The sequence below is a fragment of the Dipodomys merriami genome, unplaced genomic scaffold (genome assembly GCF_024711535.1).
Source record: "Dipodomys merriami isolate MVZ:Mamm:240054 unplaced genomic scaffold, mDipMer1.0.p SCAF_151, whole genome shotgun sequence".
NCBI lineage: Eukaryota > Metazoa > Chordata > Mammalia > Rodentia > Heteromyidae > Dipodomys > Dipodomys merriami.
The window spans coordinates 1557908-1629996 of record NW_027202838.1 but is presented as its reverse complement, the minus strand read 5'-3'; the positions used below and the strand labels follow the sequence as shown (position 1 = coordinate 1629996).

The window sequence follows — 72089 nt, the reverse complement described above, 5'->3', positions numbered from 1 at the left end:
GCTGGCCCTGAGCTTTTTCTGCTCAAGGCTAGTCTTTGAGCCATAGTGACACTTCCAGTTTTCTGGTGGTTCATTGGAGATAAGAGTCTCATGGACCTTCCTGCCTAGGCTGGCTTTGGGCCATGATCCTCAGATCTCAGCCTCCTAAGTAGCTAGGATTACAGGTGTGAGCCATTGGTGTCTGGCTAAAAAGTTATGTTAAAGGAAGTAACTCTGGTCCAGAAAGACAAAAGATCACATGTTGTTTCTCATAGATGGAAGACAGACCTAATTTATAAATATATATAAGCACACACTGGGTCATGTGCATATACACACACACACACACACACACACACACACACACACACACACATACATAGATAGATAGATACATACTACAAATGTATTAACTAAAGTATATGGTATATCATTAACTGAAATATGTGGTATATGCAGGGGAGAATTCTTTGAACAACTAACAGAGTCTAACAAAATGAATAACAGGAAGCTAGAACTTGAGGTGGGGGGCAGGTAAATGAGGTGGTAGGATGTAGAGGGATGGAGAAAGGAAGGGTGGGGGAATGCAATCATCATATTCAATGTACACTGTGAAAATGGAACTATGTAACTTGGGTGGGGTTGGGAGAAATGAGAAGAATGATGGAAGGAATCACGTCGATCAAGATATCAAGATGGGCTGGGAAGGGAGGTGAAGGGTAAACAAAAGAGGAGGCTGCAATGCTTGGTAAGAAATGTATGCATTATCCTGCCAATGCAATTGTAACCCCTCTGTACAGTATGTTCTCAAATAAAATAAAATAAAATTAAAAAAAAAAAGATATCAAGATGCATTAGACAGCTGATAGCTGGTGGCTGTTGCCCATAATCCTAGCTACTCAGGAGGCTGAGATTTGAGGATAAAGGTTCCAAACTGGCCTGGGCAGGAAATTCCATGAGATTATCTCCAAATAAGCACAAGAAAACCAGCAGGGGAGCTGTGTAGCTCAAGGTGGCAGAGGGCTAGCCTTGAGCAAAGAAGCGACTAGGCTCTGAGTTCAAACCCCAAAACCAATATTTTTTTTTAAAAAAAGATGCCCTGTGCTCCTAAACTGGTATGTGGAATTGAAACCTCTTTGTACAACTACTTAAAGATAGATAAATAAATAAATCCAGGAGGAAGGCTCTTTCTTCCACATTAGGCCTCACATGGAATTGACTGATCAGAGATGGGATCATTCTTTTTTTTTTTTTTCAGAGATGGGATCATTCTAATTCACGTAAGCCCAGGCCCAGGCCCAGGCCCAGAGTTCAGGCCCCACGACCGGCGAAAAAAAAAGGAGGAGCCATTCCTTCCAGACCCTATAGCTTGCAGGAGTGACGTTCAGATGTACTGGGGAAAGGAGAAGGTGACTAGAGGAGGCACCTACAAAGCCCGTACTGGATGAGCAACATGTGAGAAAATAAAAACTTAGTGCTGCTTACACATTTGAAAAAAGGGAAGAAAATGGATTTGTGAGAAATGGGCCTAACATTCAATCACAAAAGTCTACCATAGGCAGTTTGAAGCTATTTCCACAGGTAGTAAATCCATTAGCAGGCCTTATGCCCAGGAATAGAAAGCAGATAGACTGTAGTGTATGTAGTATGTTACACTCACACAAGTGCTGTGGATGTAAAGAACTGTAGTATTGGGAGCTGGTGCGCCTGTAATCCTAGCTACTCACGAAATTGAGATCTAAGGATCAATGCTTAAAGCCAGCTCAGTTCCATGAGACTCTTATCTTCATTTAACCACCAGAAAACTGGAAGTGGTGCTGCTGCTCTAAGTGGTAGAGCACTCATCTTGAGCAAAAGAACTCAAGGACAACCCTGACGACCTGAGTTCAAGCCCCAGGACTGACAAAAAACAAAAAGAAAAAGAAAAAAAGAAAGATGTCTTGGAATAGGTAGATTAGTCAGGCAGAAGAAATCAGGAATAAACCTGAAAGATTTCTCTTAAAAAATAGAAAAAGAGGGCTGGGAAGGTGGCACAGTGGTAGAGCGCTTGCCTTGCATGCATGAGGCCCTGGGTTCAATTCCTCAGCAACACATAAGCAGAAAAAAAAAGCCGGAAGTGGTGCTATGGCTCAAGTGGTAGAATGCTAGCCTTGAGCTGAAGAGCTGAGGGACAGTGCCCAGGCCCAGAGTTCAGGCCCCATGACCGGACCCCCCACCCCCCCGCAAAAAAAGTAGAAAAATAGGGTTGGGAAGGTGGCTCAGTGGTAGAGTGCTTGCCTTGCATGCTCGAGACCCTGGGTTCGATTCCTCAACACCCATAAGCAGAAAAGGCCGGAAGTGGCGCTGTGGCTCAAGTGGTAGAGCGCTACCCTTGAGCTGAAGAGCTGAGGGACAGAGCCCAGGCCCAGAGATAGGCCCCACAACCAACAAAAAATAAATAAATAAAAAGGAGAGAGAGAGAGAGAGAGAGAGAGTGAGTATATGGATGATCTGAGAAAACTTCCCAAGCATTCTAACTTCCCTTTGACCCAGATAAGTTGGATAAAATGAAGGTAGGATAGTCCTAAATGTCTTCAGGTAATTTCTAACCTTTAGGTCAATTCCACACCCCATTAGCTAAAAGGGGATGACCCATTAAAAATATTATGGGTCCTGACCAATGAGCAAGTCAGCTTCCAAGCATCTCATTAGCATAAAAGTTAAATGACATCTATACAGATTAAAAGATTAAACCAGTTAGTTGGCCAACCCCTATCATGACCCCTCTCACCCAGCAAGAACGTTTTCTCTCTCCTCTTCTCACATGCATAAATTGAATACTTTTAACACTCACACCTTGCTGTCTGTGGATTTCATTCCTTGAGTTCGCCAGGCAGTGACACTGCAAGATAAGGATCTGCTGCAGTTCTAGTGGTGGCCACTGGGGGGGTGCAAGCACTAGCAGGCATTGTCTGCTGCTGGGCTGAAGGTGGTGACATAATTGGGCCTCTGTGCCTATGAAGGAAAGAGCAGGCAAGAAAAGTCAGTGTTCTAGGCTGTCAATATTCACGTGGCTAGAACTGAGCTTGTAGCTTTAAGTCTAAGGTTAAAAAACTTCTATGAGAACTTCTTGATGTTTATGGTACCTTGCGCATTTCCCTCTTGAAATAGCAATGGCTCTTATTTTGAGTTTATCATGTGTCAGAATTTTCTAGAAACATATCCCAAATGGGCCCACCTGTACTTCTATCCCCTGTTCCCAGGCAAGGTTGTTTAGGCTGTTATTGCCTCCTTTTGAGAAATGTTGCCACTGTGTGTGTAGTCTTTCTTTCTTTTCCTTCTTTCCTTCTTTCTTTCTTTCTTTCTTTTTTTCCAGTTCTGGGGCTTGAACTCAGGACCTGGGCCCTGTCCCTAAGCTTCTTTATGCTCAAGGCTAGTGCTCTGCCACTTGAGCCGCAGCACAATTCCTGGATTTTTCTGAGCAGTTTATTGAAGAGTCTTAAGGACTTTCCTGTGCAAGCTGGCTTTGATCCTCAGATCTCAGCCTTCAGAGTAGGTAGGATTACAGGCCTGAGCCACTAAACACCTGGCCTATAGTCCTTTTATGACCTCAGAGAATAGCTTTGGGTCCAGCTAGCTGCTTATCAGCTCTGAAACTGCTGCAGGGAACAAAGCATTTGCTTTTCCTGTCCCATTTCAAGAGCCCTTGACCAGGTCATTATTAGGTCATTTATATGGCTCAAATACAGCAAAACTCTTTGACACCCCTCCCCCTTCCCTCTCTTCCTTGCTCAGGGCTACTTTCCTATCATGCATCATTAGGTCACATATCACCCAAACACAACAAAGCTCCTCTCTCTCTTTTTTCTCCCTCTCTCCTTCCCCATTTTCCTCCTTTCTCCAATCCCTCTCTCCCTTTCTTTTCTTTTCTTTTTTGCTGGTACTAAGATTTGAACTCAGGGCTGGGTGCTATCTCTTAGCATTTTTTATTCAAGGCTAGTACTCTGTCACTTGAGCCACTTCCAGCTCTTTCCTGGTTGATTGGAGATAGGAACATCATAGATTTCCCTGCTGCGGCTGGCTTTGAACCATGATCCTTAGAATTCAGCCTCCTATGGGCTGGGGAGGTGGCTCAGTGGTAGAGCGCTTGCCTTGCATGCATGAGGCCCTGGGTTCGATTCCCCAGCACCACATAAGCAAAAAGAAAAAAGCCGGAAGTGGCGCTGTGGCCCAATTGGTGGAGCGCTAGCCTTGAGCTAAAAGAGCTGAGGTACAGCGCCCAGGCCCAGAGTTCAGGCCCCACGACCGGAAAAAAAAAAAAAAAAAAAAAAGAATTCAGCCTCCTGATTAGCTAGGATGACAGGCATGAGCCATTGAAGGATGGCTATTCTTTGAAGAACCCTCAGTTCAGTTTCATTGGTACAATTTGATTAATATCCATCTTTTCACCATAGTGTGGGGTTCATAAGGGATCTTTTTAAACTACTGTGTCTTCAGTGTCCTTGACATTGTACTAACACCTGCTTTACTTATATCTTTAAATAAAATAACATTTAACTAAAAAAAAAAGCAACATATGTTCTTGAATTTGATTTTCATTACAACTATTTCTCATTTGCAATCATGCTTAAACATGTTTCTTGAAGTTAGGGAATACAGAGTTTTGCAATTGCATGTATGAAATTCACTCCCAAATGGTAACAGCTCCTCTCATTGCCATGAATATTTGATTACAGATGCCGTCAACTCACTCACAGAGCTAACCAGGTTCACTGGTTCCCACTGATGGACAGGTAGACTTAGGAAGGTACTCCCAATTGAGGAACATGTGTTTCTATCAGCTGCCAGATGGAAACCAGTGTGGAGACCCCATTTAAAGAAACATAGCAGACAGAGAAATCACAACAGCCAGGAGAAAATGACAAGGTGCACCAAGAGCAAGAAATGGGCTAAGTGGAATAAGGATGCTCCCAAGATATTCCCCATGCATGCAACTTTCCAACCATGGTCTGTAAGAGAGACAACCAATCAACAGGGTCCATGAAAAGGTAGATGGCCAATCAGTAAAATCCCCACTCCACCATATTGGCTCAGTAGCTGGAGCAATAGAACAGAATAGAACAGCAGCAGAGTACTAGCAAAAGTAGCTCTTTTGATTTGTTGTCCATTTGTTTTTGGTATATATTTTTTTAATGGTATCCTGATGCGGATGCTCAGTTCTTCCATTGTCCTACCTGAGTACATGCTTTTCCCAACCTGGGACTCCAAAAAGAAACAGAAAAAGCCACATGTCTGTCTCTGTTGGAGTTGGGCATAGGCATCAGGAAAAGGCTATAGGCTGGTTTGCTTTGAAAACCTTGGGTGGTGTGTGGCCAGTTTCTAATTGAATTCCATCCTATCAGGAACGAGATCTTCATTTCTTCTCAGGGTGCCCTTGACTAGCAATTCTCTCTGCTAACATTGCAGTCGGCTACAGTTCTTTCAAACCCCAGGCCCAGAGGAGTCTGGGATGTGAAAGTATTAACATTTAGATTAATTTCTCATGGCAGTTGTGTTATTGGATTTCTCTCTCTTGCCAACTCACTTTAAACGGCTCTAACTACTGAGGTCTCCAGTGAACCTCAAAGTAGAAATGATGTTTGCAGAGAAGGACTGCATCCATTCCATCTACCCTTAGAGCTCCTGCACAGACCAGCAGAATGGAAATGCATTTGTAAAGGTGTAAGCCTTTACATTCCCAGGACCTTTAAAGAGTATTAACTTCCTCCAGGTCTCTGAATGAAGCAATTACTCAGCTAGAGATAGAACCATAGTGATACATATGAGACTAGGTTTTCTTCCCTCCTTCTCTCCCTCCAACCTCCTCTTCCTTCCTCCCTCCCTTTTTCTTTTCCCTTCTTCCTTCCTCCCTCTTCTTTACTTCCTCCCTTCCTCCCTGTCCTTCCTTCCTTTTCCTTTTATTCTAGATCAGGGACTGAACTCCAAGGTCTGGCTGTCCCTTAGGTTTTTGCCCCAAGACTAGCATTTTACCACTTGAGTAAACTCTACTTTTAGCTTTTTGCTCATTAGTTGGAGATAAGAATCCCATAGACTTTTCTATCTGGGCTGGCTTCAAACCAGTATACTTAGACCTCAGCCTCCTGAGTAGCTAGGACTCCAGGTGGGAGCCACTGCCTTTCTGTTCACATCAAATATGCATGGAACTGTTTCCAATCAAGGACTCTGAAGCGAGGATTGGGAGAAGAAATCTGAGGGTTTGCAGTGTAGCTATCAGATGAATGATTCTGAACTACAGAGTAGAGACTGGTTTGTGTGTAATCAATATGGATTTGGTTCCCCATCTTTAAGTGTAAGAAATAGCCAAGCAGTTCATTGCTCTGTATCCAACTAAATGCAGTTCTGAGTCTCAATTTCTAGTTGCCAAGTGTTGGAGTCTCCCTCCCTTCCTTTCCCGGGTAGCAGAGTATCCTATGTGACTCTGGAGGCATGAGTAATAATGTCCACATAATGCAGCTGGTGATGGGGCTCCCTATTCAAGCTTTAGAGTCCATCAGAAGAAGGCCATGGTGTCTCTGTGGACCTCAGTACAGGTCTGGCCACCCCTGGGGAAATCATGAAATCGCTCACAGGACAACAGGCTCTTTTTCTGAGTGTACCTAATGCTATTGGTTCTCAATTGTGATGGCTGGTTTGAGCATACAGTGACAAACACACTCAAAAGTTAGAATACAAGCCGGGCACTGGTGGCTCACACTTGTGAATCTAGCTACTCAAGAGGCTGAGATCTGAGGACTGTGGTTCAAAGCCAGCCTGGGCAGGAAAGCCTGTGAGATTTATCATCTCCAATTAACCATCAGAAAACCTGAATCAAAGAGGTAGAGCGATACCCTTGAGCAAAAAAGCTCAAGGGACAGCACCCAGGCTGTGAGGTCAAGTCCTATGACTAATAACAACAACAACCACAACCAAAAGAGAACTTGTTAGGGGAAATTATAAGGAAGTCAACATAGATCCTTCCTGAAAAGCCTAGAGGTGAGACAGGCCATTTTTTGGATTATAGACATGTCATCCTGTTTAACCCCAGGAAAGTTTTGCTACAGAGAATGCTAGCCCCTGATTGTTCTCCTATATGGTTAGCTTGTGCTGAGCTTCGTCCCCACCTACAACATGTGGTTTTTACCTGTAAAAACTTTGTGCAAGCTTTGTTCTGGGCTGCAGGTCTTTGGGACACGAGTCTACCTACAGTCTCCAGCTTTTTACTAAAGACTCCCAGCCGAGCGCTGGTGGCTCACACCTGTAATCCTAGCTACTAAGGAGGCTGAGATCTGAGGATCACAGTTCAAAGCTAGCCCAAGCACTGTGATACTGTCACTGTGGCTCAAGTGGTAGAGCACTCATCTTAAGCTGAAGAGCTGAGAGACAGCGCCCAGGCCCAGAGTTCAAGCCCATGACTGACCAAAAGAAAAAAAAAAAAGACTCCCAATTCGACCTCTCAAGATGTGGCTTCTCTGTATCTTGCAAACAATTCCCACATAACAGAATCCAGTGACCTCCATCTCTTCCTTGTCTCCCCTCCCCCATCCACTCTTACCCATTTGTCCTCCAGGAAATTTAACTGGTCATGCATGCACTACAGCCATCTCCACTAACAGAACCTGCAAAAGAAAATTCAAAACAATCTTCCATTCAGAAACCTGAAGTTTGACATATGTGGTTGTCCCTCAGGTATATCATTCAAGTTACAGCCTGATGGTAGAAGGAACTGCTGGTGTGCTACTGCATAGGAGACCCTAGGTCCAATCTCCAGCTATTCCACACACCAGCTCCAGCCTCTTGCCCCTATAAGACAAATAAAGACACACAGTGAAGGTGAGAGAAAGGAAATTTATTACCTTTAGACAGGGGAAAATAGCACTTCAGCCCATCTTCAGCCATCTTCAGAGACATAGACAGGATCTGTAGCTTTGAATACATAATTGGGGGAAGGGGGTATAAGAAGTACAATCTTCAAGCTAGGTGCTGGTAGTTCACACCTGTAACCCTGGCTATTCAGGAGGCTGAGATCTGAAGATCAAGGGTTGAGACCAGCCCTTGCAGGAAAGTCTGTGAGAATTTTATGTACAATTAACCACCCCCAAACCACCTAAAAAGTTGACCTGTGGTTCAAAGGACTAGAGTGCTAGCCTTGAGCAAGGGACAATGCCCAGGCCCTGAGTTCAAGTCCTAGGATTAAAAAAAAAGAATTAGAATCTTTGGTCAAAATTGTTTCTTTCTCTTTGTGAAAACTTTTGAGATAATAAGCTATTTTAATTAAGTCCTATCTTGTTATATTAGTTACATCCTGTTAAAAGTTCCTGCTTTGGCCAGCTTGTATGGCCCTTTAAAATGTCCTTTTTAGTTGCATTAACTAATTAAGCCACATTGCTAAAGTTTTTTCCTCTTTTTAAAAAATTATTTTCTTTTTAAAGAATTATCTTTAAGTAGTTGTCTAGTGCATAGAAGCTTCCATTTAGTAAGTGAATACACATTTTGATCAGTGTTACCTCTTGAGAAAAGGAGAGGAAGACCTTAACACTTGGCAACCAGAAAACTGAGACTCAGAACTGAATTCAGTTGGATGCAGAGACATGAACTGCCTGGCTATCTCTTACACTTAAAGATGGGGAACCAAATCCAAATTGATTACATATAAATCAGTCTCTACTCTGTAGTTGAGAATCATTCATCTGATAGCCACACTGCAAACCGCCAGATTTCTTCTTCCAATCTCTCCCTTCAGTGTACTTGACTGGAAAGAGTTCTACGCATATTTGATGTGAATAGAAAGCCAGTGGCTCCTACCTGTAATTGTAGCTACTCAGGAGGCTGAGCTGAGTGGTGTAACCCCATCAGTAACAAAACAAAAGATGCCACAATTAATAAGCCAAATTATAGGAGTCTCTAGGCTTCTGAAATTGTACAATCCTGAGACAGCTCAGAGTTAAGTCTTTCAAAGAGAAAAACCACATCCTTTTTGACAAGCAATGAATAGGGTCATTTTTTTTGTTTTATTCTACAAAACATATACAGACACAAAACTCAGCATTATCAGTAAATTTAGACTTACTTCCCAAATATGGGGTGGCTGGAATACTTTCAGGGAAGGGAAGGAGGAAAGGAGAGAGGAAGAAAGAAGAAGAAGAAGAAGCAGAAGAAGAAGAAGCAGAAGAAGCAGAAGAAGAAGAAGCAGAAGCAGAAGCAGAAGCAGAAGCAGAAGAAGAAGAAGCAGAAGAAGCAGAAGAAGAAGAAGCAGAAGAAGCAGAAGCAGAAGCAGAAGCAGAAGCAGCAGAAGCAGCAGCAGCAGAAGCAGAAGAAGCAGCAGAAGCAGAAAAAGAAACAGCAGCAGCAGCAGCAGCAGCAGCAGCAGCAGCAGCAGCAGCAGCAGAAGAAGAAGAAGAAGAAGAAGAAGAAGAAGAAGAAGAAGAAGAAGAAGAAGAAGCAGAAGCAGAAGAAGAAGCAGAAGAAGAAGCAGAAGAAGCAGAAGAAGCAGAAGCAGAAGAAGCAGAAGCAGAAGCAGAAGCAGAAGCAGAAGCAGCAGAAGAAGCAGCAGAAGCAGCAGAAGAAGCAGAAGCAGAAGCAGAAGCAGAAGCAGAAGCAGAAGCAGAAGAAGAAGCAGAAGAAGAAGCAGAAGAAGAAGCAGAAGAAGAAGAAGCAGAAGCAGAAGCAGAAGAAGCAGGAGGAAGAGGAGGAAGAAGGGGAGGAAGAGGGAGTGGGGAGAGGGAGGAAGGGAGGAGGTTCTATCTCTTCTATCTCTGACCTGGCCAAGCAATTGCCCCATTCAGAGACCTGGAGAAACTGAATGCTCTTTTAAGGTCCTGGGAAGGTAAAGGCTTATACCTTTACAAATGCATTGCCATCCTGAACACAGAGAAGGTCTGTGCAGGGCTGCTGAGGGAAGATGGAATGGAGGTAATCCTTCTCCACAAACATTTCTACTTCTGAGGTTCACGGGAGACCTCAGTACTTACAGTCATTTAAAGTGAGCTGGCCAGAGAGAGAAATCCAATAGCACAACTGCCTTGAGAAATTAATCTAAATGTTACTACTTCCACATCCCAGAGAAAGAATGCACAGACCAACACCCCTCTCCTAGTCATGGCTGCCTAACACCTTGAGCTCTTCCTCTTCCCCCGTTCCTCCCATGCCACTTCATTTGTGGTCAGGGAGTGGTTACAATTCTAGGCCAGTTCTAAGGGAAACTGAGGTATGTGTGTAGTGGAACCCCTTGTGCCTTTAGCTTGACCTTTGGGCAATAAACTCCTATTAAGGCCTCATGCACACAGGTCGCATCTCATTCATATACTTACATGATGGGATGCCAATCTTACACGTGCGCAGATCCCTTCTAAAAAAAAAAAAAATCTTCCCAGTCATGATCCTCCCCTCTGCTATAGTTACTAAGAATTCCTCCTACACTCCCTGGGTGGTAGAAAGCAGAAAGTCCTCCTTAGGTTTCCTACTCTGTTTCAGTAGCAGATAGTTCCCCTATGGTCCTTTTTCAAATTGGAAAAAGAAAACATTTTATCTATTTAAATTTGAATTGTAACTACATGTTAGTTCCCAGAATTTCCTGGTCCTGGAGCACTATTTATTTCCCTTCAAGGTAGATTTTCTTTCTCTATTAAATTCCCTGCTTTGCTTCTTTTATCTTGTGGTGTGCCCTCTGTGCAATTCCCCCTTTCAGGGTGCCAAGAATCTTGGATCTTCACCTCTGAGAGCATCTGTCAGTAACAAACTTCCTGTTACCATAGAGCGTGGGTGGCTCATGCCTGTCATCCTACCTACTCAGGAGTTTGAGATCTGATGGTTGCAGTTCAAAGCCAGTCCAGACAGGAAAGTCCATGGGACTTTTTATCTTCAATTAACCAGCAAAAAAAACCCAAAACAAACAAAACAAAACAAAAACAAGGAGGAGAAGGAGGAGGAGGAAGGGGAAAAGGAGGAGGAGGAGGGGGAGGAGGCTGTGGCGAAAGTGCTAGAGTGCTATCCTTGAGCACAAAAATCCTCAGGGGCAATGCCCCAGGCCCTGAGTTCAAAGCCCCAGGACTAGCACCAAAAACAAACAAAAATTCCTATTATATATTGCTATGTATAGTCACCAAGAAAAAGATGCATCTGTATTGAATGTAGATTGCCTGTCTCTACTCTCTAAATAATACAGTACTCAACTATTTAGGAGCACTTAGCTTTTCTTAGATAATTATGAAGTACATGCTAATATATTCTTACCATAGGCAAATACTGGGCTGTTTTACTTATGGGATTCTAACATCTGAAAAACTGGAATCCGTTCTTCCCTGGATACACTATGTCACTGGGTCTTGAGTGAGAGCAAGTTTCTTGCCCCTCCAAAGCTGGCAGGATTCTCCTAGTCCTCCTTGGGTTTTCTACTGTTTCAGGAGCAGATAGCTTTCCATAGCAGATAGTTCCTCTATGGTCCTTTTCAAATCGGAAAAAGAAAACATTTTATCCTTTGAAATTTGAATTATAAACATTTAAATAACACACACCGGAGGGGTTATGCCAAAGTAGACTTTCCTATAACCCTGGACGGAATACTAGGAGGCCCAACTGCCTTAGAGGGAGAAATTACATATTAGTTTAGGGAAAATTACATATTGGGTTTTCTCAATCATCTCAGCCCTAAGAATCTGTACCTAAACACTGAAGCAAATATTGAACAGTGCATGGAGAATGTTTTTTAGTGTACTGTATTGATGAAACAAAAAAAATAACTGAAGCATCTGTTAAGGAATAGAAATATGGTTGAACAAATTATACACAGACACGTGCATGCACACACAGAAACACACACAGAGTGCCATGTAGTCAAGGGGGGGACAGTTGGGAGAGATGGGGGAAAATGGAAAGGGTGACACTGATCAAGATGCACTGTACTCATTAACATGTTGAATTGAAAACCCTTTGTGTGTCTACTTAAAGATAAAGATTACACATATATATGTGTGTCTGTGTGTCATATATATATTCACACACACACACACACACACACACACACACACACACACACACACACATACACACACTAAGCTGAGGGAGTTGCCAGGTGCTGGTGGCTCTCACCTCTAATCCTAGCTACTCAGGAGGCTGAGATCTAAGGATCACAGTTTGAAGCCAGCCCAGGAATGGAAAGTCCAAGAGACTTTCCAATTAACCACTGAAAGCAGCGCTATGGTTCAATTAGTTGAGCACTAGCCTTGAGCAAAAAGTTAAGGGACAGTGCCCAGACCTGGAGTTCAAGCCCAAGGACCGGGATACAGGCAGGCAGGCACGCACGCACGCACGCACACACTCACGCACGCATGCATACACATGCACTCACACACACACGAGTTGGAATTGAGATTCATATTTTTCTTTTCTAATCATAAGTCCCTATGAGATGCTTATCTCCAGTGAACCACCAGAAAACTGGAAGCGGCGCTGTGGCTCAAAGTGGTAGAGCATTAGCCTTGAGCAAAACAGCTCAGGGACAGCTCCTAGGCCCTGAGTTCAAGCCCCACAACCAACAGGAAAAAAAAATGTACAGGGAGTGAAGGAAGACATTTGCATACAAATATGGGAGAATCAACTGATGCAGGTCGGCTACAACAGTGAATTTCACTTGTTGAATTGGTGAGCTCTGCAGCCCAGTGCATTAGCCATGTACTAGTCTAGATTCACTGTGGAAATACTTAACAGGTACTATATATTATTACTACCTATATAATATAGTGTATGTGTGGATAACAGAGTACATAGTATATACATAGCATATAATACCAGATATATACTATAGATATGACATATGCTACATATAAGTATATATTTAGTATGTGCTCTATATACTGTATATTATCTATATACTATAAATAGCATACTCCTATATATACTACACATAATATATACTATATTATCATATATTATATTATATCATGCATATATCATATCAATATGATGCATATAATAGTTACAAATTATATATTATGCTGTAGTATTATATAGTATATTATATACCACATTGTATTATATACTACATATTATATATTTAAAATATACACATAAATGTATAAAGTATGTTTATATATAGCATATGAAATATATACTATATAGGTACTATATGTAGTATATAAATGGTATATAGTATATATAGCATATACTATATACAGTAATATGAAAAGTACTTAATATATACTCTATATAGTATATATAGCATACATACATAAATACTGTTTATAGTAAGTATAGAGTATATATTATATGTAGTACACATATGCTATATGTATTTTATAATGCACGTGATACATAGAGTATGTATATACCCTATTATAGAACATACATATTATAGTATGTATGTACTATATATTATATATAATGCATATGTATATAAATATATTTACATCTATGATATAAAAGCTATTTACATATGCTGATTACATTCACCTCATTACCATCCCCATGGCTCCCTTTTCTCTCTCCTGACCTTTGCGCTTTTCTCTAATAGTCTCCTTCTTCTTTCATAGCTCATCTTTCTGTTTGCCCCAGCTGCCACATATGTGAGTGTACCCATATTGGCAGCATTTGTATCGGCAGCATTTGCACAGCATTTGGGCCCTCTCCAGATGATGCAAGGCAACATCACTGCTGGTGGGCATCTGCACAGTTTTCTGCATTAAGATCCTAGACTCTTGAACTTTAATTTGTGGGTGTTACATAAGATTATCCACTTTTATTTGGAGGTTGATGGAACTCAGCATAAGTAGAGTTGGTCAGATATAATAATAAAATCTATAAGCCATTCAATGAGTTATTAAATCTTAGACTTTAGGGGCTGGGAAGGTGGCTCAGTGGTAGAGTGCTTGCCTTGCATGCATGAGGCCCTGGGTTCGATTCCTCATTTCCACATAAGCAAAAAGAAAAAAGCCGGAAGTGGCTCTGTGGCACAAGTGATAGAGCACTAGCCTTGAGCTGAAGAGCTGAGGGACAGTGCCCAGGCCCAGAGTTCAGGCCCCACGAATGGTCCCAAAAAAAAATTTTTTTTAATTAAAAAAATTAAATCTTAGACTTTAAATCATGGAAATTAAATCAAACAAAAGCTTTTAGGGTATGGTTACCATTCCCTAAATTCTGAGTTTATGGCTTTATTTTCGATCAAGTCAATCACTATTTATGAGAAGGGAGTTATTTTACTGAGCTGGAATATCACCTCAGCCAATACAAGCACTCTTCTGTCTTGGGAGTGAAGGCAATTATAAGCACAATACCAAAGGGTCACTTTTTAAACAGTCAACATCATCATTCTAATTATTCAGTCAACAACAACAAAAGGAACACTTTCACAGTGGGCTTTTACAGCCAGGATATTATTAAATATGAATCCCAAAAGGGCAAATTCATGGAAGGAGGAACATGTGTTCTATTAAAACAACAGTAATTTGTTGACATATTCTGCACACCAATGATGTACATTATGCAAACTAATTTGGCTTTGCTGTTAGCAAAAGATTTTTGTAAAATGGGAGAATATTTTTTTTTTCCTCCCATAATAGAGTTTGAACTCAGGGCTTTGTATTTCCTAGACTGGCATGATCCTACCCAGCCTGCCTGCCCAGATTTCCCACTGGCTGCTGGGAAGCCTTGGGTCTCACTTTCCACCCTGGCATGAGCCCTAGACGGATCTGCCTACTTTTAGCTATCATCGGCTGTGTGCCCAAGTTGTCCTCAAATCACAATCCTCCCATACTCAGCCTCCCACATAGGGAACTTTTTTCGCCCCATAGATATTAAAATATTGAAAGATGTAATTCATTGCTTGCATTTCCTAAAAGGTGATTACAGGCATATTAGATTTTAATTTCTGTAACATTATACTTCAAGTCTTCTAGCAAAGCTCCTTTGTTTAGCAAAAAAAAAAAATGAAAAATGAAAAAAAAATCCTTTTTTATCATCCAAGCCTAGTTTGTCCAATATGGTAGCCAATAGTCACAAGCAGCTGGGGATATTTAACATGTGACTGAATGTTATTTTATTTTCTGTTGATTAACCCTAAAACTTTTAAAGAAGCCAGGAGCCAGTTTCTAATGCCTATTAGTAATCCTAGCTACCCAGGAGGCTGAGATCTGAGGATTGTTGTTCAAAGCCGGCCTGAACCGGAAAGTCCATGCAACTCTTATCCCCAATTAACCACCAGAAAACCAGAAGTAGAGCTGTATTTCAAAAGTGGTAGAACACTATCCTTGAGTGAAAGAGCTAAGGGACAGTACCTAGGTCCTGAGTTGAAGCCCAAATAAAATAGAAGCAATATAAATATTTTTATTGAACTTAGCTATGGTTTTTATAGTATATTATTTCTTTTAAACTGTTGAAGATTTAGCACCTAAATTAGGCTGCTGAAAATCCATTATCCATATTGCAGGTTTAATGTAAAAATAATGAAAAGTATCTTAATGTTGTACTGGTGATTTGTAGGAACAGTAACACTTGCAATGAGTTGAGTTGAAGAAAATAGACTACTGAAATTAGTTTTCTATGTATCTTTTCAAATTTACAAAAAGGTGCTAGAAGGTTTAGATTTTATGTCTGTGTCTCAGAGACATGGTATCTGTAAGCTATTATTTCTGTTTAGTTCAAATCATCTTAAAACCCAGGAATACCAACTTAGTGATGTTCTAATCTTTATAATGAAGATTTTAATAAATTTACCCTTCCCACAGACAGTATTTAAACACTGAACCAAATAGAGAACAAAAGATTTTAATTTTTGTTCCAGTACCTGGGCTTGAACTCAGGGTCTGGGCATTGTCTCTTAGTTTTTTTCACTCAAGGCTGGTGCTCTACCACAGTTCTATTTCTAGCTTTTTGGTGGTTCACTGGAGAGAAAAGTCTCATTAGACTTTCCTGCCTGGGCTGGCTTTGAATCAAGATCCTTAGGCCTCAGCCTAGGATTATAGGAGTGAGCCACCAGCATCAGCGCACAAAGGATTCATAAAGACCTAACGAATAGCCAAAATAATTTTTTTTTTTAAAGAGAGAAGTAGTTGGACAATGGGAGAAGGAACTTTTCTGGGTATAATCCTACCCAAGGTATCGCTTAATCTGCAAGACTCTGACTGGACAGAGCTCATAAAGAAAGTCCCAGGCAGGAGATCTGAAAGGATAAGGCTGCTTGGGGGTGGGGGTGGGGGTGTGGGGGGGAGCATACGGGGGCCTTCCCTCTGCATGTGAATGTCACACAGTGGGAAGCCCCAGGGTTCACAGACTAAAACATCTGTGAAGCTGAAGACACCAAGCAGAGATCTTACAGTCTACATACAAGAAGAGAGACAGTTCTATACTAATAAATCTGAAGACAAAATCTTGAGCTGGCTTCAATGTATATGTGTGGCTATTTGTTGTTGTTGAACTGGGTGCTATCCCTGAGTTCTTTTTGCTTAAGGCTGGCTCTCTACTACTTTGAGTCACACATCACCACTTCTGAAAACACTGAACACTTTTTTGTGTGTGTACCAATTCTAGGGCTAGAACTCGGGGCCTGGGTGCTGTCCCTAAGCTTTCTTGATCAAGGTTAATGATCTACCACTTGAACCACAGCAAAAGCAAAGTTATTTCTGGCTTTTCTGATGGCTAATTGCAGGTAAGAGTCTCATGGACTTTCCTGCCCTGGCTGGTTTTGAATCATGATCCTCAGATCTCAGCCTCCTGAGTAGCTAGGTTTACAGGTGTGAGCCACCGGTGTCCAGCCTAAACTAAAAACAAAAACAAAAACAAGCAAAAAAACCACAGACTTTCCCCAGTTTCATTCTATTTTAGAATTAGATACTGATGATAGAAAGGTAGAAACAGTCAAGATCTGTGTCACTGCAAGGAGTTCATGTCAATGAACTGACTCTCGCGTGGTTTGGACCAAAGAAAACATCCCCTGCCCAGCCAGGATGCTAGAATGATGCCCATGGAACATCTGATATGGAAGAGGAACATAAGCCAGCTTTTATCATGAAAGATCACACTTAGACATTGATGGAAGCAGAATTCATATTACACAATCTCAAGCTTAATCATGCTTGCCCTCTGTTTCCCTAGATAATAATGAAACCTTGCTTGATTATCCCCCACTCAATAAGGCCATCTAGCTTCCCATTTGGAGAGACTTTCATAGGTCTTTTGCTGTTGTTGCCCCCTGTAACTACTGTATAAATATGAACCATAATTTAAATAGACTTAGTTCAAAGTGATGCAGAGTAGCAATAAGCAATTAGTAGAGCAAAAATGAGGATCTAGTTCTGATGAACTTTCTACAAGATCTCACAATTTTACCGGGTAATACCTGCATTAGGAAACTCAACACTGCCCTCTAGTGACAGAAAAGTCATTACAACACAGAACATTCCTGAATCGCTATGAGTAATTATCATCGGTGATTCAATTGTACTCTCCTTCCTTCTTTTCTCCTTTGCTTACCTCCCTTCCTCCTTCCTCCTTCCCTTCTTCCCGTCAGTACTATGGCTTCAACTCACAGCCTCATACTCTCCCTTAGTTTTTCTACTCAAGGCTGTCTCTCTACTACTTAAGCCACAGCTCCACTTCTGGCTTTGTGGTGGTTAATTGGAAAGAAGACTCTCAAAGATTTTCCACACACTTTCCTGCTTAGGCTGGCTTTGAACCACAGTCCCTCGAAAATCAGTCTCCTGAATAGCTAGGATTGCAGGCTGAACTCCTGGTTCAGAAAGCTCATTAATTGGCCTTCTGGAAATTAACCACACTGTCTTTCCTTGTTACACATAAATTCAAGTGATTCTTTTCACACCTCATGATCCGTGAGGACCATAAAGAGAACTTCTAGTGTCACTTCTTCTCTTTCTTAACTTCCCACTACTGAGAGAGAAATCCTTCCTAGCTACCTTACCTTAACTATATCCCACTTTAAATGAGCCTTAAAGTGAGATTCTTGTTTGACTGAAGTCTTGGATTACATAAAATGAATTTTTTAGGGAAAAAAGAGATTATCCAATATGGTGGCTTTGATATTTTGGAGATTTCTTCTGGCTGCTCATGGAGTATAGAGGTGAGCTGTCTGTGATAGTAGCATTGCCCTATGATTAATCTCTGTGGTTTGGTTTGGTTTTTTTCATGCCAGTACTGGAGCTTGAACTCAGGGCCTGGCCACTGTCCAGGAGCTTTTTTCCTTAAGGCTAATGCTCTACCAGTTTAACCACAGCTCCACAGTCAGGACTCTGCTGGTTAATTAGAGATGTCTCATAGCTTTTCCTCCTCAGTCTGGCTTTGAACGTCTATCCTCAAATCTCTGCCTCCTGAATAGCTAGGATTACAGACATGAGCCCCCAGCACCCGGCTTGGTTCATTATATGTTGGAACCATAGTCTAAGAATGACTTGGGATGTCCAAAAAAGCTCTTCTTCCACATAGTTCCTATTAATGAGCCCATAGCTTCCTATACGCTTTTGTACATACATCTGTTTCTCTATATATGCATATCTATACACATGAATATATGTATGTATATATGTATGTATACACACATGTATACATATGCACACATATATATGTAGTATATATACACAATTAGCCAGTCCTGGGGCTTGAACTCTGGGCCTACACACTGTCTCTGAGCTTCTTTTACTGAAGGTGAGCCCTCTACCACTTGAGCCACAGTGCCACTTCCAGTTTCTTAGTGGTTAACTGGAGATAAGAATCTCATGGGGACTTTTCTGCCCAGGCTAGCTTCAAATGGCTATCCTCAGATCTCAGCCTCCTGAGTAGCTAGGGTGACAGGCATGAGTCACTGGCACCTGGCCTTACATGCTTCTTTATAGCTTCCCAATCATTTGACTTAAGTAAAATGACTGTTTAGACTGTAGAGGGACATTTCATAAAAAAAATATTGATCATAAATTAGCATCCTCACACTAGCTAATTCGGAATGGATGAGGACTCAGTAAAGATCAAAGTTTTAACCCTTGTTACCACACCTCAGGTCCTTCACCATTATCTTGCTATTTCTTCCTTGAGCACACACAAAGGGAACACTGTCCATCTTCTCTCCTGCAGCTACTGTGTCAGCAGTCCATCACATTCTGAATTATCCCAGTAAATCCTCATTGGTGTTCTCCCAGCTCCTTCCCTCCAACAACTCCTTCCCTCACAGATACACACAGAGTTTATACCACATTAGGGAAATGTATTCTGTGAAAATATAGTGCTACTGACTTGTCCAGTGACCCAATATACCCTCCCTTAGAGATGCCTACCGTTCCTACTGGAATCAAGACAAGATGGAAGGTTGGAGAAAGGAGTTTATGGAAGGGATGGAGATGCCACATACTTGTGGGTCCATTCCTACCACTGCCTGAGGAACACATCACACAATGTTTCATTGGATCCATGCAAATTCTTTCTAATAAGACAAAGGTGAACTGCAGATGGATTTGGTCAGCTCCATGAACATAAGACATATCTATTATATAGCTAAGTCCCAAAGTAAAGTTTTCATGGATGATCTGTACAAAAAGATGCTATTTAAGAACACAAGAGGAAGTGTTGTATGGCAAAGTAAAACAGAGAAAATGATGCTCTTCCCTATACATGCACACTTGGAGATGTACCAGGCACAGTGGCATATTGAAAATTCAGAAAAGGACTGGGAAGGTGGCTCAGTGGTAGAGCGCTTGCCTTGCATGCATGAAGCCCTGGGTTCGATTGCTTAGCACCACATAAGCAAAAAAGAAAAAAGCTGGAAGTGGTGCTGTGGCTCAAGTGGTAGGGTGCTAGCCTTGAGCCGAAGAGCTGAGGGACAGCGCCCAGGCCCAGAGTTCAGGCCCCACGACCGGACTCAAAAAAAAAAAAAAAAGAAAAAGAAAATTCAGAAAAGTCCAACAATAGAAAAAGAATGTCACTTTGTCTGACATGAGTCTCAGCACTTCCTGAGAAACTGATCAAAGAACCGCATTTCCCCTTTTATCTCTTCACAGACTACTCCCTAGGAGTTTACAACACCTGGATGTGGACAGTCTGAGAGATGACACCAGACTGACAAGGGACCATTATCACTGCATGGACGCCACCTCCTGGATTTTGTCTCCATGGGACCTGTCCCCTTTCCTGCTGGAGCTTCAGCTGTCTCGTCTACAGAATAAAAGGTCAGAATCATTGGACGTCTGTGGAGCTTTCTTTGCCAGACTGGTTTTTGGGAGTCTGTGTTTCTGTTCGTCCTCAAAGGAGAGTTACTATGGGTGAAGTTGTCAACTCTGTTTAAATAACAGTTTTGTAATACAGCTTCATTCCACTTTATCTCTCAGAGACAATCATGCCTTGCTCTCTTAAGCCCTGTGAGCATTTTCTAAAACATTGTTTTCACCTGCAAAGAAGGCAGTTAATAATGGGATTGGCACTGTGGCTAACCCAAGTCTGACTCTCACAGGAGAGAGGCTGCAAGACCATGCAGGTGGGTCAGAGACGGATGGGACTCACTCACATGTTACTAGGCAACTGTGCAAATGGGATGGAAGTGATATTGATACCTAGGACTATGCCTTGCAAGTTCATTTGCTTCCAATCTCCAAGGTTACACTTCTCCTTTGCAACAATAAATAAGTAAAAACATTCTCCTGCTTTCTGAAACAATTCTGGGGCCAATGAAAACACGAGCCATGTTTCTGCATGCTGAAGACTGCATTTAGGTTTATCTACTCCCCCTCTTTCTCATTCAATATAGGGGCCATCAACCTCTCTATTTCTCAAGCTCTTGAATATTTCCAAGCCCAACCTTTGGGAATCATGAGCAAGCTTGAGGGATGGATGGAAGAAAAGAAGAAAATTAGGGGCATGGTAGAGGCAATGGGGGCTAAAAGGCCATGGAAGAATGGAGGTTGGGAGTGAAGATGAGAATGAGAAAGAGTAAGAGAAAGACTGATGAAGAAATATGCTTAATTTGGAGGTAGATAGATGGAATGAAGACTCATTTTTCCACCAATGTTTACTGCTGTTAGTCTGAAGAGACATTGGGGAGTTAAGGCCAATCTGCCACGCTCTCTGCCCCTTGTTTCCTAATATGGTAGCTACTTAAGAGGAGATTTTTCTCTTAGGTAGCTTTGCACCTGAGCATCCCTCCATGTTCCTTCATAAAGGAGTTAGGCCTGCTTGGCTAGGTAAAGGATACCAGCAAGGACCAGCTCCAACATGGCAGAGAGAGGACTCAAGATGCCTGAGGGGCAGGACCCAGCAAGATGATGCATGCAAATCTCAGTGTAGTAATGACTCAGTAGAGACAGAGAAACCAAGGAGACTTCCTGCAGCACATATCTGACCCTAGACCCACCAATTGGACCAGGCCATGCCTCAGAGGGAGGAGCCAAGACTCTATACATACGGGACAGGTACGGGCAGTATGGACAGGAGACATAAGACTCCTGGACCCATTCTTGTACACGGAGTCTGTTTGGATGTTTCTGTCACTGTTCGTGTTACTGTTTCTTTTGCTTTTTTTGTTTTTTGTTTTTTGTCAGTTGTAGCGCTTGAACTCTGGGCCTGGGCAATGTCCTTGACCTATTCAGCTCAAGGCAAGTACTCTAACATTGAGCCACAGTGCCACTTCCAGTTCTCTGGTTGGTTAACTGGAAATAAGAGTCTCACAGACTTTCCTGCCTGGGCTGGCTTTAAATCTCCATGCTCAGATCTCAGCCTCCTGAATAGCTAGGATTACAGGCATTAGCCACCCCCTCCTGGCAAACAACCTGCCTTAGGTTTTGTTTTGTTTTTTTTTTTTTTTTTGCCAGTACTGGGGCTTGAACTCAGGGCCTGGGCATTGTCCCTGAGCTTCTTTTAGTCAAGGCTAGCACTCTACCACTTGAGCCACAGTGCCACTTCCAGCTTTTTCTGTATGTGTGGTACTGAGGAATGGAACCCAGGGCTGCATGCATGCAAGGCAAGCACTCTATTACTAAACCACACTTCCAGCCCCTTTCTTTTGCTTTTAAATAAACTTACACTGTGTCTGCTTTAGACACTTCCCCTGATCTTTAATTCTTTCATCAGCAGAGAAAAATGAACCTGAATCCTAGCCAGCATGACTTTGCACACTCATGTCTTGTATTAGGGGAAAAGCAGTAGGTGATACAGTGACAGACCACCAAGGAAAGAGATATCCAATATGCTACATCTATCCAGACTCAAGTGTGGAGAAGAGAGATGAAAGAGTCTAATTTTGGCAGGAGGTTTAGTGAGGTTGAAAATGTACAAGCAGAAAGAGGCTTTGGAGCAGGTGTGGTCCATAAGGAAAGCACTGAGTTTGAAGACAGGGAAAGGAAGCTCTCCAAGGGAGGCAATGGGAACGGGTGCTCCTTGCACGGATGTGGCCGAGGCCCTCATTCACTGGATGCTTATGATGCTGATTCCTGGGTGTGACCAGAACAGAGACTAGCTGACCTGCAGCCACCGCCAATACGATAACTGACAACAGCAGTGGGAGGGTTGAGAGGGATGAATGGAAAGAAAATGTAAATAGAAAGAAGTGAACAGGAAGGAACTTTGAAATATTTCCTATTTCACCCACAGACTAAAAATTCTAAGAAAGAAATTAGATCTAAGTATGCTTTATGATTAGAAGTTGGATCCAAATAGGCTTCATGGCTGTTGGAACTCTACTAATGTGTGTGTGTGTGTGTGTGTGTGTGTGTGTGTGTGTGTGTGTGTGTGTGTGTAAAATGTTACCTTGCCAAGCTTATTCCGTACACTTTGTTTCATTTGAGACAGTGTGTGTGTGTGTATGTGTAAAATGTTACCTTGCCAAGCTTATTCCGTACACTTTGTTTCATTTGAGACAGTGTGTGTGTGTGTGTGTGTGTGTGTGTGTGTGTGTGTGTGTGTGTGTAAAATGTAACCTTGCCAAGCTTATTCCGTACACTTTGTTTCATTTGAGACAGGGTCTCACTCTGTAGCCCAGGCTGGCTTTGAATTCACAATCCTCCTGCCTTCTCTCTCCTGAGTGCTGGGATTATAGGTGAATGTCACCATGTCCACCTCTATTTCTGACCCTTTTAAGACAATGTTGGATTCCTTCTAGCTTCTTTTAATAGCACCTACTATAAGAGAAGAATCACACTATTATTATTTGTTTTCTTGATAATGGCCATTCTAACTGGGGTGAGGTGGAATCTCAATGTGATTTTGATTTGCATTTCTTTTAGGGACAGTGAGGTTGAGCATTTTCTTCATTTGTCTATTGGCCATTCTTATTTCCTCTCCAGAAAAGTCTCTTTTGAATTCTTTAGCCCACTTATCAATGGGGTAGTTGTTTCTTTGGGGGGATTTGTTATTGGGGGAGAGTTAAGTTTTTGAGGTCTAAGTACATTTTTTTTTTGCTATGAGAACCTTGTCTTTTGTATAGCTAGTGAAGATCTTCTCTCAGTCTGTGGGCTTTCTATGTATCTTGCTAGCTCTGTCCTTTGCCATGCAGAAGCTCAAAAGTTTAATGCAATCCCATTTATCCAGCCTTTCTTTGCTTTGTTGTGTTTCTGGATCTGAGGAGCCCTAGCGTATGCCTCATCACTTCCTGGTAATCACTTTCTTTGGTTCTGGTACTCTGTCTTGTATATACATTTATCTGATTTGGGGAAGGGAAGGGGAAAAGCAAAACAAAATGCTGAAAGAAGGACAAAGAATGACCCATTGCAACTATAGTACTCACAAGACACCATGTTGGAAATCAACTTTACAACTTTCAGAGGGGGGCGGGGGTGGAGTGGAGGAGGGAAGAGATAGTGGAAGAACAACAAAGGAGCGGGTAACAATGCTCCACAAGAAATGTACTCGTTACCTTACTCATGTAACTGTCACCCCTCTGTACAGCATCTTTACAATAAAATAAAAGCTTAGAAAAAGAATCACACTGAGTAGACTTTTATGCTTTTAATATTTTTGATTCCAGGATTCTGTACCTTCACCACAAATTCTAAACTAGTTAATAATACTGGCCAGACATCAGCAGCTCCTGTCTGACGTCATAGCTACTGGGGAGAGGCTGAGATCCAAAGGATCTCAAGAGTTTGAGGCTAGGCTGAGCATGCACTTAGACCTCTTCTCAACCACAGTGGGACCCAACTGTTAAACCTGCCAGCTGTGTGGGAGGCTGAGATGGGAAGCACTGAGGCTCCAGGCCAGCCTGGGTGGAAAAACTTATCCATCTCAACAGAAAGAAGCTGGGGGGGGGTGGGGAGTGGTAGGCGCTAGTCCTCCTAGTGGTGATGGAAACCAGAAAATTGATTGCTGATGGTCCAGCCATGTGTCCAGGCAGGAAACAAGACCCTACTGCAATAGAGGATAATGATGATGATGATGATGATGATGACCTATTCAAAAAATGATGACTTGGCTACAGAGGACCTACGCAGAAACCCCAGTAACACCCCAAGGAAGAAACAGTACCCATTCCTCACCCTCAACTTGCTACACCATTTTCACTGGCTTTGCTCTTCTGAGATTCACACTCCACCGCTATTCTTGACACTGTTTTGTTCTTCCTGCCGTTTGTGCTGCATTCGGAACAGGTGGACAGAATGAAACCATGGCCCCTCTTTCCCTTATGTATTTGTCATTTAGGGAACTTGCAGGGTCACCACTAAGCATCCCAGGCCTCTGGGACTGGGCAGGGATGGTGAGTAACCATTGTCTTCAGAAAAGAATGGCAAACAGGATGGTTCCCCAGTGTGTCCCATAGGAACCTGGACAAACAGAATTCCATCTGGCAGAAAGGTTCCTTAATCTGTTCCATGCCCTCTGAGCAATGCTAATATAAGACAAAAAGACGCAGGCCCGGCGCCGGTGGCTCATGCCTAGAATCTTAGCTACTCAGGAGGCTGAGATCTGAGGATCCAAGTAACAAGCCAGCTCAAGCAGAAAAGCCTGTGAGACTCTTATCTCCAATTAACCAGCAGCAAAGCAAAAGTGGAGCTGTGGCTCAAAGTGGTAGAACATTAGCCTTGAGCAGAAGAACTTAGGGACAGTGCCCAGGCCCTCAGTTCAAGCCCCATAACCAACAAAACAACAAAAACAAAAAAATTTAGAGATGCTGGGCTAAGAGTTGAAGGATCTGCTTTTTCATAGGATGCAAACATTAACACTCCATTACTGGCAAGGCACTGAAATGGGGAGAAATATAAAACAGAGGTCATGTGATTAATCCTCTCTACACCACAAAGTTTATCGATTAAACTCCTAGCTATATGGTCAGAAAGCCTATATTGAATTCAGTCTATGTGTGATCTTTTGACTGAACTCACTTGCATATGTATTTTATAAATTGTCAGCATAGATGAGACAGCTGATGTTAAAGAATATTCATCTGAAAAATGCTTCAACAGTCAATGGAGGCAATCATCATTAATAGCAACAACATAATCTATGACATGAATGATCATACTTATTATATGAAAAAAGCCCAGCAATATTACCATTAAATCAAAATAGCTATTTTTATTGGTGGTGGGTGTTTCTTTTGTGAGGTAGTGGGGCTTGAACTCATGCTGTCATTTAGCTTTTCCCCTCAAGACCAGTGCTCTACCACATGAGCCACATCTCCTCTTAGGCTCTTTTTGGCAATTAATTGGGGATAGTCTTGTGAACTTTTCTGCTAGGCTGGCTTTGAACTGTGATCCTTAGATTTCAGCCTCCTGAGTAGTTGTTATAAGATTACAGGTGTGATCGACCAGTGCCTGCCTCCAATTCTATTTTAGAAGGCTTCCCTTTTGCTTATTATGACATTATGATATTATTTAGTTCTCATAATCACTGGATATTACAGTCTGCTAGTTTAATAACTTTGCCTTGGAGATGTTGTGGTTCAGAGAGGTTAAAATTCTCAAGATCTCACTCTGACAAAGTTACTGCTATAGTTTGGGTATTGAATGTGCTAAGGATTTAATCTCTAAGACACCAGTACTAGAGATGCTGGGGACCCTTTAAGAGTTGAGTCTTTATGGGGAGGTCTTCAGGTCAAGAGCTTCCTGCTCCCCTATTCTGCCTGTCATCTGAGCATCTGCTCTGACACATGTTTGTATCAGGATATGCAATCTTTGCCTGAGGCCCAAAGCAAGAGACTACTTGATGTTAGACTTGAACCCACAAACTGTAGGTAGCTAAGGAACCTTTTCAGTTATAAGCTAATTGCTTCAAGTATGTTACTGTAGTAAAGCAAAGCTGACCAACGCAACCATGGTGACAAAACATGCTCCCCTTCTTTTTGTGTTATTAGTCATGAGCTTGAACTCAGAACCTGGGGTCTGTCCCAGAGCTCTTTTGCTCAAGGCCAGCTCTCTACCACTTTGAGCCATAGCTCCACTTCTCTGGTGGTTTGTTGGAAATAAGAGTCTCATGGATTTTTGCAGCCTGAGCTGGCTTCAAATAGTGATTCTCAGATCTCAGCCTCGTGAGCAGCTAGGATTACAGACACGAGCCATTGGCTCCCAGTTCTTTTTCAGGCCAGAGCTTTAGACTAACTTCTGTTTCCAGCTCAAAGGAATCCTCTACACCTGCCCCTTGTCACTCTTAGCAATCTGTCCTCCAGCTACATCAAGTGTTGTGAGGAGAGGAAACTTGTGATTCACTTCAGAGTTCACCAGACCATGAAGAAGGGAAAATAGAGGATTAGAGACAAGGTTAGAAATACTAACCTTTACCTTGCTCATGTAATTGTAACCCCTCTGTACACTATTTTCACAATAAAAAGAAAGAAATACTAACCTTGTTATTTCCCTACTTACTACTTTTGCCTCCACAGCAATTTTTCTTTGTAAGTTTAGGTGGAATTGTGATAGCACTGTATCTTGACTCTTAATGACTGATCGTTGATTTAAAAAAAAAAAGTCAAGTGGACATCCCAGAGTTGTCAGGGGCGCTAATGCTCTGTGTTGAGTTGTAAAGGAGAATCTGGGACCCTGCACGCCTTGGCATTAAAGTGGGCAATCCTGCCATCTAGTGGACTTTGAATCAACTGTAGTTGAAAGTCTTCTGCAATTTTAAATAACAAGGGAAGCCTGGTGTTGACAGCTCATCCCTATAATCCTAGCTACTCAGGGGGCTGAGCTCTGAGGATCATGGTTCAAAGCTTGCCTGGGCAGGAAGTCCTGAGACTCTTATCTCTAAAGAAGTACCAGGAAACTGGAAGTGGGGATGTGGCTCAAAGTAGTAGAGTGCCTGGAGAAAAAAAGCTCAGGGGCAATGCCCAGGCCCTGAGTTCAAGCCCCACGATCGACAAAACAAACAAAAAAGCCCCCCAAAAGCCAGAATGGCCCTGTGGGAAGAATATCATACTTCCTTCATGTTTCAGATCTACAGGGAGAAGTAAATATGAACCTGGCACTCTTGCTTGCCACGGGTAAACTTTGCCCATAATTACTAACATTCATGTTCTCTGGACCCCTAAAATAAACACCAAAACGAAGATTATGTCTATCTTTCCTACAGACATTCCTAGTAACCAGAAAGAGTCTGCACACTACTAGTACCAATCAGAAAATATGTGCTGAATAAACGTATGTGCTGAGGATAAGTAAATAAAAGAGGTGGTAACAGGAGAGATTGCCGATGTCTCAAAGGGAGGATAATAAGTGTTGAAATTTTTGCTTTCTGAAACAGAGCAAACCTAGTTTGCTGGGTGAACAGGGAGAAAAGAGCTTTATAAAGCAGCACCATCAGTCACACCAAAAGGCTCACCAAAAGTCCCTGTCTCAGGTCTCTCAAGAGTCAGTTGTTGCCTATCTGTGACCAGCAGAGGGCAGTGCGTGCTCGCTCAAGCCTGGAGCCGATATCATTCTGTACAATGGATCTGACAGGCTTTGTGTGCTCTTATTCCTTGGAGATGTCTTTACGGTGCTTAGAACTGGGGAACGAGATTGCTTTCTAAGTATTGTATGGAAAACAAGTGTTCTTGTTTTTTCTTTAAACAGTGATGCTGAGAATTGGGTTCTGAATGTCAGTAGGGCTGACACTGGCATAACACCCTGTAGTGGGAAGTCAGTTTATGAACGACTTACAGATTCCTCTTAAGATTCATGTGGGTGAAACCCATCTGTGCATGGAAGGTACCAGCTTCAAATAGAAAATGTAGAAACAGCTAGAACTTGCTTCTGGGCCCTGAGGCCTCTCTCCCAACAACACATGTACATTTACTTGGCTGTGGATCTTTCTCGTCGTGTCACGGCTCATTTCAGGGTCTTTGGAATCAGGGTTCGTGAAGACCACCCCTCACCCCCCACTCCTGCTTTTCTGTTGAAGGGTTGGTCACTTGTTTTGGAATCCAAATGTAGTCAATTTGAAATTATTTATGTTATTTCCAAGCCAAACAGCAAAAGGGGTAAGGTGTGTGAGGGTTGATTTTCACAAATATTTTTTAGTGCTTTTGGTGGTGGTGGTGGTGTGGGGCTTGAACTTGAGGCCAGGATGCTCTCTCTGACTCTTTAGCTCAAGGTTAGTGCTCAACTACTTTGAGCCACAGCTCAACTCCCAGCTATTTGGTTGTTAACTAGAGAAAAGAATCTCATACAATTTCCTACCAAGGCAAGATTCCATGAGCCATCAGACTACAGTGATGGAATACTTGTTTGTTGTTATTAGTTTTTGTCTGCATGCAGGTTCCATTTACACTAGCACCATTACGATAAAGACAGGGAATTATTCAGGTGTACATCATTGGACTAATAAAAAGAGAGCATATACATTCAGTCAAATGTTATTCAGCCTTAAGAAAAAAATCAAAAATAAAATCAGCCAGGTTTGGAGGTTCATGCCTCTAATCCTATCAATTCAGGAGGCTGAGATCTGAAAATCAAAGTTCAAAGTCAGCCTGGGAAGAAATGTCCATGAGATTCTTTTCTCCAATTAACCTCCAGAAAACCAGAAGCAGATCTGTGGTTCAAAGGGGAGTTGCTTGCTCTTTCACTAGGAAATGGGGGTGCACATGTCCTTGAGTATGCACAAGTTCTGACATTCTAAGGGGGTTGATACACTTGCACCATACATGTCCTTCTCTCCCTGTCCATTCTGCACAGCAGACTAACACCACCTTCCTTCCACACCCATTTTTAACTTGTCACCTATACAGCTGTCCTTCAGATAAGTACACAAATCCCTTCTAACAACAGAGAAACCAACCTGTGCCGCAAGAGATTAGCAAAGTCAAGTGCACTGCCTGATGCTGGAGACTCTGAAATCCTAACTATGCTAGATGCTGACACCTGGATTGCAGTTACAGCCAGTCTGGGAAGACTCCATCTTCAATTAACTAGAAAAATGCAGACCTGGAGGTGTGACTCAAGTGGTAAAGCACCAGGCATGAACATGCAAATTGAAAGAGAGAGAGAAAGAAAAAGAAAGGCTGAGACAGAGAGATGAGAGACAGGGAAATGGACAGAGTCAGAGACAGATTCAAGAACAGGAAGAGAGAGAGGTAATAGAAGAGGGAGATGAGAGGAAGAAGATGAGGGGAAGGAAAAGCAGATTAAGAGACAGTATGAGGTAAAGGAAGAGGAGGGAAGAGAGATGGCAGAGAGAGGGAAAGGTAGGGAAAGGTGAAAGAGAAAAGTGAAGTAAAAGAAAACAGAAAGAGAATTAAGCAAAAAAAGCATTGAGATAAAGCCTTGGTACCAGCACACACTCACAAACACAAAAAAGGAAAAAAATAAAAGGCATGGAAACATCATGGAATTTCACAGTACTTCCCTCCTCACGTACCCGCTTCACTGAACACGGGACCATGAGGAGTTCAGGATTCCTCAGCTCCCTTCATGACCTTTCTCCACTCAGTTCTCCTTCAGCATCAGTGTCAACCCTGTCATTCACCAAGCACCCGACCTTTACCCTCTTCAGCCCTCACTGCTTCTCTCACCAGAAACCCACCTCATTCTTTGAGGGTAGGTCTGCTCCCTAAATAACCCTGAACTGCACTTGTCCACCAGGAGACCCAGCCCTCCTCTTGCTACAAATCTCATCAATCAGCTGTGCAGGCTCAGCCTCCTGACCCCAGTGTTCACAGAGCAAAGTCCGGCTGTGCCCACCACCTCCCCATCACACATTTGTCACCCAAGACAGCATCAGCCCTTAGGACTTCCTCTGTGTGGAAATCTATTGGCCCTGGATGAACCAATACAAATAACCCAGTGGTGGAGGGTCACATCCAAACTTACTGAATGTCCACTCATGTCCAGAAGTAGTCATCCCAGGCAGGGCCCATCCTCAGACCAAGTCCACAGAGGCCTGCTCCATCCCCAGGCACCACTATACCTCCATGTTCTCTCAGGTCTCCTGCTCCTTCAGAGGTTTCTCCAGCTCTCACTGAAAGGAAGAGAACATATTTTAATTCATATACTTGTGATTCCAAAAATAGGCTCTGCATGTTCACAGAGGTCTCACATTCGAAACTCAGCACTCACAGCACTCCCGAAGAGAAAACCTGGGCTAACAGGGGAAGTTGCAATAACGACTAAAGGGTGTATGCATTAGGGTCTTTCAAATATATGCTTTATCTTTTACCACTGGGAGCAAATAAATGTATAATCGGGTCCTCCTGGATGATGGTTTTATGTTGAGATAGTGATGAGTAGAGGATTATAGAGAAAACACACACACAAGAAACGGCATTGAAATGGAGGAAAGTGGAGCAGACACTACAGACATGGTGCATGGAGACAGGTCCCTCTTCTTTCCCAATGAAGATTTGTCCTTATGCTCCAACCCAGCCAGTGTAACTAGTGTGGCTCAGGAGTTGGACTCAGTCATCTAGAGACCACTGAAGGAGGAGCAGAGTCCAGGATGCCTCCTGACCCTTAGATCTATGGGCTTCAGCTCAAACATAAATAAAACAAATACGTATATAAACAGACAGGACACATACATGGAAGGTAAGGTGATTACCTGCTGTAGCATTTGGGACAAAAAACACTTCAAAGGACAAAGGTGAAGAGTTGTCGGGTGAAGTCACCATGTGATCAAACTGCAACCCCCACCACCTCTGAAGGTAAAGACACCTTCAGGCTACTTTTCTACTTGCCTTTCAGCCTGGGCCAGCTCAGTGTCAGAGGTACTTTGACCTGAATCTCAGCTGCAGAATCCTGTAGCACCAAGCATTCAGCCTGGCTGTGCTCCATGGAGGACTCTGCCGGGCCTGCTGGGCACACAGCAGCTCACAGCGCTACTCATGCCTCCTGAAATGAGTGAACTAGTGTGTAAGGGACTGGTAAATGGTCACAAGAATCAAGTCTCTGTGAGAGCTTGGAAGACTCTACTACTCTTCCATGAGGCCTAGCAGACCAATGCCAAGGGCACTGGCCACATGGGAGGATGCTGCTACTGCTACCATGGCAACCATGTGGTAACTATGAAGATATCGTCCAGAAACAGAGAGAGAGGAGAGGGAGAGGGAGAGAGAGGGAGAGACAGAGAGACAGACAGACAGACAGACAGACAGACACACAGAGACAGAGACAGAGAGAAAGGCAGAGACAGAGCAATAGAGAGAGAATGGGTTCATCAGGCAAGTTTGAATCTCTTGGCAAATATAAATTTTACAGACAGTATAAAATTTAATGAAACCAAAAAACAAAATTAGGAGCTAATCCCCAAATAATGTACCTATTTTTTAAAATTTACCTGATTTTTTAAAAGATCGTTTTACTCAAGATCCTTCTAGATTAGCCTTCTAAATGCTGGGATTACAGGTTTGTACTACCAGTCCATCATGAAAAGATCATCTCCCACCCTGAGGCTCTCCAGGAGTACATCAAGGGTTGCACCTCTTAGAACATGCTCTTGTGAAAGGAAATTCCAAAGGATTTTGTAGCTCTGGGTCAGATGTTACTATAACTCAGGAAATTACTAAGGTCTTCGGAGCTCTGATTGAGGAACCAGGGTCAATGACCAAATAGGAGAACAAAAGATCCTACTACCTCCCTGATACTAAGGAAAGCATGAGTGTTTTTGGATTTCTATGTCAGGAACCATGGGAAAAGGCCAAATATATTATTTTACAACATCACAGGCAATCACAGGAGATGGATATATATATACATAGGTTGGTGTACAAATCAGGTGGTGAGAAACTCAGGAGGCTAAGAGCTTGAATACTGAAGTTTGAGACCAGTCCAGGCAGGAAAGTTTATTAGACTTCACCTCCAAACTAACCAGCAAAAAGTAGGGCTTAAAGGGGGGCTCAATTAGTAGGACACTGGCCAAGCAAGCAAGAGGTACTGAGTTTACATTTCTGTACTACTAAAAGAAATTAACAGAAATTTAAATGTGTGTATATGGAGTTGTATATATGGAGTTGTATATATCACTACACACCCATATACATGCATACATGTATTTTCTATGTTCCTTTTATATATATTTTCCAGTTCTCTTCTCCAAAAGGGCCGAGGAACAATAATACCTCAAAAGCAAAGACCATACCTAATTCTCAGATGTTGTTTTCTAAATGCCATCCAGATGCAGCTCCTGGGATAATAGTTGATTCAAAGGCCAGAGCATGGAAGGTACTAAATAAACATCAATCCTGTGTATGAGAGAAAAACAAAAGCACTAATGAGGCCTTAGGAGTAGAGTGCTTGTCTAGCATGCAGACCCCCAGGGTTCGATTCTGCAGTGCCACATAAAGAGGAAAAGCTGGAAGTGGCACTGTGGCTCAAGAGGTAAAGTGCTAGCCTTAAGCAAAAGAAGCTCAGGGACAGTGCCCAAGCCCTGAGTTCAAGCCCCAGGACTGGCAAAAAAATAAAATAAAATAAAAGCACTAATAAAAGTCTGTTAGAAGGGGCTCCCACTGGCCAAGTCTAGAACAATTTGCACATCAAAACCATGACAGGAGTGGAATTATAGCCTGATGCATACAACAGGAATCCCTTAGCCAGTTCAGACATGAAGAAATAAGTAAATTGTGTGAGGAATGGGATATTCCCACAGCCTTATGTGTTTTCCCACACATCCCTCAGTCACAAAGGGAGAGGAGAATTTTTACAGTAGAAAAACAGGCAAATTTGACCATCTTCAAGTGATCTAAATTATCTACTTCACTGCTGAGACAAACTGATGTCCCCAGCCATCTGGTGGGATGCAGTGGGAGGCACACACACAGTGTCACTTAGTGACGGTCCTGCCACCCATGCAAGACCCAAGTCAAATCATGATAAAACTTCAGACAAGACTAAGTGGAAGAACAGTCCATAAAAAAGAAGTGGCATATACTCTTGAAAACAGTCAAGAAAATCTCGACAATTTTCAAGATTTTATAAGAAGACTGCAGAGCCGGGACCAGTGAAGGCAAGTTTGACTTCTGGACAGGATCTTTTCTCTATCAAAACTATATCATGAGCCAGGCATCGGAGACTCACGCCTGTAATCCTAGCTACTCAGAAAGCTGAGATCTGAGGATCATGGTTCAAAGCCAGCTCAGGCAGGAACGTCCAGGGGACTCTTATCTCTAAGAAACTACCAGAGAACCAGAAGTGGCACTGTGGCTCAAGTGGTAGAGCCCTCGCCATGAGGAAAAAGAGCTCAGGGACAGCGCCCAGGCCCAGAATTCAAGCCCTATGACTGACAGACAAACAGACACACAAAAAAAACCTATACTTTAAGCTGGGCTACTCAAGAGATCTGAGGATCATGGTTTAAAGGAAGTCTGGACAGGAAAGACCCCACGCACCTGCACCTTCCCGCCCTCCCAGCGCCCTTCCAAGCGCACCCAGGCCCGGCCCGGCCGCTCCCTCCCGCAGGTCCGGGGCTTTTCCCGCGCAAGCCCTGGGAGTCCCGGCTCCCCACCTTCGCCCGCTCGGGGCCAGGAGCTCCAGATCCTCCTGCTCTTCCTCAGGAGTCCCAGGATTACAGGCGGGGCCGGGCGGCGGCCGGGCAGAGAGAGCCTGGCGCGTCCTGCTTTCCGCCGGCCCGGCCCACGAGCCGCCCGGTCGGCCTTGGCCAGCGCGCAGGGTCGGATCCCAGGCATTGGAAATTCCCGCGCAGCCGAAGCTGGCGGTGATAGGCGGAGGCGGGGCGGGAAGGGGAAGCCAGGGCCTGAGACGATGACGTAAGGTGTCTGGGACGGATCCCCACCAGGCCCCGCCCCCTAGCTTTCTTTCTCTGGGTGGGGGAGCCAGCTCTGGGGTGATTGGGGGCGTGTCCTCGCGAGTGCCCGCCCACTCTCCCTGCTGAGAGCTCCTATGCCCCTCCCACCCGACGCGCCCCGCCCACTTGCCCTGCCTGGGGAGCCTCTCCCTGGAGTTGGAAGGTCCGTCCTCTTACTACCTCTTGCTAGGCTTCCTGGCTGCTCTCCTCCCCCTCCCAGGCTGGTGCCTCTGGCCTCAGCTAGATGGCCTGTCCCCCAAATACTAATATGGATCTGATAACAATAATACTTTTTCTTTTTTGCACAGGACTGGGATTTGAACTAAGGGCCTTGCACTCATGAACCAACAAATTGAGCCATGTACCACGTTCTCTTTTGCTTTATTTTTCAAGAAGGCCTTATAGCTGGCCTGTAACCTCATCCTTCTACTAATGCTTTTCTCATAGATGGAGGTTTTTTGTTGATATGGGGTCTTGCTAGCTTCTTTTAAAAATTATGTTTATTTTTATTTTTTGGCAAGATTGACCTTGAATCTTGCATGATCCTCCTGATCTCGATCTACCACCATTGTTTTTTTGTTTTGTTTTTTTTTAATTTAATTTTATTTTATTTGAGAACATACTGTACAGAGGGGCTACAATTACATGGGCAGGATAATGCATACATTTCTTACCAAGCATTGCAGCCTCCTCCTTTGTTTACCCTTCACCTCCCTTCCCAGCCTCCCCCCTCCCCCCACCCAATTATACCTCCCTCCCCCCCCCACACCGACATTGTAAAGTTGGTTTTGACATGACATTTTGTACTTCTCATTGTTGCAACAGGTCCACCTGTATCCTTAAACGACTTGTTTGTCCCCATCTCCTCCACATGTTATACTGACATCAAATATAGTGAAAGCGGGGGTTACACTGTGGGGGAGGGACATACAAAGCAACAAAGAAATAATCTTATAAATGCGTTAGAAACACATGCATGAAAGAAACGAAAATATTAAAATACATATTTAAGGGTTCATTTTCCTAACATCACATTATCTGACCTTTTCCACCATTGTATTGCAGGCATGAGCCACCAAACGCACTTAAAAAAAAAAGTTTGGCTTTAAAAAATATTTTTTATTGTAAAGATACTGTACAGAGGGATTACAGTAAGGTAATGAATACATTTCCTATGGAGCATTTTTACCCCTCCTTTGTTTTTCTCCTACCATCCCTCCCTACCCCACCTCTTTCCTCCCCAACCTCCAAGTTGTAACGTTCATTTTCAATATAGTGTCTTATACATATTTATCCTTATTTCAGCATTTTGTTATCCCTTCCCAGAATTAGAAAAATGTATATACAAGATGCAGGACACCGGAATCAAATACAGTGAAAATGGGTTACACCATGGAGGAAGAACATACAAAAGAAACAAAAAAAAAAAAAACCACCTAGTACATTATAAGTATATTAACAACAACAACAAAGATAAAACCCTTTGTGTCCCTCCCTTGGGGTTCATTTCTCTTAGCATCATCTTATATGGTCATATGTACATAGCTTTGGACCTTTTCTGCGTGGCCTAGACATACACTAGTTATTGCAAATAAGGGAAACCATGTGATCTATGTTTCTTTAGGCCTGGCTTACTTCACTTAATATTCTTTCCAAGTCTTTCCATTTCCGACCAAATGGGGCAATGTCATTCTTTCTGACAGAGGCATGGAATTCCATTGTGTATTTATACCACCACATTTTCTTGATCCATTCATCTACTGAGGGGCATCTGGGTTGGTTCCATATCTTAGCTGCAGTGAATAATGCTGCGATAAACATAGTGGTGCTAGTAGCTTTAGTGTGGCCTTGTTTGTTCTCTTTTGGGTAAATGTCTAAAAGTGGGATTGTTGGGCCATGGGGGAGCTCTATGTGGAGTCTTTTGAGGAACCTTCATACTGCTTTCCAAAGTGGTTGAACAAGTTTACACTCCCAACCAACAATGCAGTAGGGTTCCCTTCTGGCCACATCCCCTCCAGCATCTCTTCTTATTAGATTTCTTGATAATAGCCATTCTAACTGGGGTAAGGTGGAATCTCAATGTTGTAATGATGTGCATTTCTTTTATAGCTAGAGAAGTTGAGCATTTCTTCATCTGTCTATTGGCCATTTTATTTCCTCTTCAGATAATTTTTTAGTCTTATAAGATTTCCTCAGGTCTGGAGAAGTGTGGCTTTTTGCACTGTTTTACTAGTTTTTTTTTTTTTTGTTTCTTTCTTTTTTTGGTCAGTCCTGGGGCTTGAAATCTGGACCTCGGTGCTGTCCTTGAGCACTTTAGCTCAAGGCTACTAGTCTACCACTTGAGCCACTTCTGGCTTCTTCTGAGTAGTTTATTGGAGATGACTTTCACATACTTTCCTACCCAGGCTGCTTTTAAACTGCAATCCAAGGATCTGAGCCCCCTGACTAGCTAGGGTAACATGTCTGAGCCACTGGCACCTGGCTTTGGCTTTGACTACGTTTTGGATTGAGTCTCATTACCTATCTGTAATGCACTGGCATGAGTGCTTTTTTTTCTGGCCCTAGGGCTTGAACTCTTGGGCCTGGGCCAAGGACCCGGGGTGCTTTTGCTCAAGAGTAGCACTCTACCACTTGAGCCACAGTACCACTCCTAGTTTTTTCAGAGTAGTTTATTGGACATAAGAGTTTCACAGACTTTCCTGCCTGGGCTGGCTTTTAACCAACATCCTCAGATCTAGGTCTCTTGAATAGCCAGGATTACAAGTGTACTAATGCCCTGGAGCCCAGCTGAATCTCCCTATTTTAAGCCTCATATTGTAGCTTACACACAATAGGTATATGCCACAAGGGCCAACATCTCCCAATGTTCTGCTGGTGCTGGCCTGGAGCCCTGATCCTCACAATCTGAGCCTCCCAAATAGCTAGGATTATAAGTGTGAGCCACCAGTGCCTTAGATTCAAGGTCTGATATACCTGTTTAGAGTCCTGCTTGTCTTCTTACCCAGGACAGTATTTCAGTGACAACTATCCTTTTCTCCCACTTCTGCACAATAAAGGAGGGGTTGTAATAAAACTCAAGTGTGTTTTTCCCCCTCTCACTGAGTAGGTTGAAACCAACTGCTTTTTTGTGGTGTTGGCAAACTTGTATATTCACCATAAGCTGAGACTTCTCATGCAATGCCTGGAAAGGACAATACCACCTCTAGGAAATTTTTAGGGATGTTCCCAGTGGCAGTTTAGGCTGTGATCAGATTCTAGAAAAATTGAGATTAAATGTCAAACTTTCTATCACCAAGTAGAATAATGTTTTCATTCTTTCAGTACAGTGTTTAGGAAAACTACAAATTGCTACATATTTTCCAAAGAGATACCAAAGCCACTTAGGCTCAAAGCTTTTACTTTCTAGCAAATAGCTACATGAAACAGGTACTAGTGAATGGGAATGCTAGCTAGTGCTTTGGAAAATTGAGAGAGGACCTAATAATTAGATTTAGATGACTTTGCAGAAAGGTGCAAAGAGGAAGATGAGAATGTTGCACGGGAGATACAGGAATGTGGAATATTGAATGGATGTGTGACAGAAAACCACTCCTGTGTTGCAGTTCATGTGCAGGAGGTCAGGACTGAACCAAAAGTTCACCTCTGGCTGGGTTCTGGTGGCTCACATCTGAAATCATAGCGACATCAGAAATCTTAGCTACTCAGGAGGATGAGATCTGAGGACCTGGATCAAAGCCAGCCCTGGCAGGAAAATGAGACAACTCCCATTAACCATCAGAAAACCAAGTGGTACTGTGGCTCTAAGTAGTGGACTTCTAGCCTTGTGTGAACAGACTTAGAGAGATTCAAGAAGAGGAAGAGAGAGAGAGGTACTGGAAGGGAGAGAGGAGAGGAAGATGAGGGGAAGAGGAAGTAGAGGAGGAGATGGTATAGGTTAGAAGAGGAGGGAAGAGAGATGATGGGGGGGAGGAGGGAAAAGGGGAGAGAGTTAAGTGAAGAAAACAGAAAGAGAATAAGAAAAAAATGCACAGAGGTCAAGCCCCAGCCCCAGCACACACTCACATACACATACACAACCAAAGAAAGAGGGATAAAACTGATAAATAGTGAAATCAACACTACTTCCCTCCCCCCCATCCTCTTCACTGAACACTGGTCCACATAGAATCCAGGATTCCTCAGCTCCCTCCATAACCTGGATCCCGTCAATTCTCCTTTGGTATTATTGGGCACCCTGTCATTCACCATGTACCCATCTTTGCCCTCTTGTGGCCCTCATTGCTTCTCTCATTAGAATCCCATCCATTCTTTGAGGGAATCACTGCTACTCAAATATCCCTGAGCTGGAGCAATGAAGCCCCAGCCTTCCTCCTGCTGAAAATCTCATCAGTTGCTCTGCAGGCTCAGCCTCCTATTCCCAGTGCACACATAGCAAAGGCCAAGTCTGCCCAACTCCTCCCCATCACATGCTTGTCACCTAAAGGCAGCATCAGCCTCCGCATAGCCTGTCTGTGCAAAGCTAAATGTCCAGGCTAAACCAACACAAATATAGCAGTGGTGAAGGCTCATATCTAATCTTCCTGAATTTCTGTTCATGTGGGAATGCAGTCAGCCCAGGCAGGATGTGTCTACAGGCAGAGTCCATCCAGGCCTCCGCCATCCACAAGTATCACTATATCTCCAAGCCTTCACATATTTCACCACGTTTAGCTGAAACAAAGGGAGAATATTTTAATGTATACACTTTGTGATTCCAGAAATGGACTCTTGGTGTTCACAATGTTTGAATATTGAACATCAGCTCCCCCCGCAAGCTGGTTCACCCAGCAGAAAAATTAGGGTCTACTCTAACATGAGGCTAATAGTCTTTCCCTGCCCAAGGCCTGGTGCTCTGGGGAAGGGGTGTCAGCTGGTAGACTCTCTGGGGACTCATTTAGTCACTACCAAGATAAGCTAACACTCAGTGCTGACCCTCTTGTACAGTGCACGTGTCCCTCCCTCCCTGTCAATTTGTCTACCAGCCCACCACCCCCTTTCTCCCACAACCATTTATAAGGTGTCCCTCATAAAGCTGTGCCTTACACAAGTACACAAATCCCTTTCATCACAACACAGAAACCAACCTAGGAGACACCAGACTAACAAAGTCAAATGCATTGGCTGATGCTGGAGGCTCTGTCTGTCATCCTAACTATCCCAGCAGCCTGTCTGCTAACACTCCATCTTCAATTAACCAGAAAAATGCAGGTCTGTAGCTATCATGTAGTGGTAGTGTAATAACAAACAGGGCCAAAGGCATCCCCCCCATCCCCCCCCCCACTCTGGCTGAACTCATTGTTTCCCTGGGCCCAGCTGAGGCAGGAGGTGGGGGGTCAAGAAGGGATGGGACAGTGGGCTTCCTGGGGACAGGGCATGAGTGGAGGTTGAAACTGTTACAACAGTTGGAGTGGGGGAGGGGCCCAGCCCATATATAGGCTGTCTGTTCTGAGGAGCAGGGCTGGGGAGAGACAGACAGCAAGAGGCTCCTATCAGAGCAGAGCAGAGCAGGGCAGAACTGTGAAAGGGCCTGAGGCCGGTGGATAGGCCACTGGAGAGGCATACAGAGGAGGAGGACGAAGGAAGCAAAAGGAAAAGCCTTCCCCTTTGGAGGTTTGCAGACTGACTATTTAGAGGTTTGCAAGTCTGGAGGTGTGACTCAAGTGAGAGTGAACCAGCCATGGCCATGCAAGCTGTAAAAGAGAAAGTGTAAGAGAGGGAGGGGAAACCAGAGAGAGTCAGAGTCAGAGTCAAGAGCAGGAAGAGGAGAGGGAATGGAAGTGTGCATGAAGGGAACAAGAAGTGGGATAGGGGAAGTAGAATAGGAGAAGTTATGGGGAGAAAGAAAACAAGAGAGATGGTAGAGGAGGGAATGGGGGAAAAGGGAAGAGAGGAAGGAGAAAGAAAAGGAAACAGAATAAGAAAAAAGCACTAAGATCAAGACCCCTAGTACCAGCACAAGGATACACACAAAAAGAAAAAGGGGGAAAAAGCATGGAGGAATCATGGAAATCAACTGTACTTCCTTCCACCCACCCTCTTCACTGAACACTGGTCCATGTGGAATTCAGGATTCCTCAGCTCCCTTCATAACCTGGCTCCTGTTATTTCTCTTTAGATTTAGTGTGCATCCTGTCATTCACCAGGTACCCATCTTTGTCCTCTTGTACCCCTCAGTGCTTCTCTCACCAGAATCCCATCTCATTCTGTTTGCTGAGCTCTGCACCCCAAATAGCCCTGACCTGGACTCCTCATCCACCAGGAGCCCTAAGCCCATCTCTTGCGGCAAATCTCGTCTTCTCTGCAGGCTCAGCCTCCTGATCCCAGTGTATACATAGCAAAGGCCTAACTCCTCCATTACACACTTGTCAGCAAAGGCAGCATCAGCCGTCAGCAACTGCCTCTGTGTGCAGATCTAATGTCCCTGGCTGAACCAACATAATAACCCAGGGGTGGAGGATCACATCCAATCTTACCCAACTTCTGCTCATGTCCAGATGCAATCATCCCACTCAAGGTCCATCCTGTATCTTCATGCTTTCTTAGGCCTCTTGCTCCTTCACAGATTTCTCCACGTGTAGCTGAGAGGAAGCAAAAGTATTTTAATTCATACATTTTTGTGATTCGAAAATGAACTCTGGATGTTCAGAATGTGGCTCCCCAGCACTCTGTTACCCCAAGAACAACAACTGGGCTCTGCTATTCTCCCATGAAGCTTAGAGCCTTCTCATGGGAAGTGAAGGGGAGAGGAAGCACCATGCCCAAAGTCTGGGGAAGGCCGTGTTAGCTGGGCGACTCCCTGGGAACTCACCGAATCTCCACCCAGATATGACATCACTCAGTGTTCACACCCTTGAATTGTGCACATCCTTCTCACCCTGTGCATTCGGCACAGCAGCCCACCACACCTTTCCTTCCCCAACCATTTTCAAGGTGTCCCTCACACACCTGTCCCTCAGATAACTACACAAATGGTTTTTGTCACATCAGAGAAAACTTCCTGTCATACACCAGTTTAACAAGGTCAAAAGCACTGCTGATGATGGTGGATCAGGCCTGTATTCCTAACACTTCCAGAAGCTAACACCCAGAAGATCATAGTTTAAGCCAGCCTGGGCAGACTCCATCTTCAATTAGCTAGGAAAATCCTGGCTTGGAGGTGTGAATCAACTTGTACAACACCAGCTATGGACATGCAAACTCAAAGAGAAAGATCTAGAGAGGCAGGAGAGAAAAGACAGATTCATGAGGACAGAGGAAGGGAGAAGGGAACAGAAGAGGAAGAGAAGAAAGAGAAGAGGGAAAGGGGAAGAAGAGGAGATGAATGGCCTGGAGGGAAGTTAGCTGGAAAAGGGGAGAGAGACAGGAAATGGGGAGAAAGAAGAGAGAGAAAAGGAGACACAGAGAGAAAACCACTCAATTCAAGTGCCAGGACCAGCACACACTCACAAACATATGCCCAAAACCAACAAAAAAAGAAAAGGAAAGGACTGAGAAAATATGGAAATTAACACGATTTCCCTTCCCACCCACTCTCTTCAGTGGACACTGGTCCATGTGGAATTCAGGAGTCCTTAGCTTCCTCCTCTCAGCTCTCCTTCAGCATCTGTGTCAACCTTGCCTATCAGGAAGGTGCCCATCCTTTGCCCTCTTTTGGTCCGCACTGCTGCTTTTCAACGGAATACAATCTCATCCTGTTAGCTGTGCTCTGTTCCCCAAATAACCCTGAGCTGGATCACTGATGCAACAGGAGTCAAAGCCCACCTGCTGCTGCAAATCTCATCAGTCTGCTTTGCAGGCTCAGCCTCCTGACCCCTGTGCACACATAGCAAAGATCAGGTGTGCCCAACTCCTCCCCATTACATACTTGACAGCCGAGGCAGCATCAGACCAAAGGACTTGCTATGTGAAAATCAAGTGTCCCTGGCAAACAGAATACAAATAATCCAGTGATAGATCATATTCAAACATACCGAATTTCTGCTCTCGTCCTGATGCAGTCATATCAAGCTGGCAAAGTCCATCCACAGGCAAAGTCCATCCAGGCCTCATCCATCTACAGGAATCAAAATCTCTCCATGCTCGATCAGGTATCCTGTTGCTCCTTCGGAGGATTCTGCACCTGGAGCTGAAAGGAAGGGAAATGGTTTAATTCATAGAGTTTAGTGAGGCTCAAAATGGGCTCTGGATGTTCAGAAGGTTCTAATACTTTAGACTCAGGCCTCCCAGTAGTCTTGTTCCCCTAGGGGAAAAAATGTACTTTGCTATTTCCCATGAGGCCTAGAGACTTCAACAGAGAAAAGCCAGGAAAAAGGAAGCACCGTGCTGAAGCATAGTGCCCTGGAGGGGTGACAACTGGAGGCATCTGAGGGGACCCCAGAATCTCTACCATGATACCCCAATTCTCAGTGCAGACACTCTTGAACAGTATACATGTGCTTGCCTCCCTGTCCGGTCTACGCACCATCTCACTACGCCCTTCCTTCAACAACCATTTGAAGGTTTTCCCTCACACAGCTGCCCCCAGATAAGGACACAAAGCCCTTTTGCCACATTAGAGAAACCAACCTGAGTCTCACGAGATGAACAAGGTCAAAAGTACTGCCAGGTGTGCATGGCTTTGGACTGAAATCTTATTCCAGAAGCTCATACCCAGAAGAGTGCACTGAAAGCTGGCAAGAACAGACCACAGAAATGCAGGCTTGGAGGTTGGAGTCAAGTGGGAGAGCACCTGTGATGTACATGCAAACTGAAAGAGAAAGAGAGGAGAGACAGGGGCAGAGGAGAGGCAGAGAGACAGATTCATTCAAATTTCTGCTCATGTGCAGACACAGTCATCCCAGGCCTGGTCCATCCACAGACACCACTATATCTCCATGCTTTTTCAGGTCTCTTGTTCCTTCACAGCTTTATGCACCTCTACCTGAAAGGAAGGAAAATTAGCTTAATTCATACACTTTTCCAGGGACTCTGTTTGCTCAGTTTGTTCTCAAATTTGAAACTCAGCTCACTCAGCACTCTAATTCCCCTTAGAGAAATTTGGACTCCCAGGGCGGTTGCAATTGTAAGTAACCTGTCTAGGAAATAGGGTCTTTATTTTTTTTTTATTTTTTATTTTTTTTTGGGTCCGGTCGTGGGGCCTGAACTCTGGGCCTGGGCGCTGTCCCTCAGCTCTTCAGCTCAAGGCTAGCGCTCTACCACTTGAGCCACAGCGCCACTTCCGGCTTTTTTCTTTTTGCTTATGTGGTGCTGAGGAATCGAACCCAGGGCCTCAGGCATGCAAGGCAAGTGCTCTACCACTGAGCCACCTTCCCAGCCCCAGGAAATAGGGTCTTTAAAATGTACTATTTTTTTTTACTGTGAGTAAATAAGTCTGAAATAAGGGACTTTTGGATGGTGGCATTATGTTAGAATGGTGACTAGGTTTAGAGAGAGCACACAAGAAACTGCATTAAAATGGAGGAAAGCTGGGGCAGAAACTACTGACATGGTGCATGGACACAGGTCCCTCTCCTTTTTGCAGTGAAAATGTGCCCTTAAGCTTCAACCAAGCCAGTGTATGTAGTTGTCTCAGGAGTTTTACAGAGTCACCTAGACACTGCCAAAAAGAAGGGAATCCAGGATGCCACCTTCCCCTCAGATTCCCCTTCTCCTATACGAAGAAGCCCAAGGACCTCACTTTAAACCTAAGGAAATTCACTAGTAAGTAAGTAGGCAAACATGCAACATACCTGCAAGGTGAGATGATGACCTGCTGCAGCATTTGGGACAAAAACACCTTAGTGTTAAGGGGACAAATGTGAAAAGTTGTTTAATAAAGTGACATTACTTGAAAGTAAGGGATCAAGGTGGATCCACCAAGTTCAGAAGGTACAGACAGCTTGAGGCCACCTTTCAGCTTACATTTCAATATTTGAAAGTCAGCTCCCTGTCAACTGTCCTCTCATTGGAAGGAATGCTAGCTGGGGAATCCCCTAGCACTTGTCACTCAGCCTGGCCATGCTGGACTGAGACCTCTGCTGGGGATACTGGGCACACAGCAGTGTGAACTTCCTGCACGACTCCCTCCCCTCCTGCAGCTCTTCAATTCCACACCTCTCTGCTTTCCACACCCTAGTGCTGTGGCAGAGTTCTGCACCCCTTTCTCTAGAACAGCTTTGTTCTTAAGCTGTGGATATTACTTTGGGTCCTTCACACAGTAGCAGAGTTTGTGAAAAATGGTGACTATCCTGTGAGCCACGCTCTTCCAGTCCCATCACTTATTCTAGCTGGAGGCTATGGTGTCCCCCTGTGGTTGCCCAGAGGGAAGGGCATATTCCACTGAGTGCCAACGCTCTAGTCTGCTCAGCCAGCTAAAAGAATTCTGGCCCCAGGTTAAGCTAGCACTGGAGCTCTGTGGGGAGCTGAGGGGAAGGACAGGCAGACTGGCACTTTGGCCTCTCTTCAGAGGCAACTGCTTGTCATCATCTGGCAACTGAAATTCTGAGGACAAACTGAAGGGGTTAAGTTGTGCAGCTAAGCTGACTCTCCTTCGTGGAGAGAGGGCTGGTGGAAAGTTCCTGAGGAGTTGTGACACAGTGGAATAGCCAAAGGCATCATTTTCTACTCCACACTTCTGGCACTCTCTTTTTTTTCTTGGATGACCAGATAGGTACCCATGGCTTCATTGAACGCTCTGTCCTGGATTGCCTTTTCAATGTCAGCAATGTTGTACCCCATGTCCCACAGGACTGTGACAGTAGTGGGGTCCAGCTTGCTGGGCAGTGGCTCATCAGGAAGCAGGCCAAACCCCACACCCACAGCCAGCCATGAATTTCTGACTAACATCCACAGTCAGCAATTTGGAAAGTAGATCATGTCTCTTTGCAGATAGATCAAGGGGAGCTGTGGACCTGGCCTCAAGGATGTGTACCCATGTCTGCCATCTTCCTCCCCTCAAACGGCAACTTTCCTGCTGTCCTCACATACCAAAGCATACCTAGGATCCAAGTGTCCTCTTTGTAGCCACCAGACATTTTATATTGGAACATTTCAGGAGGTCTGAGTATCAAGGCTCCACAAAGCCCCTTTAGCAATTGCCCCAGCAACACCCTGATGCTCAGCCCCAAATCACTGACTTTGGCATTGCATTTGCCATCCAACAGGATGTTCCTGGGCTTCAGGTTTCTGTGTGTGATTCCGTTCTTGTAAAGGTAGTGCACAGCACTCAACCATGTTTGAACTGCCTTCTGGCTTCATACTTGACTAGGTGGTGGCGGGAGGATTTGCCAGTCCACCCTATCCTGTACTGGCTGTTGTTACTACATTTTGTCACAACTCAATTTCAAGGCCTTTTGAGTCAGGGTGGGTGGACATCCAGCCTCTAGTCTCTTAAAGGGTTAGTCATTTGCTTAGGAATTTAAATGGCAGCCATTTGAAATTATTTACATTGTTTCCAAACCAAACAAATTGATGTTCACATTTTGTGGGGGTCATTCATGGGGCTTAAACTCAGGGTGTGGGCACTACCCCTGAGCTCTATCGCTCAAGCACTTTGAGCCACAATGCCACCTACAGTTTCCTGGTGGTGAATCGAAGATAAGTGTCTCATGGGCTTTCTACTCAGGGTGGCTTTGAATCTAGAACCTCAGATCTCAGTTCCCCAAGGAATTAGGATTACAGGTGTGAGCCACCAGCACCTGGCACAGATAGGATTTTAAAAAGGATTTTAGAAAGATGCCAAGTTTTAACCTTAGGATGAGACCATGAGGTCTGAAGGGCTGAGACCTTACCACAACTGCTGCTGAGTAGTTCAAGTTCCTGTCTGCCATTGCTCTGTAAAGGACTCTGTGCATTTCTGAGTTAGTCCACAGCAAGCTTTTCATTTTGTATTTCATTTTTAAAAGGTTTCAATGACATTATTTTCCAAATATGTTTATGGAACAGCCACCATTGTCAATGGCTGGAAGTGGACAGTTCCCAGGGTGTTATTTTTAATAAGTCATTACTAACCATTATGATGCAGCATGGAACTCTTTATGGCTCTTGAAGGAAGGTGGCATCTTTTCTAACTAGGTTTTGATAATCGATAAGTAATTGTACAGGACTGGGAATGTGTGTTAGTGGTAGAGCTCTCTCCTAGCATGCACAAAGCTCTGGGTTTGATTCCTCAGTTCCACATAGATAGAAGAAGCCAGAAGTGGAGCCGTGGCTCAAGTGGTAGAGTGCCTTGAGCAAAAGAAGCTCAGGGACAGTGCCTAGGCTGAGTTCAAGACCCAGAACTGGAAAAAAAAAAAAACAACCGAGGCGGGGGATGGGGGGTGGGAAATGATCTAAAAAGAAATTTCTAAAAAGAAGAAATGCAAAGAGCCAAAAATATATGAAAAATGTCCAGTGTCTTTAGCCATGCTGGAAAACTAAAATAAAATAAATAAAACAATAGAAAGATAACACATGATGGCAAGTATGTAGAGAGAAAAGAACTGTCAGACAGATTGTAAATTGATACAAGCATTATGGCAAACAGGTTGAAGGTCTCTAAATAAATATATGATCTCAAGTACAATTATAATATGGCTATTTCAAGATTGTTTATAATAGCTCTGGTAAGGGATCAGTCTAAATGTCTATCAATGGAGAAATTGGTAATGGTCTCTCTCTCTCTCACACACACACACAGACATACACACACAAATACATGCATACACACACATATACATGCATACACACGCACACACACACAAATGATAATTTTCCAGGCATAACAGTGATTGGAAAGCTATCATTTGTAGCACAATGGAAGCAAAAGTCATCGAGACAAATGGCCCAGGATCGCTCAGATATGTAGAGAACAATGTTGACCATGGACTAGTGCTGAGCAGAGGTTGGGAAGAAGGGATGAAAAGGGGAGGGGAGGTTTGTTGATCGGTGTGAGTCACATCCAGTGTATGATTACTACTTGCTTATAAATAGGATAGTCACCTTCCATGTCTAGAAGACAACTGTTTCTCTCTGCCTAGATGACACCACTGCAGCGTAGGCCCCTGCCCCTGTCCCTAGCTAGTCTTCCCATTCCCCCTCCCCGGTACCTCCCCAAATCATCCTTATAAACACAACCCACAGCATACTATTCTGTGTGTGTGTGAGTGTGTGTGGGTGCAAGCACAGGCCAATATGTGGGCTTGAACTCCCTGTTCAAGGTGAGTGTTCAACTCTAAGTCACAGCTCCACTTCCAAGTTTTCTGGGGTCATGCACTTTCCTACCCAGGATAGATTTGAATAATGATCTGTCAGCAGTCAGCTGTACAATACTTTTTTATCTACATGCATATTCGGTTTACTATAGATTCACAATAAAGATAGGGAATCATTCAAGTGTCCATCACTGGACCAATAAAAAGACAGTAGTATATTGTTCAGCCAAAAACAAAAACAAAAGCAAAATCTGCCTGGTGCTGGTGGCTCCTGCCTGTCATCCTACCTACACATGAGGCTCAGACAGGAGGATTGAAGTCAAAGCCTGGAGCCCAGGCAGGAAAGTCCCTGAGAGTCTTACTTCAAATATCCATCAGAAAACCACGAATGGAGCTGTGCCTTAAAGTGGTAAAGCTCTAGCCTTGAGCAAAATGCTCAGGGACCGCTTACTGGCCCGGAGTTCAAGCACCAAAAAGAAACCAGAAAAAAAAAAAGAAAAAGAAACCAACAGTCAGACACTATGGATGGAACTGGAGGACACTCAGTTTCAAGAAGTAATGCAGACACCAATATCACACACCCCCTTTCATATTTGAAGACTAAGAAATAATGGCTTTAGAGTAGACAGGAGAACCACAGGACATTGTTGAAGCATGGCATGTCAGCCCTCTACTCACAGCCTCCTTTGGTGAAGTGCAGAGCCTGTGCTGCCCAGAGGCTCCCATGCCTTCTCTGATCCTGTCTCTCCCCACTCAGCCCAGACTTCCTAGCTGCAGCCACACTGGCATTTGCACTGTGCCAGCTGGGGGTCACTGCTATTCCAACTGCCTGGAAGCTTTTCCTGACACCCAGCTACTCACTCCCCCATCCTTCCCTCAACCCCCCCTTGCCAAAGAGATCTACTGTGATACTCAAAAATACAACCACGTGCACATGTGCACACAACACACATCTGCAAACACACAAAAACACAGAGTATTTCCAACACTCACCCTCATTCTTTCTGCCTTAATCTTCCTTTTCATATGTACTATGTAGTTCTTTTGTAAGTTTGGGTATTCTCATTCTCCATGCTTGAGTGTAAACTCACAAGGAGAGATATTTTCATGCTGTTCTCAGCATTCTGTCAGTCTTCAGCATGATGTCTTTCACCCTGTGGTCACTGGGTAATTGTCCATTGAATGAAGGCCTACCCATTCCCTCACACACTTATTCAACAAGTGTGCTGCCACACATGGTCAAAGCTCTTTCCCACTGTTTTCCCATGACTCCTCTCCACAGCCCCTGTCACCCTTGCCTCGGGGTCTCCTCACCTGTGTTTCCAACCCCTTTGCCTGAAGCTTTGCGCCCCTCAATCTGACATATGGAGATGCTGTGCACACACCACATTCTTTCCATACCACCTCAACTCCTCACTGGAGTTCTTCCAAGTCTCTCTGCGAACCATGAACCCGTCCTAGCTAATGGTCTGTGTGACATTGTGGCTAACCTGTGCAATCCTCATCCTAGGCCAACTTTTTGTTTTCTCTCCTTCAAGTGCTGAGCTAAATGCACTCCAGCTGTGCCACAGAGGTTTAGGAGTGTTCTAGCATGCCTGTGCATCACACTGTCAATTGAAAAGTCAAAGGAAGACCTGAGTTTTGGACAGTGAGCTCATCTAGCCCCAAAAGACTGGCATGGAATCATACAATGACTTGTCTCCTGCTTGGCACAAGGCGCTGCCCACAGCCCCAAGGGTCCACAATGCCCCTCCCCCCATCTCCATAATGCAACCCAACACTGAAATCCCACCCAGTGCAGCAGTGATGAGGCACCCTCTCTACTGCCCTGGGACTACTAGAAACTAGCCTCAAGTCAAACCCACTGCCGGGAACTGAAGCTTACTCCCTCATTTCAGGACCCCTGAGACAAAGAAAAAGATCTTAGAAGCCATGGAAATTCACAGTACTTCCCTCCCCATCCACCCACTTCACTGACCAATGATCCATGCGGAATTCAGAAGTCCCTAGTTTCCTCCTCTCAGCTCTCTTTCAGCATCAGGGTCAACCCTGCCTATCAGCAAGGTGCCCATTTCTTGTACACTTTTGGCTCTCAGTGATTCTGTCACAAATATCCTATCTCATTCTCTGGGAGGAACTCTGCACCCTAAATACCCCAGAGGTATACCACTGTTTCACTGGGAGCCTCAGCCTTCTCCTGCTGCAAATCTCATCAGTCTGCCCTGCACGCTCAGCCTCTTGACTCCAGTGAACATACAACAATGTGTCCAACTCCTCCCCATCACACACCTGTCATCCAAAGGCAGAATCACCCTCAGTACTTCCTCTGTGTAGAAATCTAATGCCCTGCTGAATGAATATCACAGTGTGGTGGTTCATATCCAATCTTACTGAATTTCTGCTCATGTCCACAGGTACTCATCTCCATCCACATGCTCCTCTATTTTCAAGCTTTCTTAGGTCTCTTGCTCATTCAAAGGTTTCTCCACCTCTAGCTGATAGGAAGGAAAAGTATTGTAATTTCTACATTTTTGGGTTCAAAAATGGGCTCCTGAGGTTTATAGTGTGGTAATATTTGAAATTCAGCTTCCTTTACATCATGGTTCCCCTAGACAATCAGGCCCTACTCTTCTTCCATGAGACCTAGAGGCTTCCCCTGGGAACTGCCAGGGGAAAGGAAGCACCATGGCCCAAACCTGGTGCTCTGGGGAAGGGGGTGTCAACTAGAAGCATCTTTGGGGACTGAAAGGGTGTCTCCTAAGAATCTGACATGTCTCAGTGCTGACACCCTTGTATTATGCAAATTCTCTGTTCATTTTCCACATGCAGCCCAACCCAACACCCTTTCCTTTCCCAAACATTTTAAGTTGTCCCTCATAAAAGTACACAAATTCCTTTTGTAATAACAGAGAAACCAACCTGTGCTGTACCAGATTCACAAAGTCTAGGTGCTGGAGGCTCACCTGTATAATCCTAACTATTGCACACGCTGACACTGAGAAGACTGCAAATAAAACCAGCCTGGGCAGACTCCATGTCCAACTCAGTAGAAAACAAGGCCTAGAAGAGTGACTTCACTGGTAGAACATCAGCCAGAAACACACCCACACTCAAGAGAGAGAAAGGGAAAGAGGGGGCCTGAGGGGAAGAAGGAATACAGACAGAGAGACAAACAGCGGGACAAGCATACATACCTAAAGACAGAGCGACAAAGAAACAAAGTCAGGAGAAAGGATTGAGTGAGAAGGAATGGAATAGGGAGAAGAGATTGATTAGAGGGAGGAGAGGAGAAGAATAATGGGGGTGTAATAGAAGAGAGATTGGAGACAGTAGAGGGGAGAAGGGCCCAAGAAAAGGCCACAGATGGAAAAGGAGACTGAGAATGAGAAAAGAACAGAGTTCAAGCCAGCACACTCCCAAATGCATACACACAACAAACAAAAAGACAATAAAAAAGCATTGAGAAATCATGGAAATAGTACTTTCCTCCCCAAACGCCCTCTTTACTGAACACTGTTCCACGAGGAGTTCAGTATTCCTTACATTCCTCCTCAGCTCTCTTTCAGCATCAGTATCAACCATGTCTTAAACTGGTTATGCATGCTTTGCATATTTAGACCTTATTGCTTCTCTCACCAGAAACCCATCTCATACTTTGAGAATAGCATTGCTCCCCAAATACCCCTGAGCAGTACCACTGATCCACCAGGAGCCCCAACCCTTCTCTTGCTGGTCATCTCATCCGTCTGCTCTGCAGGTTCAGCCTCCTGACCCAGAGTACACATAGAAAAGGCCAGGTTTGCCCAACTCCTCCCCATCATACACTTCTCACCCAAAGGCAGCATCAGTCCTCAGCACTGCCTCTGTGTGCAATTCTAATGCCTTGGGTGCACCAATACAAATATTGTGGTGTGAAGGCTCATATGCAACCTTAACGAATTTTGGTTCTTGTCAGAAGGCAGTCATCCCAGGCAGGGTCCATCCACGGGTGTGGTCCATGTGCAACTAAAGTCCATCCAGGTCCCGTCCTTCCATAGGCCCCAGTTTATCTCCATGATTCCTCAGGTCTCCTGTTCCTTGAACTCCTGTAGCTTAAAGGAAAGAACTATATTTTAATTCATATATTTTCTGATTCCAAAAATGGTCTCTTGTTGTTCAGAATGTTCAAATATTGAAAACTTGGCTCCCATAGCATTCTTGATTCCACAAGGAGAAAAATTGGGCTCTGCTATTCTTCCATGAGGCCTAAAGTCTTTACCGGGAAATGGAAGCACCAGGCCCAAGCTGGGTGCTCTGAGAAAGGGAGTGTCATCGGCGGGGGGGGGGGGGGCTCTCTGGGGACTCACAGAGTCTCTACTAAGACTCTGACACCTCTCAGTGCACTTGTACAGTGCACAAGTCATCCTTCCCTGTCCATTTACACCAACCCCTCACCCCTTCCTTCCACAACCAATTGTAAGGTGACTCTTACACAGCTGCCCCTCACATAAATACACAAATCCCCTTTCAAAATAGAGAAACCAACCTTTGCCACACCAGATTAACAAAGCCAATTGCATTCCCTGATGCTGTAGGCTCTTGTCTGTAATCCTACCTTTCTCCCACGTTGACACCTTGAAGACTGCATTTACAGGAAGGCTGGGAAGACTCCATCTTCAAATAACTAGAGAAATGCAAGCCTGGAAGTGTAACTCAAGCAGGAGAGAACCAGACATATCCATGAAAACTCAGAGAGAGAAAAAAGAGAAAGACAGAGAGGGAGAAAGGTAAAGAGGAAGAAAGGGAGAAGTGTAGAGAGAGAGGAGGAGTGAGGGAGGGGAGGAAGAGAGACAGATTCAAGAGCAGGAAGAGAGGGAGAGGGAATGGTAGAAGGTAGTAGAATAGCAAGAAGAGGAACAGGAGAATTAGAATACGAGTAGTTATGGGAGGAATGAAAACAAAGGAAGACAAATGAGAGTGGGAACAGGGGGAAGGTGGGAAAAGTGGAGAGAGGACAGAGAAGGCAAAGGAAACAGAGCATAGGAAAAAAAAGCACTGAGGTGTAGCAGCACACACTCACATACAACAAACAAAGGAAAAAAACTAAAAGAATAGGGATTGAGAAATCTTACAAATCATCAGTTAATTCCTTCCCACCCACCTTCTTCACTGAAGAATGGCCCATGTACAATTCAGGATTCCCCAGCTTCCATCTGAACCTGCCTCCTGTCATTTCTCCTTTACATTTATGTCCACCCTGTCATTTACCCCGTACCCATCTTTTCCCTCTTGTAGCCCTTATTGGGTCTCTCACCAGAATCCCATTTTGTTCTTCCAGGGGAGATCTGCTCCCAAATAGCCCTGGACCACTGATCCAAAGGAGCTCGGGCCCACCTCCAGCAGAAAATCTCATCAGTCTGCTCTGCAGGCTCAGCCTCCTGACATCAGTACACACATAGCAAAAGCCAGGTGTTGGGGCTGGGAAGGTGGCTCAGTGGTAGAGTGCTTGCCTTGTATGCATGAGGCCCTGGGTTCGATTCCTCAGCATCGTATAAGCAGAAAAAATGCCGGAAGTCGGGCTGTGGCTCAAGTGGTAGAGCGCTAGCCTTGAGCTGAAGAGCTGAGGGACAGCGCCCAGGTCCAGACTTCAGGCCCCATGATGGGAACCCGTCACCCCCAAGAAAAAAAAGTGTCAGGTGTGCCCAAATCCTCCCCATCACACACTGTCACCCAAGGGCAGACAGCATCATCCTGCACCACTCCTTCTCTGTGGAAATCTCATGGCCCTGGCTAAACCAACACAAATAACCCAGTGGTGAAGGTCATATCCAATCTTACCGAATTTTCGCTCCTGTCCAGATGCAGTCATCCCAGGCAGGGTCCATCCACAGGCTCCACTGTATCTTTATGCTTTCTTAGGTCTCGTGCTCATTCACAGGTTTCTCTGATTGGGAGAAAATGTATTTAATCCATACACTTTTTTTTCATTCACTAATGGGCTCAGGATGTTCAGAATGTTCTCATATTTGATACTCTGCTCCCCTGGCAATCTGATTTACTAACCAGAAAACTTGGGCTCTGCTCTTCTTCCATGAGGCCTAAAGTCTTCACTTGGGGACTGCTAGGGGAAAGGAAGCACCCTGCCCAAAGCCTGGTGTTCTGGGGAAGCGGTGTCAGTAGGGGACTCCCCGTGGATGAACAGATTCTCTACAATACCTCTCACTCCTTTCTGTGCTGACATACTGGCACTGTGCACAGGTTCTTTCCTCCCTGTCCATTCTGCACAACAACCCACCACATGTTTCCCTCCTGAAACATTTCAAGTTGTCTCTCACACATCTGTCCCTCAGATAAGTACACAAATCCCTGTGCTACACCCGATTAATAAGGTCAGAAACATTGCTGATGGTGGTGGATCATGCTTGTAATCATAGTTCTTCCAGAAGCTGACACCAGAAGATCAGAATTTAAACCAGCCTGGGCACACTCCATCTTCAATTAGAAAAATGCTGGCTTAGAGGTGTGACTTAAGTGATAGAGCAAGAGCTAAAAACATGCCAACTCAAAGAAAAAGATCTAGAGAGGCAGGAGAGAAAAAAGATTTATGAGTACAGTGGAAGGGAGAGAGAATCGAAGAGGAAGAGAAGAGGAGAGAGAAGAGGGAAAGGGGAAGAAGAGGAGAGGAATGGCTTGGAGGGAAGTGAGCTGGAAAGGGGAAGAGAGACAGGAAATAGAGAGAAAGAAGAGACAGAAAAGGAGACAGAGAAAGAGAAAATCACTCAGTTCAAGTGCCAGTACTAGCACACACTCACAAACACATGCACACAACCACAAAAAAACCCAAAGAAAATAAAATCAAAAGAGTGACACAACATGGAAATCAACAGTACTTCCCTGCCCACCCTTCTTCACTACAGATGGTTCCATGTAGAATTCAAGAGACCTTAGCTTCCTCCTCTCAGCTCTCCTTAAGTATCAGTGTCAACCCTGTCTATCAGCAAGGTGCCTATTATTTGCCCAATTTTGCCCTCATTGCTTCACTCACCAGATTCCCCTCTCATTCTTGCAGCTGAGTTCTGTTCCCCAAATACCCCTGAGCTGCACCACTGATCCAACAGGAGCCCCAGCCCACCTCCTGCTGCAAATCTCATCAGTTTGTCCTGCAGCTTCAATCTCCTGGCTCCAGTGCACATATAGCAAAGGCCAGGTGTGCCCAAGTGCTCCCCACCGCTCATCACCTAAAAGCAGCACCAGCCCTCAGCATTGCCTCTGTGTGGATTTCTAATATCCCAGCTGAACCAACACACATAACCCAGTGGTGGAGGTTCATATCCTATCTTACCAAATTTCTGTTCATGTGGGAACACAGTCTACCCAGGCAGGGTCCATCTTCAGGTATAGCCCATCCATCGCAACTACTTATAACCAGAAGTCCACAAGCAACTACTATTCTCCAGGCTTTCTCAGGTGTCTTGCTCCTTCAGAGATCACTCTCACTCTGGTGAATGGAAAGAAAAAATGCTTTAATTCATATACTTTGTGATACCAGAAATTGACTCTGGATGTTAAAAATGTTCTAATATTTGAAACTCAGCTTCCTTCCCTCCATGGTTCCCATAGGAAAAAAAATCAGCCCCTCCTATTCTTCCATGAGACCTGGATTCTTCCCTTGGGAACTTGGAGGGAAAACACCATGCCCAAAGCCTACGCTCTGGGGAAGCAGGGGTCAGCTGGGGCCTCTTTGGGGAGTCTCCCAAGGTCTCTACTAAGAACCAGACACCTCTCAGTGCTGACAGCCTTGCACTGTGCAAATGTAATTCTCTACCTGTTCATTCTGCACACCAGCCCACCATACCCTTCCTTTCCAAACACTTGTAAGGTGTCCCTCACACAGCTATACCTCACATGAGCATACCAATCCCTTTTGAAACAACAGAGAAACCAACCTGTGCTCTACCACATTCACAACGTCCAAAGAACTGCCAGGTACTGGAGGCTCATGTGTGTAATCCAAAGTATTCTACTAGTTGACATTGGGAAGACTGCAGACAAAGCCAGCCTGTGTAGACTCCACGTATTGCAACCAGAAAAATTCAGGACTAGAGGTGTGACTCCAGAGGTAGAACACCAGCCAGAAATATGAAAACTGAAAGAGAAAGTGAGAGCGAGAGACTGAGACAGACATGGGGGGGGGGACAGTGGAAGGAGAGACAGAGACAGAATCAGGAAGAAGAAAAGAGTGAGATGGAATGAGAAAGGGAGAAGAGGGGAAACATCAGAAAGGAAGGAGAAGAGCACAAAGTGAGGGAGTAGGAATGAAGAGGAATGGTAGAGGGGGGAAGGCAAAGAAAGGCCAGAGAGAGAAAGGAGACTTGGAGAGAAAGCCAGACAAGTATGGAGTTCAAGCCATTATACCACCACACACTCACAAATGGATCCAATAGTAAACGAAAAGAAAGACAATAAAGAAAAAGCATGGAGACATCATGGAAATTCACAGTACTTCCCTCCCCACCCACCCTCTTCAGTGAACTCTGGTCCCTGTGGAGTTCAGGGCTGTTAGCTTCCTCCTCTCACCTCTCCTTCAGCATCAGTTTCAACCCTGTCCATCACCAAGATGCCTGTCCTATGACCACTATGGTGCTCACTGCTTTTCTCAACACAAACCCATCTCATTCTTTGACAAGAGCTCTGCTCCCTAAATACCCCTGAGCTGCACCACTGGTCCACCAGCCTTCCTTCTGCAAATCTCATCATTATGCAGTGCAGGCTCACCCTCTGAGCCCAGTCCCCCCATAGCAAAGGCCAGCTGTGCCCAACTCTCCCCATCCCACACTTGTTACTCAAGGGCAGCATCCGCCCTCAGCACTGCCTCTGTGGGAATCTGATGACCTGGCTGAATCAAAACAAATTTCACAGTGGAGAAGGCTCACATCCAATCTCACTGGATTTCTGTGGGAATGCAGTCAGCCCAGGCAGGGTCCAGCCACAGGCACCATTATACAGCCATGCTTTCTCGGGTCTCCTGTTCCTTCACATAATTCACCACCTGTAGCTGAAAGCAAGGGAATATATTTTAACTTGTACACTTTGTGATTCCAAAAACGGACTCTTGCTGGTTCTCCCGGCAGACAATTAGGGTTTACTTTTCCATGAGTCCTACAGTTTTTCCCAGGGAACTGCCAGGGGAAAGGAAGCATCATGCCCAAAGCCTGGTGCTCTTGGGAAGGGGGTGTTAGCTGGGGGCTTCCCAGGAAACTACCAGAATCTCTAGAAAGATATGACAACACTGAGCGCTGACCCTTTGTGCAGTACACATGTTCCTCCCTCCCTGTCCATTTGCACACCAAGGCCACCACCCCTTCCTTCCACACCATTTGTAAGGTGTCCCTCACACAGCTGTCCCTTACAGAAGTACACAAAACCCTTTCAAATAACAGAGAAGCCAACCTGTGCTACACCAGACTAACAAAGTCTAATGTGTTGCCCGATGCTGGAGGTCCTTGCCTGTAATCCTAGCTATCCCACAAGTTTATCTGCAACATTACACATACAGCACTTTGGGAAATTCCTTCCTCAATTAACTAGAGAAATGAAAGCCTGGAGGTATGACTCAAGTGGGAGGGAACCAGTTATGACCATGTAAAATGAAAGAGAGAAAGAGAGACAGAGAGAGGAGAGACAGAGAAACAGACATTGTGAGAGACTGATTCAAGAGCAGGAAGAGAGGAAGACAGAATTGAACAGGAAGATTCATGAGGAGGGAATAGGAAGAGAAGAAGAGGGAGAAGAATGAAAGGGGAAGAATAAGAGGAATGTAAGAGGGAGAAAGAAAATTAGGGAAGGTAGTTGGGCTGGGGTGGAGAGGTGAGAAGGGGAGGATGAGAAGAGAGTGAAAAGGAGACAGAAAGAGAGAAAAGCAGAGTTCAAGCTCCAGTACCAGTACACATGCAAAACACGTACACACAACAAACCAACATGAGATAAAAGAAAAAGCATGGAGAAATCAAGGAAAGTCAGAGAACTTCCCTCCCCACCCACCCTCTTCACTAAATACTGGTCCATGTGGAGTTCAGGATTCCTCAGCTCCTCTCCTGACCGTCCTCCTCTGAGTTGTCATACAGCATCAGTGTCAGTCCTTTCTTCCAATAAGGTGCTCATCCTTTACCCTCTTTTGGCCCTCCTTGTTTCTCTCACCACAATCCCATCTCATTCTTTGAGGGGAGATTTGCTTCCCAAATGGCCCTGAGTTGGATCTGATTCACCCAGAGCTCCAGGTCACTTCCTTCCACAAACGTCATCAGTCTACTCTGAAGGCTCAGCTTCTTGACCCAGAGCACAAATAGCAAAGGCCATGTGGACCCAACTCCTCCCCATCACTCCCTTGTCACCCTCCGTAGCTGAACCAACACATATGACCCAGTGGAGGAGGGTCACATCCAATCATACCAAGTTTCTGCTCATATTCAGAAACAGTCAGCCCAGTCAGGGTCCATCCACAGGCAAAGTCCACCCAGGCGTCCATCCACAGCCACCACTATATCCATGCTTTCTCAGTAATCGTGCTCCTTCACACGTTTCTCCACCTCTCCCTTCAAGGAAGGAATATTATTCTACTTCATATCCTTGGCCCCCTTAGAGAAAATGGGGGCTCATGGGAGGAGTTGCAATTCAAAACAACCTGTCTAGGTAATAGGGTCTCTTTGATAGTGACAAACAACTCTCAAAGAAGAGATTCTTGGATGATGGTTTTATGTTGGTTTAATGAGATTGAGAGAGAAATCACACAGGCAGGAAAGTGCATTGAAATGGAGGAAAGTAAGGGGAGAAACCATTGAAAGTGAATGGGGTGAATGGAGACAGTTCCTCTCCATTCCCAGTGAAGATTTGCCTTTATGCTCCAACCCAGCCAGGGTAACTAGTGTGCTCACTGTTGTACCCAGTCACCTAGAGACTGCGGAAGGAGAAGCAGAGTCCAGGATGCTTCCTGCCCCTCACATGCATGGATTTGTATACCACCAAGCTCAAGGGCCTCATCTTCAACTGAAATAAAGAAATCAATAAACTAGCAAGTAGGGACACAAGCAACCTACCTGGAAGGTGAGATGATGACCTGCTGCAGAATTTGGGACAAAAACACCTTAGTGTTCAGGGCACAAATGGGAAAGGTTGTTCAAGGAAGTGACAATACTCTTAAGTAAGGGATCGATGTGGAAATGCCCAGCTCAGAAGGCACAGGCAGCTTCAGGCCACCTTTCAGTTTACCTTTCAGCACTGGAAAGCCTTGGTGATGTCAGCTGTCCTTTCTCCAGAAGGAATCCCTGCTGGTGAATCACACAACCTGGCCATGCTGGCCTGAGATGTCCGCAGGGTGGACTTCCTGCATGACTCCTTCCCCACTTGCAGCTCTTCAATTGTACACCTCTCTGCTTTTCCACACTCCAGATAGAGTCACCCCGAAGGTCTGAGTCTGGTGGGTGGTTTTCAATTCTGCTGTTTCAGAGTTCTGTACCCCTTTCTCTGGGCCAGCTTTACTCTCAATCTGTGGACATTACTTTGGGACGTTCACGACTTGCAGCTCTTCAATTCCACACCTCTCTGCTTTTCCACACCCCAGTTAGAGTCACCCCAAAGGTCTGAGTCTGGTGGGTGGGTTTTCAATTCTGCTGTTTCAGATTCCTGTACCCCTTTCTCTCGGACAGCTTTACTCTCAATCTGTGGACATTACTTTGGGGCATTCCCCACTTGCAGCTATTCAATTGTACACCTCTCTGCTTTTCCACACCCCAGTTAGAGTCACCCCGAAGGTCTGAGTCTGGTGGGTGGTTTTCAATTTTGCTGTTTCAGAGTTCTGTACCCCTTTCTCTGGGCCAGCTTTACTCTCAATCTGTGGACATTACTTTGGGGCATTCATGACTTGCAGCTCTTCAATTCCACACCTCTCTGCTTTTCCACACCCCAGTTAGAGTCACCCCAAAGGTCTGAGTCTGGTGGGTGGTTTTCAATTCTGCTGTTTCAGATTCCTGTACCCCTTTCTCTCGGACAGCTTTACTCTCAATCTGTGGACATTACTCTGGGGCCTTCACACAGCAGCAGATTCTTCAAAAAATAGTGACTATCCTGTTAGCCACCCTCCTCCAGCCCTGTCTAATGTTCCAGCTTGGGGCTATGGCCTCCCCCTGAGGCTGCGCAGTGGGAAGAGCATTTTCCACTGAGCGGGAACTGTCTAGTGTGCCCGAGCAGCTAAAAGAATCCGGGCCCCAAATGAAGCTGGAACTGGAGATCTACAGGGTATAGAGCGGAAGGACAGGCAGACTGGCACTGTGGGTTCTCTTCAGAAGGGACTGAAATTCTGAGGACAAGCTGAAGGCCTTAGATGGTGCAGAAAAGGTGGCTCTTTTTCATGCAGGGAGAGGGCTGGTGGGATTGTCCTCAGGAGTTGGGCATGGTGGCCTAGCCCAAGGCATCGTTTTTGGTTCTACACTGCTGGCATTCTCCTTGAAGTATTCCTGCATGAGCAGGTAGGTGCCCATGGCTTCATTGAATTCTCGGCCCTGGATTGCCTTTTCAATGCCAGCTACGCTGTACCCCATGTCGCACATGACTGTGACAATAATGGGGTCCAGCTTCTTGGGAAGTGGCTCATCAGGAAGCAGGCCAAATCCCACACCTAGAGCCAGCCATGGGTGCTGCATTATTTTCTTAATAGCAGGCCTCTGATTGAAGTCCACAGTCAGCAGTTTAGAAAGGAGATCACGGTCCATTGCAGATAGGTAAAGGGGACCCGTGTACCTGGCCTCTAGGATTTGTTTCTCTATCTGAGTCATCTTATACCCCTCAAATGGGAACTTTCCTGTTGTCATCATATATAACAGGATGCCCAAGTCTCAAATGTCCACCTTGTACCCATCGAACATGTTGTATAGGAACACTTCAGGAGGGCGGAATATCAAGGCTCCACAAACCCCCTTTACCAACTGCCCTGCGGTCACCCTGATGCTAAGGCCAAAATCACTGACCTTGGCATTGTGATTGGTGTCCAACAGCACGTTGTCGGCCTTCAGGTCTAGGTGTGCAATACCGTTCACATGAAGGTGCCGAACGGCACTCGTGATCTGCCTGAACAACCTCTTGGCTTCAGACTCGAAGAGGCGGCTGCAAGGAGGTTTATTGATATACGCCAAGAGATGGCCCTGAGTGGCCAGCTCAGTGACCAGGTACACACAGTGTTCATCCTCCATCACCTGGAACAATCGGATGATGTGTGGGTGATGTACACTCTTCACAATGTCCACCTCATTTTCGAGATCCCGGCTTCTCAGCTTTTTCTTGGGGAGAACTTTGACTGCCACTGTGGTGTCTGTGAGGCGGTGATGGGCCAGCTTTACATGGCCAAAGCTGCCGTAACCAATGATCTCTCTTAAGTTGTAGTGTCCAATGACAGTGACCTCCTCCTCCCTGGGGGAGGAACTAAAGTTGTACATTAACATCTTGCAGCTGGGATGGCAAGTGATCAAGATTAAGAATTATCTAAGATAATCTAAATAGAGTTAGTAACTCAAGATTAAGAATTATCTAAGATAATCTAAATAGAGTTAGTAACTTATAGATCTTAAAAGGAAACTACCAATGAACAAGTAAATACAACCCCCCCACCCCCAACAAGTAAATGAAATCCCCAAACCCAAACAACAAAACTACCCCCCCACACACACCCAAAGAAAGCAGCCAAGTAGCTCGAAGTTAGTCCAGCGGGTCACCAAGTAAAAGCTCCAGCGCTGTAACTGACAAAGCTGGAGAGCAGCTGCCTCTTATATACCCTGCTGGGAATGCCTCACAATGCCCTGTGATGTCAGGGGCAGATGGACCAATCACAAGTCAGGCCATTGACATCAATGAGGAAGTGGACCAATCAGAGCCCAGTGCACACCCACTGGCAGTTAGGTACTTGGACCAGGAAGACCCTGGTTGCCAAGGACAATGGGCACATGGCAGGATGCTCTTCCTGTTACCATGGCAGCCACGTGGGAACCATGAGGACATTGGCCAGTGGCCCTCATCTTTCTTGGGGGTTGGGCATCCTAGGATGGCCCCTGGGAGGAAATCACCCACTGGGCTCTTGATGAGACAATCCAGAGAGCGAGACAATCCTTGCAGGCACCGAAGAAGTGCACAAAACAAGTTTATTGACACTATTTACACCAGAAAGGTGTCTTGAGACTACCTTGTCCTGGGCTAGATACCCAGAACCAAGAGCAGCCTCAGCCACCAAACCTCCAAACCTCCAATAGGCAGTTCTGACCCTCCAACCTTCATTAGTTGGTCTGCAAACCACCAATTAGTCGGTCTGCAAACCTCCAAACCTCACACCTCCAAAGCTCCAAAGCTCCAACCCTCCAAAGAGGAAGGCTTTTCCCTTTCTTCCCTTCCTCCCCCACATGCAGGCCTCTCCACTGTCCACAGACCTCCTGGAGGGAGGTCCCAAATGGCCATTCATGCTCCTCCCCCAAGCTGCCCAAGTCCAATCCCAATAGGCAGCTTGCTATGTGCATGCCTCTAATAGCATGCTCCGCCCCCTTGTGGTGGCAGGCCCCTCCAGTGCCCCTTGGGGTGGTGACATCAGCCTCTCAATGCTCTGCTCTGTCCAGCGGCCGGGTCTGTGGAGGTGTGAGGCTTGACTCTTGATGCTGCTCCCCCTCCAGCAGGCCAGACCATGGGGCCACTTTATGGGGCCCCACTGATTATTGAGGCCCCACAGTTTATATTACAGAGTCTATCCTTGTACAGAAATTAGAACACTGTCCTTTTCACATAGCATGGTCTGCATCTCATTGCAAGGGAGCCTGAGATATGGAGACTTTGTACCAATTCAACTCAAACATTTCTTTCCACTTGAGAAGAGAGACCACACATCCAAGATGAAGTCATAGTTTTGTCCACATCTGCCATTCTCATTTCTGATTCCAGTTTGTATGGGTTCCTGTGCTGCTTTCTACCTCTTTTACTGTTTTTGATTCACTTAATCACTTTTTTCCATCTTTATTTGTCCCTCACAGGTGAGAAATAAAGTCTCTTGCTTTTATAGCTTTTAGTACTGTTGTCTCAAATTTTAATATATCTATCATTGTTCTAATAAAAACCATCCATGAAATATGTCTATCTCAGAGGCAGAGTCCTATTTTATGGAACTGAGGTTTATTCTACTTGAGAGGTCTTTTATTCTTTATTTCATTTATTTATTCCTTTATTTTTGGCCATGAGCATGAACTCTGGACCTGGGCACTGTCCCTCAGCTCTTCAGCTAACTCCTAGAAGTCTACCACTTGAGCCACAGTACCAGTTCTGGTTTTCTGGTGGTTTATTGGAGATAAGAGTCTCATGGGGGAGTTCAACCACTTTGGAAAGTAGTATGGAGGTTCCTCAAAAGACTCCACATAGAGCTCCCCTATGACCCAGCAATCCCACTTTTGGGCATTTACCCAAATGTTTACAAACAAGACCACACTAAAGCTACCAGCACAACTATGTTTATTGCAGCATTATTTACCATAGCTAAGATATGCAACCAACCCAGATGCCCCTCAGTAGATGAATGGATCAAGAAGATGTGGTATATATACACAATGGAATTCTATGCCTCCATCAGAAAAAAATGACATTACCCCATTTGTTAGGAAATGGAAAGACTTGGAAAAAATTATATGAAGTGAAGTAAGCCAAGCCCAAAGAAACATAGGTCCCATGATTTCCCTTATATGCAATATCTAGTATATTCATGAGTCAAGCAGAAAAGGTCAGATAAGGTGATGTTAGGAAAATGAACCCTAAGATATGTATTTTAAATGTTTTTTTTCTTTCATGCATTTGTTTCTAATGCAATTATAAGATTATTTCTTTGTTGCTTTGTATGTCCCTCCCCCACAGTATAACCCCTGCTTTCACTGTATTTGATGTCGGTATAATTTGTGGAGGGGAAGGGGAAAAACAAGTCGTTTAAATAAGGATACAGGTGGACCTGTTGCAAAAATGAGAAGTACAAGTTGTCATGTTAAAAACGAACTTTACAACTTGGTGGGAGGGAGGATTGGGTGAGGGGGGGAGGGAGGATGGGAAGGGATGGGAAGGGTAAACAAAGGAGGAGGCTACAATGCTTGATAAGAAATATACACACTATCTTGCCCATGTAATTGTAACCCCTCTGTACAGTATTTTCACATACACACACACACAAAACATTGCTAAGCTTTCTGCAATGCTTATCAAGCTGAAACCCCAGGAGAAAGCACAAAATCTCTATGGCTCATGGCTACTTGTTTGGTCCTGAAACTCCTATTTTCACGATAAAAAAAGAAAGAAAAAAAAAGAGTCTCATGGACTTTCCTACCTGGGCAGGCTTTCAACTGCTATCCTCACATTTCAGTCTCTTGAGTAGCTAGGATTATAGGCATGAGCCACCACTACCCAGCCACTTGATAAGTCTTTTTAAAGGAATTAATCGTGTGTCAGGCACTGATGGCTCCCCCCTGTAATTCTAGCTACTCAGGAGGATGAGATCTGAGGATCTCTGTTGGAATCCAGCCTGGGCAGGAAAGTCCATGAGACTCTTCTCGACAATCACCAGATAACTAACCTCAATTGTCTCTATGCCTCAAAGTGGTTGAGAGTTGGCCTTAAGCAAAAAAGCTCAGGGACAGCACCCAGGTAGGGGCTCATGGTCCACCCGCTTCCCTCCTGGCTATGTTCTCTGTGATCTGAGGATCTCCATTTCCCTATATCCACTGGTGGAGCTATGGATATAGCTGTCTCCCCCAACAGCTGCAGCCCATGTTGCATGGTGTTGGTTCCTGAGGGCCTCTTCAGCTTCACCCCAGGCAGATCTCATGTGTGGGTCCAGCTGCAGTAGCCATCCTTGGACAACCCAGATTCAATGTAAGTGAGCCTCCCTTCCTTACCCCCCTTCATTTCCCTCTTCTCCATTCTCTCCTCTGCCACTGTGTGGGAGCCATCTCTAGACAACCCCCTTTCAAGTTAAGTGGGCCCAACCTTACTTTATGGCCTCTGAACCCCAACCCACTAGGCCCCACAGCTCCCCCACTAGCCACCACCTCAGACCCCTCCCCCAACTACCACCCTGCCCTTCCCTACCCTACCCTGTGCATTCCCCACTGCCACCCTCACCCTGTCTTCCCATCCCCCACCCTGTGCTCCCCCTCCTCATGCTTCCCCACTCCAGTGATTCCCCCACCTCAACCACGTGCCTCCCCTATTACCTACACTGACCCTGTCCCCACACCTCAGACCATCCCAGCATGCATTGGTGAGGGGAGTTGCATGGGCACGAACCCACATTTCTGATGAGATAGGTCTGGACCCATGTGTCACAGTCACTGGAGCTGGGGGTCCCTTGGTTTCCCAGTTATCTTCTGGTGGTTGTGGGGCTGGAGCTGTGGGCGTTGCCTCCTCAATTGGTGCTGTATGTGCCAAAGCTCCATGGAGCCCAAGGGATCTTCTGGTTCACCATGTAGTCCTTCACCTTCCTGCTCAGTGTGGGCCCAGATGCGGGATCCAAACGCAGATAACACCAATTCGAGGTAAGTGAGTCCCATACCTTTCATTTCTGTCTTTTCCATTTTCTCCACTGCCTCCCATGGGAGCCATCCCAGATCAGCCCTGTTTTGACTTAAGTGGGCCTAGCCCCTCTTGCCCCGCCTTTACCCCCTCTGCCAGGCCCCATACCATTTCCAGCTGTGTTGATGTGTTATAGTGGATACAAGAGAAGGAAGGCCAGGAATGGAGTCTGCCACACCATTTCTGTGGGCTATGACCTGTGGAGCTTAGGGTTTGGGGACTGGCTGTTTAGATGCAGCCACCTTCCCCAACCAACTGAAACAAGGAGAACTTGTCTTAGGAACTCGTCATCTTCAGCCGGTAGAATTCCATCTTCTTGGTCCATGTCTTCTCAGGTGTCAGTGAAATCCCAGATGCCCTTGTTTTGAGATAATAGGCCATGTTACCCCTCCTTAGAAATGGATGATGGGCAAAGAGTTGTGTGCATTTGTGTTTACCATTCACAAGAATACACATACAGGATGCCATATTGGGCTGGAGGTGCACTGTAGAAGAGCTAAGAGAAGGCAGGCCTGTTCTTGGAGTCTGCCTCCTCTCCCTGCTCATCTTTTCTCCCATCTATAACCTATGGAGCTTGGGGTTATGGGCCTGGAACTGGGGATGCTGCTGCCCTCTGCCCTCCCCTAACCAATGCTTCTCCTGTTACAGAGAGATTGTGCCAAGTGGCCTGTTCTTCACCTTGTGGATTACCTTTGGTTGGTCTCTCCATGTAGGGCCAGGGTGCCACTGCCATCCCAAATGCCCAAGACTCCAGGTAAATGGGCCTTTTTCACCATTCATGGGACTCAATCACAGGTGTGGCTTTGTGTGTGTGCATGTTCAAGGTTGAGGAAGGCACCTATATATGGCTGACTTTGCCTCTTCTTGTGCAATTGAGGGCCCGAGGGAATGAAGGCTGGGGATGGAGTCCTTCATGCCTCCCAAGGTATGGTCTGTGTAGCCTGGGATTGTCGGCTTGCTGAGGATGCTGTTGCCATTCACATCTAGTGTTTCACCTGCTACAGGGAGGTCCTGCATGGTGGCCTGTATCTCCTCACCTCACAGACATCCATCTTCCTGGTCTGGGTGGGCCCAAGTGTGGGTACCATCCATGGATGCCCCATTTTGAGGTAAGTGGGTGTCCTTCTGCCTTAACCCTGAGGAAACCAAATCATAGGTGAGGGCTTGTATGCATGCATATGTACAGGTGATCACAGAATGCACATAAGTGGTACCTGATTAGCCTGGCAATGGGCTATATTGGACCCACTAGAAGGAAGGCCAGAGCTTCGAGATGGTTCCATCTATGGCCTATGTAGTTCGGGGTTGTGGGCTTGGAGTGCTGCTGCCTTCCCCAACCAGTGCCTCTCCTGATAAATGGGAGGTCATGCCAGGTGGCCAGTTCTTCACCTTGCAGACTATTGTTTTGCTGGTTCCATCCTATAGACACAGGTTCTAGTACAACCCAGATGCCCAAGTATCAAGTGACCTGTTCCTCACATTGTGAGGACTGATTGTGGTGTGGTTGTATGTAACATTAGTGTGCAGTAACTGTGGCCAGGTTTGCCTCTTCATGTGCTTTTGTGAGCCAAAGGGAAGGAAGGCCAGGGATGGTTTTTCATGCCTCCCAGGCTATGACTTGTGTAGCCCGGGGTTATGGGCCTGGATTGCAGATACTGCCACCCTCCTCAACCAGTGTTTCATCTCTTAACAGGGCAGTCCTACCCGAGGACTGCTTCAACTTCAGCTCTATAACCTCTTCGTGGTGGTGTGGGTCCAGTGGGAGCTGCCATCCCGGATATCTGTAATTTAAGGTGAGTTGACTCCCACCCATCCCCTGTGCAAAAAGATTCGTGTGAACGGTTTTGCAGACATGCAAAGTAATGTGCGTACATGCTGCCTCAGTGGTCCCACATATCTGCCCAGCTAATGCCTGTGTATCCCGGGATTATTGGTATGGAGCAGGAGATGTTGCCACCACCTTCTCTAACTAGTGCTTCACCTGCTACAGGGAGTTCATGCCTGAGGGCTTCTTGCTAGTCTTAAGGAATTCTGAATTCCTGGTCTGTTTCAGGCCACAGCGGATGCCATCCCACATGCCCCCCACCATTTCATGATAAGTTAGACCTCTTCTGCCACTCTATGGGAACCGAATCACTAGTGAAGGGTTGTGTATGTGTGTACATACGTTCACAGTAGGGTATGTACATGGTGTCAGATTGGACTGGTTGCGTGCGATATTATAGGACCCAATAGAAGGAAGGCTTGGGGCTTCCTTGACATAGGGGCTGCCTTGTGTCAATATTCAGCTGTGCTCTGTATAGCCCAGGGTGTGGGATTGGAAGTGGGGATTCTGCCACCATACCCAACCAGTACTCCTCCTGCCATAGGGAAAACATGCCCTGTGCCTTGTTCTTTGCCTCATGAACTAACCTGTAGGCCCAGGTGACAATGCCATTCCAGATGCCCTAGTTTCTGGGCAAGTAGGACCACTCCTCCTTTGTGGTGACTGTATGTGTGTCCACAACTTTGAGGAACACATGCACCTGTGGCCTGATTTTCCCACACAGGTGCCGATGCCAGCCCAAGGGAAGGAAGGCTTAGGGAGTAGGTCTTTCATGTCTCCCTTGCAGAGAATGGCCTGTGTTGCTTGGGGTTAAAGGGCTGGAGCTCAGCATGGTGCTGCGCTCTCTAACCAGTGCTTAACCTGTTGCAGGGAGGTCACACAAGGCAGCCTGCTTTTCTTCACTTTGGGACCTCTTGCTTCCTGGTCCGAGGTAGCCCAGATGCAGGTACATCTGCCTATGTCCTCGTTTCTCAATAAGTGGTTCCAGTCCCTGTTGGAGCTGTGGGAACGCAGTTGTGAGATGATTTGTGCATGTGTGTCCACAGGAGGATACAAATGTGGTACCAGAGTGGCCTGGTTGTGCACTAGATTGACCCCACAAGAAGGGAGGTCACAGCTTAGCTAGCCAATATCAGTGTAGCCCTGGGAAACTTCCACTTCAAGATAAGTGGTTCCCCTCCCTCCATTGCCCTGTGGAAACTGAATTGTGGGTCAGGGATTGTGCATGTGTATACACATGTTCCCATGAAAACACTTAGGTGTTTCTAAATTAGATTGATCATGTGTTTGATTGGACCCAAGAGAAGAAAGGCTAGGGTTGGAGACTGTAAAACATCCCCTCACAGCCCTGTGGAGCCCGGTTATAGGTCTGGCACTTGGGATGTTGCTGCCATTTCTAAATAGTGCTGCTTCTGCTAAAGGGAGGTCATGCCCGGTGGCCTGTTTTTCACCTGGTAGACTACTGTCTTGCTGGTCCCTTCTGGTAGGCCCATGTGCCAGTATACATTTTCACAGGAGGGCAAATACATGATGCTGGTTAGACCTGATTGTGGGCATATTGGGCCAGGACAAGGAATACCAGGGCATGGAGACTGTCTTGTGTCTATACCTCTCTAAAACCTGTGTAGCCTGGGGTTATGTGCCTGGAGCTGGGGATGTTGTCACTTTCCTCATTTGTCCTTCACCTGCTACAGTGACTTCATGTCCAGGACCTGTTCTTCTCTTAAAGGAACTCTTCATTCATGATTTGTATCATCCCAGGGGCTGGTGTCATCTGAGATACACCCATTTTCAGGTAAAGATTGTCCCCCCTTCAGCCATCCTGTGGGATCCCATACATGGGTGTGGTATTGTATTGCTGGCATGTGTATACATGATTGCACCTATGTGGTACCAGTTGGACTAGAGGTGGGCTCTAGAGGGCACAAGAAATGGCATGTTGGAACTTGGAGTCTATTCGCCACCCTTCCCAACTATGGCCTGTATGCTGGGATTATGGGCCCTGAGCTGAGGATACTTTGCCTGCCCCATGCAGCGCTTCACCTTCCACAGGGAGGTCATGCCTGGTATCCTGTTTTTCTTCATCTTGCAAAACTTCCACCTTTGTGATTTGTGATGGTCTGGTGCAGGTACCATTCACAGATGTCACCAATCCAAGGGAAGTTGATCCACTCCTGCCTGGCCCTCTAGGAACTGACTTGCAAGGCAAGGGTTATATATATATATATATATACGAATTCCCATGAAGGCACATGTGTGGTTCCAGATAGCCTGGCTGTGCCTGTGTGTGCACATGTTCATAGGAAGGTTGAGTATGTGGTGCCGGATAGGCCTGGTTGTAGGCTATATTGGAACAGGAGAAGGAAGGCCATGGCTTGGAGACTGCTCCACATCCATACTTGGCTAAAGCCTGTGTAGCCAGGGATTATTGGTCTGGAGCTGGGGATGCTGCCCCTCTCCCTAACTAGTCCTTTAATTGCTACAGTGAGCTCATGCCTGAGGGCCTCCTTCATTCACCTCCAGGAACTCTGTCTTTCTGTTCTCTGGGCCCAGAGGCTGGTGTCATTCAAGATACCACTATTCAAAGTAATATTTGCCCCTTCCCACCATCTCATGGGAACCGAATTGTGGGTGAACTGATGTGGGCATGTGTACACAGAAGTGCATGGATATGGTGTCACATTAGACTAAAGGAGGGTTCTAAAGGTCACAAGATATGGCATGATGAAAACTGCAGCATGTCTATCATTTTCAACTGTGGAATGTAGACTAGAATTATGAGTTGAGGATGCTGCCACTCTCCCCATCCAGTTCTTCACCTTTCGCAGGGAGGTCATGCTCAGTGGCCTGTTCTTCACCCCATGGTCTATCATCTGGCTATTCTGGGCCTCCTGGTAGGCCCCTGTGCCAGTGCCATCTGAGATGATCAAGTTTCAAGGTAAGTGCATCCACTTGCCCCTTCTTGGGAACCGATTGCTGGGTGGGTTGTGTGGGTATGTGGTTTTGCTTGCACTTGTGTGCACAAGTTTGAGGGACACAGTTACATCTTTTCATGTTGTATTGCACAGCCACTAGGGAAGGAAGGCCAGACACAGAGACTTTCAGGTCTTCTTCCAGGCTGTGGCTTGTGTTGGCTGGGGCTATAGGCCCAAAGCTGGGCATGCTTCCACCATTCCCAGCCAGTGTGTCATCGGCTACAGTACCAATGGACTGTTTTTCTCCATTTTGGAACCTCCCTACTTCCTTGTCTAAATTGGACCAGGTGCCAGTTCAGGACAGGGGTTTTGTGATTGTATACACAAGTTCAGAAGACGGCACTTATGTGGTGCCAGATAGTACTGGTCATGGGCTATATTGGACCTAGGAGAAGGAATCCCAGGGCTTGGAGACTGTCCCATGTCCATATTTTTCTAATGCCCATGCAGTGCAGGATTATTGTCCTGGAGCTGGGGATGCTGCCATCCTCCCTAACTAGCCCTTCATCTGCTATAGTGAGTTTGTGCCTGAGGGCCTCTTCTTGTTCATCTGGAGGAACTCTGTCTTCTTGATTTGTGTTGGACCACTGGCCAGTGCCATCCAATTTACCCCCATTTCGACCTTCATTTTCCTGGTTCATGTCTGCCTAGTGCCCATACCTTCCCAGATGCACTGATTTCAAGGGATACACCCTGTCTTGCTCAGGCTCAGTGGTGAGGACTTCTTGGGCGGGCTGTTTTTTTCCACTTAAGTGACTTCAGGGCTCAAATGAAAACAACGAAAGAGGCCAGGTCATGCTGACAATCCCAACCCTTGAGGCTGAGGTAGGAAGATTGTAAGCTTCAGGTCAACCTGGGTTACCTTCCTCAAACAAAAGGAGAAAACATTAGGAAGTATGAGCCTTTACTTGTGATAATGTTTGGTGCATAGGAATTGCTTGCATCAGATGTGGTTGAGGATGTGAAGATTAAACTTGTGAAGTCTTTTCTGCAATGCCAGACACCCCTCCAAGAACCATCTTCTCCAAAAAGTTGAAAGTCTGGGATTTGCAGCATTTGATTCCACATCCTTGTTGGAATGGTGAAGCAGAATATGTGAGGAGAGGTATACATCTGATTAAACTATACACAGAGAGCTTTCAACAATTAACCTGTCCAAAAAGCAACAACCCAATAAATGAACAGGCAAAGGAGAGGAACAAAAAAGGTAAAATTGCCAACAAATACGTGAAGAACTGCTCAATGCTCCTAGCCATAAAATAAATGCAAACCAAGCAATGTTGAGAGGCTGGTACCCGCAGCTAACACTTGGAATTCTGTCTACTTGGAAATCTGAGGTGTGAATTTTACAGTTCAAAGTCAACCAAGTACAAATTTCCTGAGACCCTTTTCTTCAATGTATCACCAAAAAAAAAAAATTAAACAGCCTGAAGCAGAGCTGTGGCTCAAGTGGTAGTTGCCACCCTTGAGTTCAAGGGCCAGGACCAACACGCATGTGCACGCACACACACAAGCACACATGCGCGTGCGCGCACACACACACACACACAGGCACACACACACACACACACACAGAATATGAATGACCAATATTATGTATACCAGCAAAAATGCTGTGGATATGAAGCAAAGGAACCCCAAACAACTGAAACCACTATCAAAATTAGTATGAAATTTTAACAAAACCGTAAACAAACAGAGCTATTGTGTGAGCCAGCCATACTCCTCAGGCATTCATATAATAGAATGTGAATCAGAAGGTAAGACACTTGCATACCTATGTCTATTGTGGCATTTGCCACAATAACCAAGCAATGGAAATGGCCCAAATTCCTTATAGCCAATGGAGACAGATAGATGACAGATAGATAGATAGATAGATAGATAGATAGATAGATAGATAGATAGATGCATGGTAGATTGATAAATAGATAATAGATAATACAGAAACATAGATATAGGTCACTAAGCATTTCCCTATATAGTGTGAGACAGTGAATGATTATATACCTCCCATCTCTCTTACTTTTTGTCCCAAGAATACTTCTCACAAGGAAAAATGTACCACATGTCCCCAAAACACTGATACATAGTCATGACTAAAATAGACAGTCCAAGACATCTGTATGTTCTTTTCTTTGCCATCCATTCTGTCTTGTAGCCATGGTCACCTCCTTCTCATTCTGGCCTGGCAGGTACTAGGGAAGCTGTGACTCACTGGGACCCCAACCTCCAAGACACCAGGATAGCAATTCAATTTCTTTTGCTAAGAACCTGTTACTTATTGGGATAAACTCAGCTTTATGATTCGTCCTTCTTGGAATAACTTCCTTTAGATCATCAACTTATGAGGGAGATAGTAAT

General features: G+C 45.0%; 1 protein-coding gene, 1 long non-coding RNA gene and 1 other non-coding gene across 3 annotated transcripts; 1 reads left to right on the top strand and 2 right to left on the bottom strand.

Annotated features, from left to right (window-relative positions):
• The first annotated feature begins 4080 nt into the window (after positions 1–4080).
• Trnaa-ugc (transfer RNA alanine (anticodon UGC)) lies at positions 4081–4149 on the top strand. The gene has a single exon. It is a non-coding gene; the product is annotated as a tRNA-Ala (tRNA).
• Positions 4150–38607: 34458 nt separating this feature from the next.
• Positions 38608–43245, bottom strand: LOC138827182 (uncharacterized). Its single transcript, XR_011372000.1, has 4 exons — positions 42715–43245; positions 42120–42274; positions 40623–40727; positions 38608–38820 (listed from the first exon to the last, which is right to left on the bottom strand). It is a non-coding gene; the product is annotated as an uncharacterized lncRNA (long non-coding RNA).
• Positions 43246–56249: 13004 nt separating this feature from the next.
• On the bottom strand, positions 56250–61039 carry LOC138827181 (testis-specific serine/threonine-protein kinase 5-like). The gene is made up of 3 exons (XM_070022670.1): positions 61013–61039; positions 60317–60767; positions 56250–56352 (listed from the first exon to the last, which is right to left on the bottom strand). The coding sequence occupies exons 2-3, from the start codon at positions 60536–60538 to the stop codon at positions 56296–56298; spliced, it is 279 nt and encodes a 92-aa protein (XP_069878771.1). The 5' UTR covers positions 60539–60767; positions 61013–61039; the 3' UTR covers positions 56250–56295.
• Between the last annotated feature and the right edge of the window lie 11050 nt (positions 61040–72089).

Coding starts and splice junctions, on each gene's coding strand:
- LOC138827181 (XM_070022670.1), bottom strand. CDS start 60,538: ATGGAGGATGAACACTGTGTGTACCTGGTCACTGAGCTGGCCACTCAG. Junction 56,353..60,316: donor ACACCAATCACAATGCCAAG/GTCAGTGATTTT, acceptor CCTTGCTTTCAG/CTACAGGTGGTGAATTATGT.